The sequence below is a fragment of the Salmo salar genome, chromosome ssa05 (genome assembly GCF_905237065.1).
Source record: "Salmo salar chromosome ssa05, Ssal_v3.1, whole genome shotgun sequence".
NCBI classification, from domain to species: Eukaryota; Metazoa; Chordata; class Actinopteri; order Salmoniformes; family Salmonidae; genus Salmo; species Salmo salar.
In genome coordinates this window covers 85438405-85503962 of record NC_059446.1, presented here as the reverse complement: position 1 = coordinate 85503962, position 65558 = coordinate 85438405, and the positions used below count along the sequence as shown (strand labels likewise).

General features: G+C 45.1%; 1 protein-coding gene across 1 annotated transcript; it reads left to right on the top strand.

Moving 5' to 3' along the window:
• The first annotated feature begins 9604 nt into the window (after window positions 1-9604).
• LOC106606040 (histone-lysine N-methyltransferase SETD2) lies at window positions 9605-56989 on the top strand. Its single transcript, XM_045719233.1, is given in 23 exon segments — window positions 9605-11729; window positions 11731-11801; window positions 11981-12112; window positions 16777-16905; window positions 17448-17571; window positions 17864-17941; window positions 18992-19089; window positions 21550-21605; window positions 21608-21699; window positions 23696-23830; window positions 28148-28276; window positions 28475-29695; window positions 30275-30323; window positions 30470-30764; window positions 33772-33877; window positions 33880-34353; window positions 34607-34813; window positions 34967-35092; window positions 35445-35593; window positions 36271-36388; window positions 50091-50165; window positions 53540-53641; window positions 54606-56989. Coding segments are annotated over 23 exon segments (4665 nt in total). The 5' UTR covers window positions 9605-11192; the 3' UTR covers window positions 54768-56989.
• The last annotated feature ends 8569 nt before the right edge of the window (window positions 56990-65558 follow it).

The window sequence follows — 65558 nt, the reverse complement described above, 5'->3', positions numbered from 1 at the left end:
AAGACTCAAATGAACTTTCAGAATCAAGTAATTTACAGGTGATAGTTTTTACTCCACTACTTAACAGATAAAGCGGAAATGGAAAATGCACTCGTGTATTCTGCCATTTTCTCTGACATGTTTGAGGAGCTATCCTCACTTAGCCTCACCCTGCAAAAGAAATGACCTGATCCTCCCCCCAAGCCACGTCAGAGTTGAGGAAGACAGTGACCAGACTGGAAGCACTAAAGCTTAGGGCAAAAGGCAGGAGACATGCTGGAGAAGATCCAGACCATGCTTGCTCAGCAGCAGGGTGATGAGAGGACATTCCAGGTGTGTTTAGGATGAGAGCTTGTTAGGATGCAAGAGAAATCGATCGTTAAAATTGATGATTAAGACAGATTCTCAGTGTGCGAGAATCAATGTATTTGTTGCCCAATAGAACGATTTGAAGAGAAGGAGGGAAATGCAGTGGAGAAGTCTTTAAAAAAATGTTTATGGGAGACAGACAAATGGCCAGACATTTCATTGTTTGTGTGTGTGTGTGTTATTTCTGTTAAAGGGTATAACACTGAAGGGTAATCTGAAAGGCTTCTACGGACCTCACCAATCCCTAGCTGAAGCAGCACATGGAGTGTGGCCATCAACATCGGCGTGGGATGATCTCAAAGCCAGGTTTGGTGGTTTGCTGAAGGATGCGGGTGTCCAGACCCCAGTGGTCTTTCAGAGTGCTAAACCCTGACACATGGCCAGAAGAATCCAGGCCAGCCTTCTCACCTTTGGCAATGATGGTGTGGAGCAGACCCAATGAGGCATTTCAAGGAGCCTCTAGAGAGATAAGAATTTATTTGACACTGCATTTGCCATATGAGACAATGTTATGTTTGCATATTTGCAAACTCTACTTGCACTGTTAAATCCTGCAGATCGGGGTGCAACATGGCTGCAATCAGGATGAGTGGCAAGGGATGAAAAGCCCGGTCAGCCACAATTTCAAAGAGACAAGTCTTACAGTGGCATGTGGGAGACCATGTTGACAAAGGGACCCTACAGGCACATTACAAGATAGACTTAACAGTCCTGAGTGGTTATGTAAGGTATCCTTCTATGGTTGGTTTTGATAAGTTAATGGTAAGGTTTAAAATGAAGTGAAAGAAATCATATTTTCCCTAGAACATACTGGAGTTGTTGCAGCTTTCTTGGTGCTGCCCATTACAGCCACCCAGTGTGGCGAGGCTTCTCTGTGCAGAACTGGATTAAGAATTCGACATAAGAAGCTGCCTTGGGAGTCTCAACACCGAAGACCTAATGAGGATCAGCCTGGAGGGTCTTCTGTCGAGGAGTTGGATCACACTCCTGCCGTGGACCGCTGGCTGACCTCTATGCATGCCAGACGGCCAACATACAGAAGCAGCTGGACAACTTATATCCTTTGTGTCTAGTAGCCATGGGTCATGTGTGATTTTGGTGGTATGTGCTGTTGCACAGATGTGTGTCCCTTAGTACACTCACACGAGTATAAATATGTATGTAATAAATTGTTTGTTAATAAACTCTTCATTGTGCTCCTAAATGTATTTGTGTAGCTTCTACATTTTGAAGCACATGTACTCTTTGGGGAAAAAGTTAGCATAGAGCCCTGGTACCACTCACAAGCTATTTAGGGATTGTTCAAGTGTGCACAGTCACTATGGTACTGGAAAAACCTACATGCAATGATACTTTATTCTACATTTGATCACCTGTCATTCTGCTTGCTCTGGCCTGCACCACTTGGTAATGAGCCTCCATTCCAAGCCCAGCTGGTTTCCACACTGGCCAACCTGAATCACAACTGCAGACATCAATCAGTATGGTCTTGCTGTGATCAAGCTCCACAACTGTGCTGCGATGAAACAAAACCCCAGCTAGTCAAATCACGAGGAACATCCTTTTTTTCTCTACATTTACATTTTACATTTTAGGTCATTTTGCAGACGCTCTACATAAACATTGAGCTTGTATGGTGTCAAGTAACTAACTGAATATCTATCACATTAGACTTGTATCACACATAGCTAGCTAAACATGAACGTAGGCTACCTACAAACAGTGGGGTGTTTGTTACAAACAATCCGGAGCGCCAGGTGATAAACGTTAGCGTCGTTCCACGAAGTTCCAGACACTTGGACGTTGCCAGTCTGGCACGTTATTACCAAGCTAGATAGTTGGTGGAAACAGTGGGAAAGCTAAAAATACATTTAAAAACTATATTTTATCGTCATGATGGAATGTCGAGAGGGGAGGAGTCGCCGTTGTAGCACGGCATTTCTAGCAATTTAGCTAGGTAGCCATTGTCAAAAGAAAATATAACGTTAGCCAACAAAATTGTGCCTTCTAGCTAGAAATGACATGTTTAACTAGCTAGCTATTTTTTTTTTTTTTAGAATACCTCACCAAATCGAGTAGTAATCACAACTTTGCACCGCTTTTCTGATTAATAGGCTAGGTACTTGCAGTTAGCTAGCTAGGTAGAATTTCGAACCCGAACACCCCGTGTGGATTTGACGTCGGCAGTGCTTGATGTTTTTCAGCCCAAGACGAGAGCCGGAGCTGTTTGTTATCGGCGTAAGGTTAACGTTAGAAGATGGGGGACCTTTATGACCCAGAGCACCCGAAAGGAAGTGAGTATTTGGCTGGCTTATTTTCGGTATTTTTGTTGATGATTGATTGGGCTTGCTATAATACACAACAACTTCCAAGGTGTTATTAGTTACAGCTAGTTAGCTACCAAGCTAACGTTAGCTTAACCGTTTCCATGCACGCTACGCTAGTTAGCTTTCAGTCTAGTTTCCTACACAACTAGTGTTGGAGTACCTTTGTTGCCACATAGCTATGTTTCATGGTAGATGGCTAACTATGGTAAAGTGGCATGTTGTATTTAGTTAATGCGACATGATCTCAACCCACCTATGTACACCGGCAGCTAGCCTTCAATTTAGTTAACACGACCAGATCTTTCACACAACCAAGTATAGTTAGCCACCAATGTTGCAAGCTAGCTAACTAACGTTGCTGGATGTATTTAGTAATGGACAATGCATTGATTGCAAGCTAGCTAGTTAGATGTTGTGCAAAATTACTTTTGGGAACAGACAGTTAAGTTTACAAACACAAACATTACTCGGTTATTAACTAAGTTGTGCTAACTTGGATATTTAGTTAGCCAATTCGGTCACCCCCCACCACAACAGGCCTCACTTGCAGGCCTCGACTCCTCGTTGGCAGAATGTTAGACCCGGTCTTATGGAGTATAATTATAGAAACTCCATGCCATTCAAGTGTATGCATTTTTGTGTATGTATTTAACGTGAACCAGTTCACACAGAAGAGGCCGTTGGCTCTGTTGTTGAGCTCATCTGTGTAACGTTAACGTTACATATTAAACTAATCGGTTACCCCACATTTGCAAGCTGTGTGATGAAAAGATTGTCATGTCGCCTTGTCTTCTCGCTGTTGGTGTAGCTAGCCAGCCTAGATAACCTTGCTATATGTGATTTAGTAGCGTCAAACCATTTCTGAATAATGTTTTTGAATTGTGTTCTTTTTCTCTACGGTGTTATATCGCAAGGCAGCTACTCGGCTCCTCTATCACGAGCTAATCACTTGCTTTCAATCCACTGACTACTATGAATGTCAATGCGAGCAATGGCTTCCTCTTTCTGCCAAATTGAAATGATAGATAATGCCGTTAAACAGACATGTCGTTTCTGACCAACGGTCAGAGGAAACGGGTCTATGTCATACATACTCTTATTTAATGGCATTTAGTAAGAATTGTAGCTAGAACCACCATGTAAACATTTGGTGGATTTAGGCATAATTTATACATCTACATTTGGCATAGGCACCATTCTTCTATTTTACTCGTGTTGTAAGCGTTGTGGCATGCCGCTGGGCCCTTCAGGCAGAAAATAATCATCTGCAGAGTTGACATATACACAGTTTATTCATACGCTATAGCTAATGGCTGTAGTTTGTGGTCAACGTTTAAACTGGTGTTCATTTGCACAGAAAACAGTTTGCACATTTTCTAGTCAAAGCTTTGTTACAAGCAACTTCCAGTGTTGAACATGTGGTGGTCATAAGGTAAACAAATGCAGCCAGATGTTCTTTGATTTGAACCTATGGTTTTAAAGATAACAGAGATGGTAGCAGCTCAACCCCCAATTGTCTACCCAATTTGAGTTGGGGATCAGCTTAAATTCTTTTGAGACTGAGTATTGTATGTTTATTGTTGGTGTGTAACCCAATGTATTTGTTTTAATATTTTGTTAGGTGTGACATCACGTTGGAGAGCTCACTGCTCTGAACTGGTTTATTCTTGGCCAGCAGCTTCTACTGGGCTACAAACGCCAGAACCCACTGTGTAATGGATGCTCTGGTGAACTCAGAGATCAGGTACTACCAATACACACACACAGGGATCTTTTTTCCTTTTGATGGAGTGTCAGAGTGGCACTATAGACTGTCTGTAATCGATGCCCTTTGCTAGCTAACTGAAGTGACACTAGGGCCTAGGACAGTGTTTCTCAACTTCAGTCCTTGAGTACTACCAACTGTACACATGTTTGTGGTAGCTCTGGACAAACACACCCGATTCAACCAATCATCAAGCCCTCAATGAGTTGAATAAGGTGTGTTTGTCTAGGGGCCTAACAAACATGTGTGCTGTTGGGGGTAATCAAGGACTGGTGTTGGGAAACACTGGACTTGAGATTGTCACCCTCAATGGTGGGCAATGGAATGTATGTATGCATGCAAAGTAGACTACACCCCTAAACAACTTCATTTGGATCTAAAAAAAGACACCCACCTCCCCTCCTATTGGTCTTTTGGTCCATTGGTGTATCCAATGAATAGCCATGACATCATTCATGGTGTGTTGAATTCTGGAATGTTGATCTCATCCCAGTGCTCCAGTTCTGAAGACTATCAGTGCTGCTTTAGGGAAGGCGTCTGTTTGAAAAGCAACTGCCTCGTGTAGGTTGATGTAGTTGTTTACTGTATACTTTGATCCCATTCTGTCAGTGCTTTGTGCCCATCATAACTTTCTTATTTGAGAAAAGTTGCTGAATTTCATTACTCAATGTGAGCGAGGTCAAAGCAGTGGTAATTGGACCCTAGTAAAAACGACACCTAGCTTGTAAAAGGGCTAGCTAGATAAAACATTTTTTTTTTTAAAGTGGCTGCGGATCTGACTTTTCGGGGACCCCTCTTCCCGGGGTTAATCTCTCTGCATACAATGGGAGGTTCCGTCAGATATGGCTAGTTGTCAGGTGCCCCTGTCCTATAGATGTTAGTGTGTCCTCAAGCTTCAGCCTCTGTCTGCCCAGTTTGTTTGCTCAACCAACCTGGTGTGGACTCAGAAGTCTTGGTCACCATGGCAGCAGTCAACCCCTCACAGAATATTAACAGACAAAAGGTGCACAACCTGAGTGCAAAGATTCCATGACTCTTTATCTTTTGTCCCTTGAGAGACGATGGCAGGGTTCACCTGATGCGGTAAGGTTGCTTTTGTCTTTGTCCTGAGCGACTAGTGCTTTTTTTGAGGTCGTTTCGATTATTAAAAAATAATCATGTTGTTTTTTGTTTGTTTTTTTTTACATTAAATGCATTATGAAATAAGGAGCTTTTCAATCGAAATTCCATTGGAATGGAAATAGTGAATATTCAATTGCCAAAGCATTGAACATTTTCCATTGTCTCTGACAGGCCCACATTGAGTAGACGTCAGAAGAAAAACATGAAATTGCTATCAAATAATACAATATTTCAGTTGTGTATATGACTTAGTTTTTATTTTATTATTTTCATTCGTTAAGTCATCAGCTCAGCTCAGGTAGTAGCAGCCGCCAGGCCATCTAACGTTATCTCTGTAGTACAGAGAGTCTGTACTCCCCCATACTGTACTGTCTTTAGTCATCTTATTTAGCTAGCCTGCCTAAGTATGCTGCAAAGCTCTCTGACAATCCTTCTACTAGTTCTTCAAAGTAGATAAGGCAAACTGTCTCTATCCCTTGTTGTTGTGTACATTCCTCTCTCATGCAGTCTGTATATTTTACCTAACGTAGCAGGCATAAGTGTATCCGTCTCTGTCTGAGCCAGAAAGAACAGCCACAATAGATTATGGTCATTGTAGTTAATTACCACGTTTCTGCACTTAACTAGGTTGAATATTTCCTTAATGAAAACTACAACTCCCCTTCAACCCAGCGTCCCACATAGTTCTTGACTTGATTTCTCTCGAGAAACGGCGCATTGGGCTCACAAAAACTACATTGTATTCAAGTAATTGAACCGACGTCAGTCAATTAGTTGTTTAATAACAAAAAAAAGTGACATTTTGATTCATGGCTCAGCACTATTTTTGTCAGATAGCTTATTTTTCAAGTAAGATTATTCTGCCACCCTTACACATTGTCGACCTCAATGTTGTTTTTAATACTATTCAAACCTGACTTTAAAAATATATTTTTTTCTATTTGTAAATACAGCTAATTCAATATGTTTATAATGATGTATTGCAGATAGGCCTATTTCAGGAGGATTCAAATGAATGAAACCACAATCCTGTTTTATCCTTTGTTAAAATAACAGGAACTGACACTAAAGTGGACATGAAAAGGCTCCTCCCATGTTGGTAACGGTCATTTTAGAATGGTCTGACTTTTGAAGGTCACAGAGAAAAAGAGAACATCAAATCCTAAAGGAATATGTTACCCAGTGTGTTGCCTAGCAGCTTATTGTACCGTAAAGCGAAACCAGGACAATATTGAGTCCTCCTAGTAGAACAAAAGAGTTGATTGCTTTCTCATAAATGTGAATTAGACCTTTTTTACACTACGATGACATGTAGTTTCTATGATGAGACCCCCCTGCGTTAAACAGGACATTTTTCACCAACCGCCAGGCTATCCCTCAAGCCGGCCGTGTGTTCTACATCTTTGCATGAAATTGTTTTTATTTGTATGTTTTACCGTTGCCTTATTGTACATCGATTTACATTACATTTCATAATACATTTTGTGTGATTGCTAAAGCGTTGAAGGGATTTTCAGATGTTGCAACATAAGTCTATGAATAGTTTATATTGATTTGTTTTTTTGTCCCCCCCATGCACTCCTAATGTTACCTCAGGGAAGAGGGCGCGATACCTCGGTAAGTCTATTATTAAAAGTGTGATGAATACGTCTTTGTTCATCTGTTTTGTATTGGACAAATAGCTGGTGTAGTTGTGGTGGATCTTTTTGAGTTTGACCATTTCAATAACATAGAAATCACCTTTGGGAAACTGAATGATTGGTCATATGATTTGGTTTACTGTAATAGTTTCTCCTCAAATTATAGCCATGGTAACATCTACTTATTTTGTTCCCTGTACAGGTCAAGGTTGAGGGCCTCACCAAGGCAGCTATACTCAAAGGCCTCTCCGCCTCGAGTGATGTTGTCCAGCCATCTCCTGCCTAAAGGAACCAAGAGGAAGGTGAACCTGGACGATCAGGGTCGCCAGAAAGTGTCTTTCAGCTTCTCTCTGACAAAGAAACCGCTGCAGAACTTATTCCTGGCCCCTCCCAGTCAGGAAAATCTCTTGCTGAGCTCCCCTCTGTCCTGTCACCTACAACCTCACTCCCTCAGGACAGAGCAGGACAGCATACGGAAAGCAAAAATGAGCAAATGCAGCCACCCTTGTTGGTGCCCACACCAGTAGCAGAGATCCTTGCACCTCAGACGGCAGTATCCTCAGTCCCCAAACCTAAAGTGGACTTGGGAAAGATGCACTTCAAGAAACAGATTCTCAGTGCATCTGTTATTGAAGAGAGTCCCACAACCAGTGTTGTCTTACAGGATCCACCCCTTCCGAGCAACAGGTTTTAATGGAATCTTCAGGTAAAATTGAAACTGTCACCCCAACACGAACGCTCCAGTCTCAGAACAATCTTCAGAACATGGACAATGACTGCCCCTCTGAGAATGCACTCACTCGTGTATCTGATGTGAAGCTGGACCTCAGTCTCAAGGAACCGACTGATTCCTCCCACAAAGGGAAAGTGGATGTAAACACTTCCAGTATAACAGAGCAGCAAGACACCTCAGAAAACATACAAATCCGTTCCCGGTTGGACAGCACACTCCCTGGCTCAGAATCTGATGCTGATTCAGTGCAGACGTCTTCTAGCTACAAGTCAGGTGAACCCAAGGCCACAGCAAAGTTGGAAAGTAGAAGTAAGGATACAAAAAATATGTCCTCTTCTCGCTCCAAATTAGAGGAAACAGAAAAAAGTTCTAACCATTCACGTTCTGAGAAGGACGAAAGAAATTCTAGTTACTCAAAATCTGACCGAGATTCCAAGTCTGACCGAGAATTAAGGTCAACCTCTGACCGAGAATCAAGCACACACCCTCGCGGTCATCCCGCTCTGACAAAGGCCGCAGAAGGACTAAGAGTCGGTCAAGGTCCAGATCAAGAGGTCCCCGGACAAGTTCCAGATCTGAGACACGCTCCAGATCTGAGAGATCTAGAAGCGATAGAGGGTCAGGATCACGGTCTGATCGGTCATATTACGACTCTGAGCGGAGGTCAGGAGGTCACAGAAGTTCTCCGTACAGAGAGGAGAGGCAGCTCTCGCTCTCGGACCGATAGCAGCAGAGTCCGCGGCGACAGTTCTGACTCTGAAGATGACCACAGAAGAACTCGGACTAGAACAAGTGATTCCAGCAGGTCATCCACCCATTCTAGCTTGCAGAGAGATTCAAAGTCATACTCATCTCACTCGAAATCTGAGCGAGACTCCGAAATCTGAACGCGATTCAGAGATAGATAAAATAACACAATCTTCTAAGTCTGAGAGGGCCTCAAAGAGAACTGTTGACTCCGGTTCCCTCCAAAAGTGCTCTACTGATGTAGAACCTAATCACAGGAAATCCAACACCCACTACAAGCCGGACATCAGTGTTCGATCCACTCATTCCAGTCCACATGCCCTCTCTCAAACATCGGACAAAAGGCTCCAGAAAAGCAGCTGTAGTGAATCTGAGGTAGCTCACAAAGGGAAGTCTCAGTCACGGGGCTCTGACCGCTCTTCTGGCTCTGAAGGGGCATGGACATCTTCCACCAGTAAATCAGACTCTAAGCAAATGTCTGCCTCCATGTCATCAGTGAAAACTAATAGACAATCAAAGGACACATTTCACAGTCCCAATAAGATACAAACACATGAAACCCCTTCTGATGCTCACCCTCAGAGCAAAAATGACAAAGCAGGAGCAGATCCCCATGTAGCAGATACTTGCCAGAGGGAGGATGTTGGCAACATGAATGACATCACATCCCAAGATAAAGGCTTACAAAAACAACTCTGTCGTTACCTTTAAATTGTGATCCAACTGACAGATTGCAAGAACCAGCGTTGGATCTAGTTAATGAGAAGATCCATCATTGCATTGAGGTTCAGAATGACTCGGCAGCAACTTTACCGAACAGCTCTAGTGGAGACCAATTCTGTGAAAAAATTTGCCTTAGGGGACATTGACAATGTTAATAAAAGCCTTTGCTCTGAACAAACGAAAGATGCACAGCGTGTAGACCCCAAATAGAATCCACTGAGAAGTGGGTTGATGTAACCAACTCGAGCTTTTCCTGCAGTAATGACAGAGTAATACCCAGCCAGGATAAGACTGTTTTTCAAGGTTCAGTTGGGTCAAAGTCATTACCATCTACAGTATCTGTCAGAGACCACCCTAAGCAGAACACTAAACCAGAAAATACTGTATTGTGTTCTAGTAGAAATGTGAATATCAACATGCAGTCTTGCAAAAACGTCCCTCTCAAATCTGAACCCTCCAGTCCTGAACCTCAGTTTCCCAACCAGACTGAACAACAGAACTCTAGTTTAAGGAAAAACAGAGGTAAAACAAAAAATCGCGTTGGGATATTGTTGGACAAAATACCTCAGACAGTGATAATCCTCAGAAATTGCCTTCCCAAGAAACTAAACCTGCTGTGAAAAAGGTCATCTCCGTCAAGAGAATTGAGTTTTCTAAAGACGTCAGCCAGGAAGATCCGTCTCCGAAGGGTCAACTGAAATGGGAAGCTGAGTTGCATTCCGAGACGATTAAGCAAGAAATTATTATCACACAAGAACACAGCTCAGCACTAATAACTTTTGGGAACGACCAATCAGATTCCGCAAACCTAACTGCACAACCAGGCACCTGTGAAACCAGCAGTGACCGTTTAGACATCAAACCCCACGTCAGCCAAATGGATGGAGATCCCTCACTTTTAAATAATACCTCACATGTAGACAGAGCTAGAAGGGAGCAGGGTAGGGATGATAATGAAGAGAAACCTAAAGATGGCCCTCACAAGAGCAAACTGCTGAAGACACTAGTGTCGAGCCAGGACGGTGTAGGCCAAAGCGAGGACAGTGACACTGACGATTCAGAGTCGGACTCAGACTGCGGTGTTGCCGTGAAACGGATGCACTCTGTGGTGGTTGTACCAAAGAATTCCACCCTGACTCACTCGGACACAACAGACAAGCCTGCGTCTCCCTGCACTCCAAGCACTAGCCCAGGACGTCAACAATACGCTAACAGGGCCAGTGGCCAAGAGGGTGACCTGGACAGGAATGAGATCCCAAGCAGAGTAAGCCCTCAGCAGAGACATAGAGGTTTTCCCGCCATGTGTGAGAGCACTAGGCAGGCCAGTAATCCTTGTGTTGGTGGAAGTCTCTCTGCACATGACATCATGGTATATCAATCACAGAGCAACATGGTTGATAGCACCAGCCAGCTCGAGGGCTCCAACGCCACCGATGCCCAGCCTTCTAAGGATCCTTATAGCAGTGCCCGTGAGAGACCAAAGATTGGTGCCGCAACAGTGAGCCAGATTGCTGCCCACAGCCTTGAGAACTCCTTCAGGCAGTCTGACACAGGGCATCCACAGCATTATGGAAGTGGCAAGGGTGGCGGGATGCTTTCCCGTTACCAACATGGAGACTTTGCTAGCTCTGATGACTTCAACAGCAGTCTGGGCTGGGACTTCACACAGTCGGAGCAGCCCAGCAGTACGTACCAGCAGCCTGACAGCAGCTATGGGGCATCCCAACAGCATCCTAACACACAACAGCCAGGGAACTCTTCTTTGGGGCAGGTGTACAGGACAAACAATGGGGCCTACTGGACCCAACTACCAACTACGGCCCAGCCCACCTGCAGACCAGTCTACCTCCATGTGCCTGCAACACATTATCAGGAGCCTGTTGGTCAAGTCCATCCTGACTCCCCTGACTAATGACTGCGATGAGGACAGCGAGGGGAAACCAGCGGGCTTTAGTAGACTAGCTGTGGAATGCAATGGTCCCAAGCTTCCAGGCTCGCTAGCCTTCGTACAAGCCCATGAAATAAGCAGCAACTGCAGAGGCTCTGTCAACGCCACTCCAGAGAATATTTCCATAGTTGAACCCCCCAGAGACAAGGACAACTCAAGGCCCCACAGAGGCAGGGGTCCTCCCAAGAAAAGGCGGCCAGAAATGGAGTCAGATTCGGACAGCGAGGCAGAACCTGTGCTGGCTAGCAAAAGGGAGCGACTGGCAGAAAGGGAGATCCACAAGGTCTCCAAAGAATCCCGGGAGATTCCAGGTCAGGCTGAAGTGCAACGCCCTTTGCTCAGTCTGAGGGACTTCCGGGACGCCAGCAACTGGAGGGGAGATGGCAAGGTCTAAGAAGATGCCACCATACTTTGACCTGATTGAGGAAAACCTGTATCTGACTGAACGGTGAGATTTTGTTCCACTTTAGTTTTTTTGCAATAGTCGGCATGCAAAGTCAACGAAACAATGTTTTATTTTATAAATTAGTTGTACAGAATTTAAAAGCGATTATCATCATATGACTTCAGCATAAGTATCTGACTGTAGAGAAACGACCACTGAGGAATTTCTGTTGATCTGTACAGGAAGAAGAACAAGTCTCATCGAGACATCAAGCGAATGCAGTGTGAGTGCTCTATGCTCTCGAGGGAGGAGCGGTCTCGTGGAATGATGGCTTGTGGGGAGGACTGCCTTAACCGTCTGCTGATGATCGAGTGGTGAGTTCTTCTCCTTTGCATCACCCTGGTAATACCAAACTGTAAAGCAGATCAAATACAGTTTCTTCAGAAAGTATTCACACCCCTTGACTTTTTCCACATTTTGTTGTGTTTAAAATGTATTTAGATTTTATTTCACTGGCCTACACACAATACCCCAGAATGTCAAAGTGGAATTATGTGTACAAATGAATAATAAATGAAAAGCTGAAATGTTTTGACTCGACACGTATTCAACCCCTTTGTTATGGCAAGCCTAAATATATTCAGGAATAAAAAGATGCTTAACAAGTCACATAATAAATTGCATGGACTCATTCTGTGCGCAATAATAGTGTTTAACATGATTTTTGAATTACTACCTCCTCTGTACCCCACACACAGAATTCAGTCGAGCAGTGAATTTCAAACACCTATTCAACCACAAAGACCAGGGAGGTTTTCCAATGCCTTGCAAAGAAGAGCACCTATTGGTAGATGGTTACAAATACATTTTTAAAAACAGACATTGAATATCCCTTTGAGCATGGTGAAGGTATTAATTACACGTTGTATGGTGTATCAATACACCCAGTCACTATGAAGATGCAGGCATCCTTTCTAACAGTTGCCAGAGAGGAAGGAAACCGGGCAGGGATTTCACCATGAGGCCAATGGTGACTTTAAAACAGTTAGAGTTTAATGGCCGTGATGGGAGATAACTGAGGCTGGATCAACAACATTGTAGTTACTCCACAATACTAACCTAAATGGCAGAGTGAAAAGAAGGAAGCCTGCACAGAATAAAAATAGCACAAAACATGCATCCTGTTTGCAATAAGGCACTAAAGTAAACCTGTAAAAAATGTGGCAAAGAAATCATTTTGGTGCTGAATAAAGCATTATGTTTGGGGCAAATCCAACACATCCCTGAGTACCACTAATCATATTTTCAAGCATGGTGGTGGCTGCATCATGTTATGCGTATGCTTGTCATTGGCAAGGACTAGGGAGCTTTTAGGATAAAAATCCTAGAGGAAAACCTGCTTTCCAACAGACACTGGGAGACAAATTCAGATTTCAGCAGGACAATAACCTAAAACACTATGCCAAATATACACTGGAGTTGCTTACCATGACGACATTGAATGTTCCTGAGTGGCAGAGTTAGTTTTGACTTAAATCGGCTTGAAAATCTATGACAAAACTTGAAAATGGCTGTCTAGCAATGATCAACAACCAACTTGACAGAGCTTGAGGAATTTTTAAAAGAATAATGTGCAAATATTTTACTGTCCAGGTGAGAAAAGCACCTAGACTTACCCAGAAAGACTCACAACTGGAGTTGCTGCGAAAGGTGATTCTAACATGTCTTGACTCAGGGGTGAGAATAAATTTGATATTTCTGTATTTCATTTTCACAAATTTGCAAGAATTTCTAAAAACATGTTTTCACTTTGTCGTTATAGGGTATTGTGTGTAGATTGGTGAGAGAAAAAAAATCAATTTGAATCCATTTTGAATTCAGGCTGTAACACCACAAAATGTGGAATACAGCGCATTCGGAAAGTATTCAGACCCCTTCCCTTTTTCTACATTTTGTTAGGTTACAGCCTTATTCTAAAATGGGTTAAATAATACAATTTCCTCATCAATCTACACCCAATACCCCATAATGACAAAGCAAACTTTATTTTAAAAAATTGTTGGTGTGCAAATGTATTAAAAATAAAAAACCGTACACTACCATTCAGAACATGAAGTACCGTTCATTTTCTGTCAATTAAAAATAACATCAAATTGATCAGAAATACAGTGTAGACATGGTTTATGTTGTAAATGACTATTGTAGTTGGAAATGGCAGATTAAAAAATAAAAAAATAAATACATTTGAATATCTACATAGGCGTACAGGGGCCCATTATCAGCTACCATCACTCCTGTGTTCCAATGGCACGTTGTGTTAGCTAATCCAAGTTTATAATTTTAAAAGGCTAATTGATCATTAGAAAACCCTTTTGCAAGTATGTTAGCACAGCTGAAAACTTGTGCTGATTTAAAGAAGCAATAAAACTGGCCGCCTTTTTAAAACTAGTTAAGTATCTGGATCATCAGCATTTGTGCGTTCGATTACAGGCACAAAATGGCTATTCTTGTTCTGAGAAATGAAGGCTATTCCATGCGAGAAATTGCCAAGAAACAACTGTACAACTCCCTTCACAGAACAGCGCAAACTGGCTCTAACCAGAATAGAAAGAGGAGTGGGAGTCCACAACTGAGCAAGAGGATAAGTACAGAAGGGTGTGTAGTTTGAGAAACAGACACCTCACAAGTTCTCAACTGGCAGCTTCATTAAATAGTACCCGCAAAACACCAGTCTCAACAGTGAAGAGGCGACTCCGGGATGCTGGCCTTCTAGGCAGAGTTGCAAAGAAAAAGCCATATCTCAGACTGGCCAATAAAAAGAAAAGATTAAGATGGGCAAAGAACAGACACTGGACAGAGGAATATTGGAAAAAAGTGTTATGGACAGACAAATCTAAGTTTGAGGTGTTTGGATCACAAAGAAGAACATTTGTGAGACCCAGAAAAAAAAGAAAAGTTGCTAGAGGAGTGCTTGACCCCATCTGTCAGCATGGTGGAGGCAATGTGATGGTCTGGGGGTGCTTTGGTGGTGGTAAAGTGGGAGATTTGTACAGGGTAAAAGGGATCTTGAAGAAGGAAGGCTATCGCTCCATTTTGCAACGCCATGCCATACCCTGTAGACACACTTAATTGGAGCCAATTTCCTCCTACAACAGGACAATGACCCAAAGCACAGCTCCAAACTATGCAAGAACTATTTAGGGAAGAAGCAGTCAGCTGGTATTCTGTCTATAATGGAGTGGCCAGCACAGTCACCGGATCTCAACCCAATTGAGTTGTTGTGGGAGCAGCTTGACCGTATGGTACATAAGAAGTGCCCGTCAAGTCAATCCAACTTGTGGGAGGTGCTTCAGGAAGCATGGGGGGAAATAACTTCAGATTACTAGAATGCCAAAGGTCTGGAAGGCTGTAATTGCTGCAAATGGAGGATTCTTTGATGAAGCAAAGTTTGAAGGACACAATTATTTAAAAAATTATTATTTATAACCTTGTTAACGTCTTGACTATTTCCTATTTATTTTGCAACTCATTTAATGTTTGTTTTCATGGAAAACAAGTCCACCTGTGGTAAATTCAATTGATTTGGACATGATTTGGAAAGGAACATACCTGTCTATTTTTTTTTTTTTTTTTTTTAACTAGGCAACTCAGTTAAGAACAAATTCTTATTTTCAATGACGGCCTAGGAACAGTGGGTTAACTGCCTTGTTCAGGGGCACAGATAAGGTCCCACAGTTGACAGTGCATGCCAGAGCAAAAACCAAGCCATGAGGTTGAAGGAATTCCCCGTAGAGCTCCGAGACAGCATTGTCGAAGCACAGATCTGGGGAAGGGTACAAAAAAATGTCTGCAGCATTGAAGGTCCCCAAGAACAAATTGGCCTCCATCATTCTTAAATGGAAGAAGTTTAGAACCACCAAGACTCTTCCTAGAGCTGACCGCCTGGCCAAACTGAGCAATTGGGTGAGGTGACCAAGAACCCGATGGTCACTCTGACAGAGCTCCAGAGTTCCTCTGTGGAGATGGGAGAACCTTCCAGAAGGACAGCCATCTCTGCAGCACTCCACCAATCAGCCCTTTATGGCAGACTGGCCAGACGGAATCCACTCCTCAGTAAAAGGCACACGACAGCCCGCTTGGAGTTTGCCAAAAGGCACCTAAAGGACTCTCAGACCATGAGAAACAAGATTCTCTGGTATGATGAAACCAAGATTGAACTCTTTGCCAAGCATCACGTCTGGAGGTGGCAGCATCATGCTTTGGGGATGTTTTCAGCGGCAGAGACTGGGAGACAAGTCAGGATCAAGGGAAAGATGAACGGAGCAAAGTACAGAGATCCTTGATGAAAACCTAGTCGGGACCTCCGACTGGGGTGACGGTACACCAAGACAACGCAGGAGTGCCTTCGGGACAAGTCTCTGAATGTCCTTGAGTGGCCCAGCCAGAGCCCGGACTTGAACCCCATCGAACATCTCTGGAGAGACCTGAAAAATAGCTGTGCAGCAACGCTCCCCGTCCAACTTGAGAGCATGAGAGGATCTGCAGAGAAGAATGGGAGAAACTCTCCAAATACAGGTGTGCCAAGCTTGTAGCGTCATACCCAAGAAGACTCAAGGCTGTAATCGCTGCCAAAGGTGCTTCAACAAAGTACTACTTAAAGGGTCTGATTTACTTATGTGATATTTCAGTTTTATTTTTAATAAAATTGTAAAAATATTTTAACCTGTTTTTGTTTTGTCATTATGGGGTATTGTGTGTAGATGGATGAGGGGGGGACATTTTAATCAATTTTATAATATGGCTGTAATGTAACAATGTAGAAAAAGTCAAGGGGTCTGAATACTTTCCGAATGCACTATAGTATAGTTTTACATCATTGGTCCTTTACCAGTTCATCTTCAAACAGGGAGATTTGCAATGACTGATATGTGGTTGCCTTATTTAATCTAGTCGAATGCACTGACTGTAAGTCGCTCTGTAGAAGAGCGTCTGCTAAATGGCCAAAATAAAAACAAATGTAATGTCCCTGTCTTTGCAGCTCATCACGCTGCCTGAATGAAGGCTACTGCTCCAACCGGCGCTTCCAGATGAAACAGCATGCAGATTTTGAGGTCATCCTGACTGAAGATAAGGGCTGGGGACTGAGGGCGGCCAGGGACCTGATACCGTAAGGCTCTTAGATCGGATTTTTTTATTTTGAAATGTAACCTTTTATTTAACTAGGCAAGTCGGTTAAGAACAAATTCTTATTTACAATGACGGTCTACCCCGGCCAAACCTGGACGACGCTGGGCCAATTGTGCGCTGCCCTATTGGACTCCCAATGTGATACAGCCTGGATTCAAACCAGGGACTGTAGTTACGCCTCTTGCACTGAGATACAGTGCCTTAGACCGCTGCGCCACCCAGGAACCCTGTACTCCTTGATTCATGGTAAAAAATGTTATAACTAGCACCCAGGGCTCGTTCTCAATAGATCGTAACCTTGATTCCTCACATCCTATCTCCTCGCCTCCTCAACACACATTGGAGAGGAAGGTCTGAGAGAAACCCCTTGGACCTTCTCCAATACGGTTGAGAAGGATGTGTGGCGATAGGATGCGAGGAATTGCGTAAAGACAAAATGAGATGGAACCCTGGCCATTGCCCTAAAAGCTGTACACAAAGGAGTCATGCTAATGTTTTTCCACCATTTTGATAACATTTCAGAAACACTTTTGTGCTGGAATACTGCGGAGAGGTGTTGGACCACAAGGAGTTCAAGACACGGGTGAAAAAATACGCTAGCATGAAGAACATCCACTACTATTTCATGGCCTTGAAGAATAACGAGGTGAGACCACTGGAACGTTGACATGTAGTCCACTGAACTCCTGAAACGGGAACAAGTATAGGCTGCGTCCGACATGGCTCCCTATTCCCTATAAAGTGCACTGCCAGACCAGACCCCAACAAGTTTAGGTGTGCATCCCAAATGACACCCTGATTTGGCTCTGGTCAAAAGTAGTGGCTTATCTAGGCTATATAGGGTGCCATTTTGGGATGCACCCAGAGTGTTGTATTGTTTACAACTGACAGGTAATGTGAAAGGTTACCTGAAACTCCTTTCCTCTGTGTCTTCTCAGATCATAGATGCCACACTGAAGGGGAACTGCTCTCGCTTTATGAACCACAGCTGTGAGCCCAACTGTGAGACCCAGAAGGTATGTAGCCCAGGGGCCCCTTTTGGTATTTATTTTTTATTTAACTAGGCAAGTCAGTTAAGAACAAATTCTTATTTACAATGAGGAACACTGGGTTAACTGCCTTGTTCAGGGGCAGAACGACAGATTTTTACCTTGTCAGCTCGGAATTCGATCTAGCAACCTTTCGGTTACTGGCCCAGCGCTCTAACCACTAGGCTACCTGGTATCTGTCCAGTGTTTCCAGATTTCTATGAAATGGGATCTATAATTCATTATAATATTAGTGAAATAGTTCATGATAATTTTTTGGAAGAAAACTGTTAAAGCAGCTTTTCTTTAGTTTTTTTTATGTTGTGGACTTATACCGGTCATGAATATTTTTATAGACAAGTAACGGCTGACTGGCCAGCTCAGCCAGTTAGCCGTCTCGGCTAAAAACATGACCTTATCCTCTATATGAGGAAATAGCAAGCATTTTTGAAACCGTCTGTTTGATTTATATGTTTGAGGTGGGGTTTATTTCTCTCTAATTGATGCTTCGGCCACATACAAGTATAGGTCAAGTCAACAACATTTCTTTGCGTACGAGTTAACATATTATGAGCATTTAAAAGTGAGAATTTCACTGGACAGTTCATTTTAAAATGTAAATACATTTCATTCACTTGTCTTGGTTCAGAACCATATTTGCCTGTACTTCGCTCTACTTTTAGGCTGGTACCGTGTGTGTACTCTTGCCAGCTCCATTGCTGCCGTTGTCAAGCCAAACATGACAATGAGTGACAAGAAGTTTGCATTCTAGCACAAACAGACTAGCACTGAGGCTACTTTACCAGTGAGCTGTATCTCAGGCTGTGATTTCATTTGACATTTTAGTCATTTATCAGACGTTCTTATCCAGAGCGATTTACAATTAGTGCATTCATCTTGAGATAGCTAGATGAGACAACACATCACGGTCATGACAAGTACACTTTCCCTCAACAAACTATTTATCAGCAAAGTCAAAAACCAAGTTTGTTTTATCCTGACCTCGCTAATGTTTCTTTCTTGGTTTCTGTATTTCAGTGGACTGTGAACGGCCAGCTGAGAGTTGGGTTCTTCACCTCCAAGACCGTCACAGCTGGTACAGAGCTTACCTTCGATTACCAGTTCCAGAGATATGGGTTAGTATCTCTCTCCCTTCGATTACCAGTTCCAGAGGTATGGGTTAGTGTGTCTCTACCTTCGATTACCAGTTCCAGAGGTATGGGTTAGTATCTCTCTCCCTTTGATTACCAGTTCCAGAGGTATGGGTTAGTGTCTCTCTCCCTTCGATTACCAGTTCCAGAGGTATGGGTTAGTGTCTCTCCCTTCGATTACCAGTTCCAGAGGTATGGGTTAGTATCTCTCTCCCTTCGATTACCAGTTCCAGAGGTATGGGTTAGTATCTCTCTCCCTTCGATTACCAGTTCCAGAGGTATGGGTTAGTGTCTCTCTCCCTTCGATTACCAGTTCCAGAGGTATGGGTTAGTGTCTCTCCCTTTGATTACCAGTTCCAGAGGTATGGGTTAGTGTCTCTCTACCTTCGATTACCAGTTCCAGAGGTATGGGTTAGTGTCTCTCTCCCTTCGATTACTAGTTCCAGAGGTATGGGTTAGTATCTCTCTCCCTTCGATTACCAGTTCCAGAGGTATGGGTTAGTGTCTCTCCCTTCGATTACCAGTTCCAGAGGTATGGGTTAGTATCTCTCTCCCTTCGATTACCAGTTCCAGAGGTATGGGTTAGTGTCTCTCCCTTCGATTACCAGTTCCAGAGGTATGGGTTAGTGTCTCTCCCTTTGATTACCAGTTCCAGAGGTATGGGTTAGTGTCTCTCTACCTTCGATTACCAGTTCCAGAGGTATGGGTTAGTGTCTCTCTCCCTACGATTACCAGTTCCAGAGGTATGGGTTAGTGTCTCTCCCTTCGATTACCAGTTCCAGAGGTATGGGTTAGTATCTCTCTCCCTTCGATTACCAGTTCCAGAGGTATGGGTTAGTGTCTCTCTACCTTCGATTACCAGTTCCAGAGGTATGGGTTAGTATCTCTCTCCCTTCGATTACCAGTTCCAGAGGTATGGGTTAGTGTCTCTCTACCTTCGATTACCAGTTCCAGAGGTATGGGTTAGTATCTCTCTCCCTTCGATTACCAGTTCCAGAGGTATGGGTTAGTATCTCTCTCCCTTCGATTACCAGTTCCAGAGGTATGGGTTAGTGTCTCTCTCCCTTCGATTACCAGTTCCAGAGGTATGGGTTAGTGTCTCTCTCCCTTCGATTACCAGTTCCAGAGGTATGGGTTAGTGTCTCTCTCCCTTCGATTACCAGTTCCAGAGGTATGGGTTAGTGTCTCTCTCCCTTCGATTACCAGTTCCAGAGGTATGGGTTAGTGTCTCTCTCCCTTCGATTACCAGTTCCAGAGGTATGGGTTAGTGTCTCTCTCCCTTCGATTACCAGTTCCAGAGGTATGGGTTAGTATCTCTCTCCCTTCGATTACCAGTTCCAGAGGTATGGGTTAGTGTGTCTCTCCCTTCGATTACCAGCTCCAGAGGTATGGGTTAGTGTCTCTCTCCCTTCGATTACCAGTTCCAGAGGTATGGGTTAGTGTGTCTCTCCCTTCGATTACCAGTTCCAGAGGTAATGGGTTAGTATCTCTCTCCCTTCGATTACCAGTTCCAGAGGTATGGGTTAGTATCTCTCTCCCTTCGATTACCAGTTCCAGAGGTATGGGTTAGTGTCTCTCCCTTCGATTACCAGTTCCAGAGGTATGGGTTAGTGTCTCTCTCCCTTCGATTACCAGTTCCAGAGGTATGGGTTAGTGTCTCTCTACCTTCGATTACCAGTTCCAGAGGTATGGGTTAGTATCTCTCTCCCTTCGATTACCAGTTCCAGAGGTATGGGTTAGTATCTCTCTCCCTTCGATTACCAGTTCCAGAGGTATGGGTTAGTGTCTCTCTCCCTTCGATTACCAGTTCCAGAGGTATGGGTTAGTGTCTCTCTCCCTTCGATTACCAGTTCCAGAGGTATGGGTTAGTGTCTCTCTCCCTTCGATTACCAGTTCCAGAGGTATGGGTTAGTGTCTCTCTCCCTTCGATTACCAGTTCCAGAGGTATGGGTTAGTGTCTCTCTCCCTTCGATTACCAGTTCCAGAGGTATGGGTTAGTGTCTCTCTCCCTTCGATTACCAGTTCCAGAGGTATGGGTTAGTGTCTCTCTCCCTTCGATTACCAGTTCCAGAGATATGGGTTAGTGTCTCTCTCCCTTCGATTACCAGTTCCAGAGATATGGGTTAGTGTCTCTCTCCCTTCGATTACCAGTTCCAGAGGTATGGGTTAGTGTCTCTCTACCTTTTTCCCAAATGGCACCCTATTCCCTTTTTAGTGCACAATTTTTGACCAAGGCCCATAGGATGCCATTTAGGACGCAGCTTCTCTCTTTGGACTTTAAATGTCTGTTGTAACATATCAATGTTTGACTGTCTGTTCTAATATGTCACCCTGCTGTTGTAGTCATTGAAAACATAACAATACATTATTAAGCCCCTGTTTCTCTCTTGACTGACCGTATAGCTATGGTGTAGTGTTTTACTCCTTCTCCTCTGTACACACCAGGAAAGAGGCCCAGAAGTGCTTCTGTGGGGCTCCCAGCTGCCGAGGCTTCCTGGGCGGGAGAACCGGGTCAGTGTAAGAGCAGCGGCAGGGAAGATGAAGAAAGAGCGCCCTCGCAAGAAGGACACCTCCGTGAGCAATGCACTCACTACGGTGAGTGTGTAGGTCAGGTTTGGTAATGGCACTCCCCCAAGAGTCCCAGGTTTTCCATAAATGCTGTTTTGGAAGATTCCTGGAATAAGTAGGACATCTGGGGAATCTTCCAACAAAGAAGTGATCAACATTTTGCAAACCTAGGACTGGCTGTCTGAACAGCCGTCACTTGAAAAGGTGTTGGGGAAGTGACCTGTTATGGAGTTAATGTCACTATCAACCATAGTGAATATTTAAAAGTCCAATGCAGCTGTTGTTATCTCAATATCAAATCATTTCTGAGGTAACAATTAAATACCTTACTGTGATTGTTTTCAATTAAAATGGTGAAAAACAAACAATAGCTTCTTAGCGAAGAGCAATTACTCCAGCAAGAATTTAGCTAGGACTGTTTTGTTTGGGAGTGGACTGAGTGGAGAGGAGACGTTTGGAACTCTTTCTTATTCATCAGTTAACTCATTTACCGCCTGGTGTCACCGCCTGGTGTCACCGCCTGGTGTCACCAGGGAGGACAAAACATTAACCCACCAAGCTGGGCTGAAACTTCAGGTGGCCTTTTCAAACAGCCATTACACTAAAATGGCATTATCATCATTTCACAGTAATATTCCAACCTCATAGGGTGGAAATATATAATTAAACTCATTTGAAATACAACTGTAGAAGTTACAATCTGTTCTCTTCCCCCTGCGATGTAGGTTTATGTTTTACCCTGGTAGTTAGGATTCCACACATTTTAACATTTTAGCTGTTGACCCATAATAGTCCAATTTGTAACTGGTAGATGAATTCAGCATAGTCTGATGACGTGCCAATGAGTTCATCTTTAAACTCAGGCATTTAAATGCAAATGTTCTGGCCAATAGATGAACTACAGTGGCATGTAGCTATGACATAACTCTGATCGGATGATCTGCTGAAACCCCCAGCAGTGATGGCCTGTGTCCCATAGAGCTCTGGTCAAAAGTAGTGCACTATATATGGAACAGGGTGCCATTAGAGATGCTGACATGGTCTAGAGAGGCAGATATGGGTCAGGTTTGTACTAGCTTTAGGCTAATTGTTCTGAGAGCTCCAGTGTCTTCTCCTTCCATAAATATCACTGCTACTGAACACAAAAGGACTGGCTATTTTAGCCCCCCCCAATCCGCATCACCATGAAAGCTGCTTGTCTCAGTTTTGCAGAGAAGTCGTTTTGTCACAGTTCTGGGGTCTGTGTTCAGTATGTTGAATAGATAATCTGGGGTCTTTATAGAGCTACAGTAACTTCTGCAGAGCGTAAGACTCTCCCATTCATGTTCAATGAAACCTTGGCATAGGAGGCTCAAGCAGCTCATCGTAAAAATTCGCTACGCTGTCCTATTTTCAAGAATTTGGCGCGATTCAGGCCAGAGAACACTTGAGAAAAGTGGCTCATGCTGGCAAAAGCTACAAGTGTAGTAGCTAAAAAACTGTTTGTTACTGCTGATGCTGAGTGTTAATGCTGGTCTGTTACTGGTGAGTGTGTTAATGCTGGTCTGTTACTGGTGAGTGTGTTAATGCTGGTCTGTTACTGGTCAGTGTGTTAATGCTGGTCTGTTACTGGTCAGTGTGTTAATGCTGGTCTGTTACTGGTCAGTGTGTTAATGCTGGTCTGTTACTGGTGAGTGTGTCAATGCTGGCCTGTTACTGGTGAGTGTGTCAATGCTGGCCTGTTACTGGTGAGTGTGTCAATGCTGGCCTGTTACTGGCCAGTGTGTAAATGCTGGCCTGTTACTGGCCAGTGTGTTAATGCTGGCCTGTTACTGGCCAGTGTGTTAATGCTGGCCTGTTACTGGCCAGTGTGTTAATGCTGGCCTGTTACTGGCCAGTGTGTTAATGCTGGCCTGTTACTGGCCAGTGTGTTAATGCTGGCCTGTTACTGGCCAGTGTGTTAATGCTGGCCTGTTACTGGCCAGTGTGTTAATGCTGGCCTGTTACTGGCCAGTGTGTTAATGCTGGCCTGCTGTGTCTCCAGGTGGACGAGGAACTAGAGGCTCTGCTGGAGAACGGGGAGGGTCTGTACGATGAGAAGGAGGTGGTGTCTCTCTGCAGGCTGATGGTCAGAGTGGAGACCATGGAGCAGAAACTCATCTGCCTCAAACTTATCCAAGTAAGCACACCTGAGCCACCACCAATTTACACCATATTTCATTTATAGTGCACTATATTTATATATATATTCATAGGCCCTGCTCATTTATAGTGCACTATATTTCTATATATATTCATAGGCCCTGGTCATTTATAGTGCACTATATTTATATACATATTCATAGGCCCTGGTCATTTATAGTGCACTATATTTCTATATATATTCATAGGCCCTGGTCATTTATAGTGCACTATATTTCTATATATATTCATAGGCCCTGGTCATTTATAGTGCACTATATTTATATACACTAAAATAACACATCCTAGATCTGAATGAATGAAATAATCTTATTAAATACTTTTTTCTTTACATAGTTGAATGTGCTGACAACAAAATCACACAAAAATAATCAATGGAAATCCAATTTATCAACCCATGGCGGTCTGGATTTGGAGTCACACTCAAAATTAAAGTGGAAAACCACACTACAGGCTGATCCAACTTTGATGTAATGTCCTTAAAACAAGTCAAAATGAGGCTCAGTAGTGTGTGTGGCCTCCACGTGCCTGTATGACCTCCCTACAACACCTGGGCATGCTCCTGATGAGGTGGCGGATGGTCTCCTGAGGGATCTCCTCCCAGACCTGGACTAAAGCATCCGCCAACTCCTGGACAGTCTGTGGTGCAACGTGGCGTTGGTGGATGGAGCGAGACATGATGTCCCAGATGTGCTCAATTGGATTCAGGTCTGGGGAACGGGCGGGCCAGGCCATAGCATCAATGCCTTCCTCTTGCAGGAACTGCTGACACACTCCAGCCACATGAGATCTAGCATTGTCTTGCATTAGGAGGAACCCAGGGCCAACCGCACCAGCATATGGTCTCACAAGGGGTCTGAGGATCTCATATCGGTACCTAATGGCAGTCAGGCTACCTCTGGCGAGCACATGGAGGGCTGTGCGGCCCCCCAAAGAAATGCCACCCCACACCATGACTGACCCACCGCCAAACCGGTCATGCTGGAGGATGTTGCAGGCAGCAGAACGTTCTCCACGGCGTCTCCAGACTCTGTCACGTCTGTCACGTGCTCAGTATGAACCTGCTTTCATCTGTGAAGAGCACAGGGCGCCAGTGGCGAATTTGCCAATCTTGGTGATCTCTCGCAAATGCCAAACGTCCTGCACGGTGTTGGGCTGTAAGGACAACCCCCACCTGTGGACGTCGGGCCCTCATACCACCCTCATGGAGTCTGTTTCTGACCGTTTGAGCAGACACATGCACATTTGTGGCCTGCTGGAGGTCATTTTGCAGGGCTCTGGCAGTGCTCCTCCTGCTCCTCCTTGCACAAAGGCGGAGGTAGCGGTCCTGCTGCTGGGTTGTTGCACTCCTACGGCCTCCTCCACGTCTCCTGATGTACTAGCCTGTCTCCTGGTAGCGCCTCCATGCTCTGGACACTACGCTGACAGACACAGCAAACCTTCTTGCCACAGCTCGCATTGATGTGCCATCCTGGCACTTGTGTGGGTTGTAGACTCCGTCTCATGCTACCACTAGAGTGAAAGCACCGCCAGCATTCAAAAGTGACCAAAACATCAGCCAGGAAGCATAGGAACTGAGAAGTGGTTTGTGGTCTCCACCTGCAGAACCACTCCTTTATTGGGGGTTTCTTGCTAATTGCCTATAATTTCCACCTGTTGTCTATTCCATTTGCACAACAGCATGTGACATTTATTGTCAATCAGTGTTGCTTCCTAAGTGGACAGTTTGATTTCACAGAAGTGTGATTGACTTGGAGTTACATTGTTGTTTAAGTCTTCCCTTTATTTTTTTGAGCAGTGTATATATATTCATAGGCCCTGGTCATTTTATTAAATTTTTTATTTCACCTTTATTTAACCAGGTAGGCAAGTTGAGAACAAGTTCTCATTTACAACTGCGACCTGGCCAAGATAAAGCAAAGCAGTTCGACACATATAACAACACAGAGTTACACATTGAGTAAAACAAACATACAGTCAATAATACAGTAGAAAAATAAGTCTATATACAATGTGAGCAAATGAGGTGAGATAAGGGAGGTAAAGGCAATAAATAGGCCATGGTGGCGAAGTAAATACAATATAGCAAGTAAAACACTGATTAGATTTGTCGATTTGACAGTAGATGAGTGTGCAAAGTAGAAATACTGGGGTGCAAAGGAGCAAAATAAATAAATACAGTAGGGGAAGAGGTAGTTGTTTGGGCTAAATTATAGATGGGCTATGTACAGGTGCAGTGATCTGTGAGCTGCTCTGACAGCTGGTGCTTAAAGCTAGTGAGGGAGATAAGTGTTTCCAGTTTCAGAGATTTTTGTAGTTCGTTCCAGTCATTGGCAGCAGAGAATTGGAAGGAGAGGCGGCCAAAGGAGGAATTGGCTTTAGGGGTGACCAGTGAGATATACCTGCTGGAGCGCATGCTACAGGTGGGTGCTGCTATGGTGACCAGCGAGCTGAGATAAGGGGGGACTTTACCTAGCAGGGTCTTGTAGATGACCTGGAGCCAGTGGGTTTGGTGACGAGTATGAAGCGAGGGCCAGCCAACGAGAGCGTACAGGTCGCAGTGGTGGGTAGTATATGGGGCTTTGGTGACGAAACGAATGGCACTGTGATAGACTGCATCCAATTTATTGAGTAGGGTGTTGGAGGCTATTTTGTAAATGACATCGCCAAAGTCGAGGATCGGTAAGATTGTCAGTTTTACAAGGGTGTTTGGCAACATGAGTGAAGGATGCTTTGTTGTGAAATAGGAAACCAATTCTAGATTTAACTTTGGATTGGAGATGATTGATGTGAGTCTGGAAGGAGAGTTTACAGTCTAACCAGACACCTAGGTATTTGTAGTTGTCCACATATTCTAAGTCAGAACCGTCCAGAGTAGTGATGCTGGACAGGTGGGCAGGTGCAGGCAGCGATTGGTTGAAGAGCATGCATTTAGTTTTACTTGTATTTAAGAGCAGTTGGAGGCCACGGAAGGAGAGCTGTATGGTGAGTATTTATAGAGTATTTATAGTGTATGCATATATATATATATATATGCATGCATGCCCTGGTCATTTATAGTGCACTATATTTATATATATATATTCATAGGCCCTGCTCATTTATAGTGCACTATATTTATATACATATTCATAGGCCCTGGTCATTTATAGTGCACTATATTTCTATATATATTCATAGGCCCTGGTCATTTATAGTGCACTATATTTATATATATATTCATAGGCCCTGGTCATTTATAGTGCACTATATTTATAGATAGATATTTATAGGCCCTGGTCATTTATAGTGCACTATATTTATAGATAGATATTTATAGGCCATTTGGGACACACATTTTATTTCAGTTAAAGGTATACAGTTGCTTGTTTTATTTTTGTATCCCTCTGAATCAGTCAATCAGTTTGTCACACGTGTATGTTGTTATATTATGTGCTGGGTGTATTGTATTGGGGATGACTGTACTGTGTTATTATGTGGAGGGTGTATTGGGGATGTCTGTGTACTGTTATTATGTGGAGGGTGTATTGTATTGGTGATGTCTGTACTGTGTTATTATGTGGAGGGTGTATTGTATTGGGGATGTCTGTACTGTGTTATTATGTGCTGGGTGTATTGTATTGGGGATGACTGTACTGTGTTATTATGTGGAGGGTGTATTGTATTGGGGTTGTCTGTGTACTGTGTTATTATGTGGAGGGTGTATTGGGGGTGTCTGTGTACTGTGTTATTATGTGGAGGGTGTATTGTATTGGGGGTGTCTGTGTACTGTGTTATTATGTGGAGGGTGTATTGTATTGGGGATGACTGTACTGTGTTATTATGTGGAGGGTGTATTGGCGATGTCTGTGTACTGTGTTATTATGTGCTGGGTGTATTGTATTGGGGATGTCTGTGTACTGTGTTATTATGTGGAGGGTGTATTGTATTGGGGATGACTGTACTGTGTTATTATGTGGAGGGTGTATTGGGGATGTCTGTGTACTGTGTTATTATGTGCTGGGTGTATTGTATTGGGGATGTCTGTGTACTGTGTTATTATGTGGAGGGTGTATTGTATTGGGGATGACTGTACTGTGTTATTATGTGGAGGGTGTATTGGGGGTGTCTGTGTACTGTGTTATTATGTGGAGGGTGTATTGTATTGGGGATGACTGTACTGTGTTATTATGTGGAGGGTGTATTGGGGATGTCTGTGTACTGTGTTATTATGTGGAGGGTGTTAGGATTATTATTTGTCTCAGGAGAAGGGTTTCTCTACCATAATGTTGACTTGGTGGTTTTGTATGAACAGGATACCCAGAGCCCATCCTGTCTGAAGCAGTTCCTGGACCATCACGGTCTGTCTCTACTGTGGATCTTCATGGTGGAGCTCTCTGAAGCCAAGGGCAACAGTGTCAACAACATCAAACTGCAGTTTCAGGTGACAATTAAATCCGTTCTGGGTCCAAAATATATATTTAACGTTGGTTGCTCATCCCTCACACTTGTGATCATGACAAATATGATCACTGAATCTATATGAGAATGCACTTTAGAATAAACCAATTCAGATTGTTATAATTCAAAGGTCCTAGGAATATCGAAACAATAACCAACTGACTATTCCCTGTGTCTCCAGATCATGAAGACCCTGTCAGTGCTGCCCATCTCCACTAAGAACATGTTGGAGGAGAGTCATGTCCTGAGCCTCATCCAGCGCTGGGCCCAAACACACACACACTCCCTCCCCCAGCCCCCTGGGGCCGAACAGGACGGCTACTCCAGTGAGAACACGTCCCGCGCCCAGACCCCTCTCAACACTCCCGACGGCTCCTCTGCCTCCGTCGCCAAACTGGGCCCTGAGTTGGACAGCGACACTCCCAAACGGGCCGTTTACCGTCGCCTCAAGATCAGCGAGAACAGCCTGGACAGCGCCATGTCGGACGCCAGCAAGGCCTCGGACGGTAAGGAGGAGGAAGAGGAGGATGAAGAGGAGATGGAGGACGAGGAGGTCTCACGACCTGAGCCTCCAGTGGAGAGCAGCAAACAGTCCAAGACAGAGCTGGTGGTTGAGGCCCAGGCGGTTGAGGCCCAGGCGGTTGAGGCCCAGGCGGTTGAGGCCCAGGCGGTTGAGGCCCAGGCGGTTGAGGCCCAGGCGGTTGAGGCCCAGGCTCAGACTCCCACAACGGAGGAGCCGACAGAAGAGCCAGTCACAGAGCTGAAGGAGACACCAGAGGAGGTGGTGGAGACCATGGAGATCACAGAACCCGAAGCTGAGAGCCAAGACGTTAAAGATCAGGAGGAGGTGGATGAGAAGGGCGGTGACGAGGAGGTGAAAGAGGAGGGGAGTGAGGGACGGAAGGAGAGCGGAGAGGAGGAGCAGCAGCAGGCAAGTCGGTCAGTGGAGGAGAGGGAGGTTGTGGCAGGAGAGCAGGCCAACGTGGAGGTCCAGGAATCATCACATATTCAGCCAGTTCAGACGGAAGTTACTGAAACCCCTTCAGAGGAGCAGCCTGCTGAGGAGAAGGAAGAGGAGACCACCACAGCAGAGACTGGGACTGAAGATACAGAAAAGGCTCCAGGCAGCCAGGAACATCCAGGCCAAGTGGCCCCCGAGGGTCCCCCGGAGGTGGCCCCTGGCACTGAGGACGCTGCCCATGTAGTGGCCCCTGCCTCGGAGGCCCCTCCACCTCCCTCTCCGGTGGTCCCCGTGGAGCCTGCGGCGGTGGGGACGCCCTCGCAGGATGAGGAGGAGGGTGTGTCTGATGTAGAGAGCGAGAGGAGCCAGGAAGCCCTGCTCAGTGCTGTGGATATAGGAGACATGGCTGCTAGGCTGCTGGACAGCTGGAAGGACCTGAAGGCAAGGACACACACACTGATTTAACACACTGATAAATAAATACACACACACACTGATTTAACACACTGATAAATAAATACACACACACACTGATTTAACACACTGATAAATAAATACACACACACACTGATTTAACACACTGATAAATAAATACACACACACACTGATTTAACACACTGATAAATAAATAAACACACACACACACTGATTTAACACACTGATAAATAAATAAACACACACACACACTGATTTAACACACTGATAAATAAATAAACACACACACACACTGATTTAACACACTGATAAATAAATAAACACACACACACACTGATTTAACACACTGATAAATAAATAAACACACACACACACTGATTTAACACACTGATAAATAAATAAACACACACACACACTGAGTTAACACACTGATAAATAAATAAACACACACACACACTGATTTAACACACTGATAAATAAATAAACACACACACACACTGAGTTAACACACTGATAAATAAATAAACACACACACACACTGAGTTTCTTGTTATTTACATGTGTGGCGTGTGACTCATCCTTCAGGAGGTGTACAGGATCCCCAAGAAGAGCCAGGTGGAGAAGGAGATACATGGTAGGTGTCTGTCTCTGCCCCTCTCGTGCTCTTTCTCTCACTGGGTCTGTGTCCACACCTGTCACAGTGTAACATTTTATTTCCAACCGCGCTGACAGCCTACCATTGGTGGGGCTTTAACCTGGTTGATTATTCCATGGATACAGATCGTAGTCGAGACCGAGACGCTGCCCCGGCTCGCACCCCCTCCGGCAGCCGGGAACGTGACAAGGAGAGGGACAGGGAACGAGATCGAGAAAGAGAACGGGACAGGGAGCGTGACCGGGAACGTGACCGAGAAAGGGACAGGGATTGGGAGAGAGACCGGGAGAGAGACAGAGAGAGAGACTGGGACAGAGACTCTGAGAAGACACCCCGCAGCACAGAGAGACGGAGGAGGCGTGCCTCCACCTCCCCACCACCCTCAGCATACGAGAGGAGCAGCAGGCGACATGAGGACCGGTAGGACTGGCTGGAACACCAACATGCTCATATAGACTGACTAGCTATGGATGATCACGTCCTATGACTGTATGACTGAATGACTTTCTGAATCATTCTACAATACTTCAACGGTTTTAGAAACAAAACTCTTGATGACTTTAGGCTCCTTTTCAAATTGTACCCTTTTCCCAAAAGTAGTGTACTGAATAGGGTCCCACAGGGCTCTGGTCAAAAGTAGTGTACTGAATAGGGTCCCATAGGGCTCTGGTTAAAAGTAGTGTACTGAATAGGGTCCCATAGGGCTCTGGTTAAAAGTAGTGTACTGAATAGGGTCCCATAGGGCTCTGGTTAAAAGTAGTGTACTGAATAGGGTCCCATAGGGCTCTGGTTAAAAGTAGTGTACTGAATAGGGTCCCATAGGGCTCTGGTTAAAAGTAGTGTACTGAATAGGGTCCCATAGGGCTCTGGTTAAAAGTAGTGTACTGAATAGGGTCCCATAGGGCTCTGGTTAAAAGTAGTGTACTGAATAGGGTCCCATAGGGCTCTGGTTAAAAGTAGTGTACTGAATAGGGTCCCATAGGGCTCTGGTTAAAAGTAGTGTACTGAATAGGGTCCCATAGGGCTCTGGTTAAAAGTAGTGTACTGAATAGGGTCCCATAGGGCTCTGGTTAAAAGTAGTGTACTGAATAGGGTCCCACAGGGCTCTGGTCAAAAGTAGTGTACTGAATAGGGTCCCACAGGGCTCTGGTTAAAAGTAGTGTACTGAATAGGGTCCCATAGGGCTCTGGTTAAAAGTAGTGTACTGAATAGGGTCCCATAGGGCTCTGGTCAAAAGTAGTGTACTGAATAGGGTCCCATAGGGCTCTGGTCAAAAGTAGTGTACTGAATAGGGTTCCACAGGGCTCTGGTTAAAAGTAGTGTACTGAATAGGGTTCCACAGGGCTCTGGTTAAAAGTAGTGTACTGAATAGGGTCCCATAGGGCTCTGGTTAAAAGTAGTGTACTGAATAGGGTCCCATAGGGCTCTGGTTAAAAGTAGTGTACTGAATAGGGTCCCATAGGGCTCTGGTTAAAAGTAGTGTACTGAATAGGGTCCCATAGGGCTCTGGTTAAAAGTAGTGTACTGAATAGGGTCCCACAGGGCTCTGGTCAAAAGTAGTGTACTGAATAGGGTCCCACAGGGCTCTGGTTAAAAGTAGTGTACTGAATAGGGTCCCATAGGGCTCTGGTTAAAAGTAGTGTACTGAATAGGGTCCCATAGGGCTCTGGTCAAAAGTAGTGTACTGAATAGGGTCCCATAGGGCTCTGGTTAAAAGTAGTGTACTGAATAGGGTTCCACAGGGCTCTGGTTAAAAGTAGTGTACTGAATAGGGTCCCACAGGGCTCTGGTCAAAAGTAGTGCACTATATTGTTGACTTGTAGAAATGTCTGTTGTGTTGATCTCTGTAGACAGTAGTATTGACTGTGTGTTTCTAGGTTTGACCTGTTGATCTCTGTAGACAGTAGTATTGACTGTGTGTTTCTAGGTTTGACCTGTTGATCTCTGTAGACAGTAGTATTGACTGTGTGTTTCTAGGTGTGACCTGTTGATCTCTGTAGACAGTAGTATTGACTGTGTGTTTCTAGGTGTGACCTGTTGATCTCTGTAGACAGTAGTATTGACTGTGTGTTTCTAGGTGTGACCTGTTGATCTCTGTAGACAGTAGTATTGACTGTGTGTTTCTAGGTTTGACCTGTTGATCTCTGTAGACAGTAGTATTGACTGTGTGTTTCTAGGTTTGACCTGTTGATCTCTGTAGACAGTAGTATTGACTGTGTGTTTCTAGGTTTGACCTGTTGATCTCTGTAGACAGTAGTATTGACTGTGTGTTTCTAGGTTTGACCTGTTGATCTCTGTAGACAGTAGTATTGACTGTGTGTTTCTAGGTGTGACCTGTTGATCTCTGTAGACAGTAGTATTGACTGTGTGTTTCTAGGTGTGACCTGTTGATCTCTGTAGACAGTAGTATTGACTGTGTGTTTCTAGGTTTGACCTGTTGATCTCTGTAGACAGTAGTATTGACTGTGTGTTTCTAGGTTTGACCTGTTGATCTCTGTAGACAGTAGTATTGACTGTGTGTTTCTAGGTGTGACCTGTTGATCTCTGTAGACAGTAGTATTGACTGTGTGTTTCTAGGTTTGACCTGTTGATCTCTGTAGACAGTAGTATTGACTGTGTGTTTCTAGGTTTGACCTGTTGATCTCTGTAGACAGTAGTATTGACTGTGTGTTTCTAGGTGTGACCTGTTGATCTCTGTAGACAGTAGTATTGACTGTGTGTTTCTAGGTGTGACCTGTTGATCTCTGTAGACAGTAGTATTGACTGTGTGTTTCTAGGTGTGACCTGTTGATCTCTGTAGACAGTAGTATTGACTGTGTGTTTCTAGGTGTGACCTGTTGATCTCTGTAGACAGTAGTATTGACTGTGTGTTTCTAGGTGTGACCTGTTGATCTCTGTAGACAGTAGTATTGACTGTGTGTTTCTAGGTTTGACCTGTTGATCTCTGTAGACAGTAGTATTGACTGTGTGTTTCTAGGTGTGACCTGTTGATCTCTGTAGACAGTAGTATTGACTGTGTGTTTCTAGGTGTGACCTGTTGATCTCTGTAGACAGTAGTATTGACTGTGTGTTTCTAGGTGTGACCTGTTGATCTCTGTAGACAGTAGTATTGACTGTGTGTTTCTAGGTGTGACCTGTTGATCTCTGTAGACAGTAGTATTGACTGTGTGTTTCTAGGTGTGACCTGTTGATCTCTGTAGACAGTAGTATTGACTGTGTGTTTCTAGGTGTGACCTGTTGATCTCTGTAGACAGTAGTATTGACTGTGTGTTTCTAGGTGTGACCTGTTGATCTCTGTAGACAGTAGTATTGACTGTGTGTTTCTAGGTTTGACCTGTTGATCTCTGTAGACAGTAGTATTGACTGTGTGTTTCTAGGTGTGACCTGTTGATCTCTGTAGACAGTAGTATTGACTGTGTGTTTCTAGGTTTGACCTGGCTAACAGCAGTAAGAAGACCCGTTCCATCACCAAGGAACGCACCAAGCTGTCCACAGAGGAGCGCAGGAAGCTGTTTGAACAGGAGGTGGCCCAGCGCAGGTCCAGAAACAACAACAACAGTTACAACAACATCAACAACAACAGCGGCAGCAGCAGCTCCAGACTCTAGCCTACGATGCAGCCCTGACCTACACTACCAGCCCAGCTGGCTTCATCCACTACCCCCCCGGCTACCCCCTCCAGACCTACGTGGACCCCGTCAACCCCAACGCAGGCAAGGTGCTGCTGCCTACCCCTCCCGTGGAGCCCCTGGTCCCAGCCACCCTGGTCTTGGAGCAGACCCCTCCCCAGGCTCTGATCACCGAGCTGGGCATGACCTCTCCCTCCTCTACCTCCCAGCCCCCTCCAGTCTCCAACCTCTCCAGCATCTCCCAACACATCCACCAACCCACTACGCCTCTGGAGCTCCACCACGGCACCACCCAGCAGTATGCCCAGCAGCCCAGCGTGGCAGGCCAGGACCCGGGTGTAGGCGTCCTGTCAGTGCCTGCTGTGTCTGCGCCGCCTCAGGTGCTTCAATTTTATATTCCTCATCATTTTAATGGATTTTTATTTTATTGTAAAGTGACTTTCGATGTTTTGAAAAGCGCTCGAAATAACATTATTATTCAGGGCTCCAGAGTACTACCATTTGGTCTCGTTTTACAACCCTTTGACTTGGCTGTGCAAGTAAACATTTTTAATTGGCTGCATCAGTGCAAGTTACAAATTCCATCTGGTCCCCTAACTCCAAACGTCCTATATTTGTTTGTAATTGTTGTAGGTGTCGGCGGGCCAGGGGAGTTACACCACACTGTGGGACCCTACCACCCAGCAGGCTGTGACAGTACAGACCCAGGTAGCACCACAGTACCAGGTTGTCCCAGCACCACCTCCCACCCAGACAGCCATCTACTACCAGGGTCAGCCCTGTCAGACCATCTACAGTATCCCCACTGCCTATCCACAGGCTAACACACCTGTCCTGCAGGTAGGCACACACACTGCCCAGTGTCCTGAACAGTCAACACATAGAGGCTTTCAAGCAACGCATGAAAAAAGACCTGTTTCATGACTAGATCAGAAGGTTTCTCTCTGAGTAGCTGTGTGATCTCTGTGTGTCTGTCAACCCTGTTCTGGCCAGGCCTACGCTGATCCGGCTGCCAGCTACCTCCACGGTCAGCCGGTGTACACCGGTCATCAGCAAGGAGTGGTGGTTCAGCAGGGGGGTACGGTCACTACCATCGTCACCTCACAGACTGTCCAGCAGGTAAGGCCTCCAGCCAGACCCAGACGCATCAACACTGATCAAATAGATGCATTAATCGTTGTAAATATTTGTCTGTTAAAACATCACACAAAGTCAATGACTTTCAGACTAGTTGCAGACTCACAAAGGTCGACATGTTGCTCATCCTCTGTTGTCCATCATCCGTCTGGATGTCTGGCTGTACCCTTCTCCAAGCTACCACAAGGGGGAGGCAGTGTACCAACGTGATAGTAGTCTTGTCCAGCAGTTTCATACTATGTTTTCTATCATGATGAAGGCCTCATAAACAGTTGTTTTCTAACCACTAGAGGAGACTTCCTGTCTTTTCACCTGCCTCTTTTCCTCTGTCCAGGAGATGCCCAACGCTCTGTTAGTCCCCAACAGTATGATAGACCTGCCCCCTCCCTCTCCTCCCAAACCCAAAACCATCGTCCTGCCCCCCAGCTGGAAGGTAGCACGGGACGGAGAGGGAAAGATCTACTATTATCACGTCATCACCAGGTAGGCTGCCGGTCTCTCTCTGTCTGCCTGCCTGCTGGTCTCTGCCGGTCTCTCTCTGCCTGCCTGCCTGTCTCTGCTGGTCTCTCTCTGCCTGCCTGCCTGTCTCTGCCTGTCTCTGCTGGTCTCTCTCTGTCTGCCTGCCTGTCTCTGCTGGTCTCTCTCTGTCTGCCTGCCTGTGTCTGCCTGTCTCTGCCGGTCTCTCTCTGCCTGCCTGCCTGTCTCTGCTGGTCTCTCTCTGTCTGCCTGCCTGTCTCTGCTGGTCTCTCTCTGTCTGCCTGCCTGTCTCTGCTGGTCTCTGCCGGTCTCTCTCTGCCTGCCTGCCTGTCTCTGCCTGTCTCTGCTGGTCTCTCTCTGTCTACCTGCCTGTCTCTGCTGGTCTCTCTCTGTCTGCCTGCCTGTCTCTGCCTGTCTCTGCCGGTCTCTCTCTGTCTGACTGCCTGTCTCTGCCGGTCTCTCTCTGTCTGACTGCCTGTCTCTGCCTGCCTCTGCCGGTCTCTCTCTGTCTGACTGCCTGCCTGCCTGTGTCTGTCTGTCTCGTACTGTCTGCTTTTGTGACTGTGTGTGTATCTGTCAGCTTGTCGGTCTGACTGCACATGTCTGACTGACTCTGTGTCTGGCTGCGTTTGTCTGCCTGGAATTGTGTGTCTTACTGTGTATCTAACCCCACCCTCCTACAGGCAGACTCAGTGGGATCCTCCCAGCAGCTGGGACGGGGCCAGTGAAGACTCTCACAGCTTAGACCACGAGGCTGAGATGGACCTGGGGACGCCCACCTACGACGAGAACCCCTCCAAGGTGACCTTTAACCCTGAAAACACACAGGCCAAGGCCTTTCAAATGCATCCTTCCTTCCTTGATATAATCACTAGCTAGGTTTCCATCCAATTGGTGACAGATTCCATCCAATTGGTGACGAATATTCTAAAATCTGCATAAAAACCATAGTGTATTTTCCCTCCAGAGATGTTTCCATCAAATTGACTTGTTGCAGATGAAAGGCTGTGTGTGATGACAGTGCACATGAACTACTTTTTGCGGTTTAAATTCAAGTTAAATGGGTTTCCGTCACATTTTCAACTCCACTCAGGGTTTTCTCTGGGTATTTATTGGAAAGGAGCATCAAGCTCATCACCTTGTTCTTTCACCACCCTGTGAAGTTCATCATTTATTTCATCTGTAGCCTATTAAACTGCAGGCCTTCCTGACCAGTCGTAGTGGGAGGACCACACATGTCATCGCGTGACTCAAGTTTACTTCCATATGATGGTTATTTTATCAATATTTGAGCATAAAAGCGTTTCTGATGACATTTCTCGCATAATTCATTTTCCAGACACAAAAAGATCTCACCTTGTCTAGAGTATTTTGTTTTGTCGACACATTTACCGTGTTCTGTTTCCATCAGGCCTGTCATGACAAGTACTTTACTCCTATAAGAAGGTTGGATGGAAACGTGGACACTGATCTGTATGTTAGTTGATAGATGAAAACATGGCTTCCTTCCGTCTCATTACTTTCACCAATCTGACTGGTAGATCAGTGATTTTCCTCAAGGACGGAAAGGTGGGTGGTTATTAAGGTATTTGAATATGGCCCAAATCTCATGACTCATGGTTGAATCAGATTCACACAGGACTCTAGTCAAATGTAGTGCACTGTCCAGGGACTAGGGTGTCATTTGTCCACGGGACTATGGTCATACATGGTCAGTAGAGTTCCATACAGTCTTTAGGTTGGAGCCCCTAGTGGTGTGAGTCTAGGAGTACCAACCCTGCTATAATATCCATTATATTGCCTTGTGGTTTTTGGACGCAAGAGTTTTTCTAAAAGATGATGGCGTGAAAACAGATCTACTCTAACTCATCTGTGCAAAAGCAAAATATTTTAGCTTGGTTTGCTTCCCAGAATGTTTGTGCTTGCATGTGAAACATGATGATGATGCTGGTGTTCCTCCCATCGGTTAATTGAAGCTGTTGCTAAAGGATTATTTTCAGCTGTGGTTCTTCTCCTGGGAGAGAGAATCACCCCCCTGAAGGGCCTCTAGTCTACAGTGTCAGACAGGGGCTACATCCTCAAATGGCACCCTATTCCCTACATAGTGCACCACTACCTTATGCGTCCTGGTCTAAAGTAGTGCACTACATAGGGGCAAGGGTTCCATTTGGGATGCAGACAGACACTATAACGCTAGCTGTAGATACAGTGGATCACATCTTAAGAGCTTCATCAACATCTGAAGGTAAGGGTGAGCTAGGTTTAGGAGCTGTTAGATCAACCCACATCTTCATCAACATCTGAAGGTAAGGGTGAGCTAGGTTTAGGAGCTGTTAGATCAACCCACATCTTCATCAACATCTGAAGGTAAGGGTGAGCTAGGTTTAGGAGCTGTTAGATCAACCCACATCTTCATCAACATCTGAAGGTAAGGGTGAGCTAGGTTTAGGAGCTGTTAAAACAACCCACATCTTCATCAACATCTGAAGGTAAGGGTGAGCTAGGTTTAGGAGCTATTAAAACAACCCACATCTTCATCAACATCTGAAGGTAAGGGTGAGCTAGGTTTAGGAGCTGTTAAAACAACCCACATCTTCATCAACATCTGAAGGTAAGGGTGAGCTAGGTTTAGGAGCTGTTAAAACAACCCACATCTTCATCAACATCTGAAGGTAAGGGTGAGCTAGGTTTAGGAGCTGTTAAAACAACCCACATCTTCATCAACATCTGAAGGTAAGGGTGAGCTAGGTTTAGGAGCTGTTAAATCAACCCACATCTTCATCAACATCTGAAGGTAAGGGTGAGCTAGGTTTAGGAGCTGTTAGATCAACCCACATCTTCATCAACATCTGAAGGTAAGGGTGAGCTAGGTTTAGGAGCTGTTAGATCAACCCACATCTTCATCAACATCTGAAGGTAAGGGTGAGCTAGGTTTAGGAGCTGTTAAAACAACCCACATCTTCATCAACATCTGAAGGTAAGGGTGAGCTAGGTTTAGGAGCTGTTAGATCAACCCACATCTTCATCAACATCTGAAGGTAAGGGTGAGCTAGGTTTAGGAGCTGTTAGATCAACCCACATCTTCATCAACATCTGAAGGTAAGGGTGAGCTAGGTTTAGGAGCTGTTAAATCAACCCACATCTTCATCAACATCTGAAGGTAAGGGTGAGCTAGGTTTAGGAGCTGTTAAAACAACCCACATCTTCATCAACATCTGAAGGTAAGGGTGAGCTAGGTTTAGGAGCTGTTAAATCAACCCACATCTTCATCAACATCTGAAGGTAAGGGTGAGCTAGGTTTAGGAGCTGTTAGATCAACCCACATCTTCATCAACATCTGAAGGTAAGGGTGAGCTAGGTTTAGGAGCTGTTAAATCAACCCACATCTTCATCAACATCTGAAGGTAAGGGTGAGCTAGGTTTAGGAGCTGTTAAATCAACCCACATCTTCATCAACATCTGAAGGTAAGGGTGAGCTAGGTTTAGGAGCTGTTAAAACAACCCACATCTTCATCAACATCTGAAGGTAAGGGTGAGCTAGGTTTAGGAGCTGTTAGATCAACCCACATCTTCATCAACATCTGAAGGTAAGGGTGAGCTAGGTTTAGGAGCTGTTAGATCAACCCACATCTTCATCAACATCTGAAGGTAAGAGTGAGCTAGGTTTAGGAGCTGTTAGATCAACCCACATCTTCATCAACATCTGAAGGTAAGGGTGAGCTAGGTTTAGGAGCTGTTAAAACAACCCACATCTTCATCAACATCTGAAGGTAAGGGTGAGCTAGGTTTAGGAGCTGTTAGATCAACCCACATCTTCATCAACATCTGAAGGTAAGGGCGAGCTAGGTTTAGGAGCTGTTAGATCAACCCACATCTTCATCAACATCTGAAGGTAAGGGTGAGCTAGGTTTAGGAGCTGTTAAATCAACCCACATCTTCATCAACATCTGAAGGTAAGGGTGAGCTAGGTTTAGGAGCTGTTAAAACAACCCACATCTTCATCAACATCTGAAGGTAAGGGTGAGCTAGGTTTAGGAGCTGTTAGATCAACCCACATCTTCATCAACATCTGAAGGTAAGAGTGAGCTAGGTTTAGGAGCTGTTAGATCAACCCACATCTTCATCAACATCTGAAGGTAAGGGTGAGCTAGGTTTAGGAGCTGTTAGATCAACCCACATCTTCATCAACATCTGAAGGTAAGGGTGAGCTAGGTTTAGGAGCTGTTAAAACAACCCACATCTTCATCAACATCTGAAGGTAAGGGTGAGCTAGGTTTAGGAGGTACAAGATCCAACCCACATATCATTTCTGCTCCGCTCTGCATGCATTATTTGGTGTTTTACGTTGTACACAGAGGATATTTTTTTCAGAATTCTGCATGTGGAGTCTCAATTTGGTATTCGTCCCATTTTGTGAATTCTTGGCTGGTGAGCGGACCCCAGACCTCACAACCATAATGAGCAATGGTTTGATTCAAGTATTTTTTTTTTGCCAGATCCTAATTGGTGGGTCAAATGTTATGTTCCTTTTGATGGCATCGAAGGCCCTTCTTGCCTTGTCTCTCAGATCGTTCACAGCTTTGTGGAAGTTACCCGTGGTGCTGATGTTTAGGCCGAGGTATGTATAGTTGTTTTGTGTGCTCTAGGACAACGGTGTCTAGATGGAATTTGTATTTGTGGTTCTGGTGACTGGACCTTTTTTGGAACACCATTATTTTTGTCTTACTGAGAGTTACTGTCAGGGCCCAGGTCTGACAGTATCTGTGCAGAAGATCTAGGTGCTGCTGTAGGCCCTCCTTGGTTGGGGACAGAAGGACCAGATCATCAGCAAACAGACGTTTGACTTCAGATTCTAGTAGGGTGAGGCCGGGTGCTGCAGACTGTTCTAGTGCCCTCGCCATTCGTTGATGTATATGTTGAAGAGGGTGGGGCTTAAGCTGCATCCCTGTCTCAGCCCCCGGCCCTGTGGAAAGAAATGTGCGTTTTGTCAATTTTATCACACTTGTTTTGTGTACATGGATTTTCTAATGTCGTATGTTTTTCCCCCAACACCACTTTCCATCAATTTGTATTGTAGACCCTCATGACAAATTGAGCCGAAGGCTTTTTTGAAATCAACAAAGCATGAGAAGACTGCCTTTGTTTTGGTTTGTTTGTCAGTTAGGGTGTGCGGGATGAATATGTGGTCTGTCATACGGTAATTTGGTAAAAAGCCAATATGACATTTCCTCACTACATTGTTTTCACTGAGGAAATGTACAAGTCTGCTGTTAATGATAATGCAGACGATTTTCCCAAGGTTGTTGTTGACGCTTATCAGTTGGAATTTGTGGTCTGTATATTTGATCATTTAATTTAGGATACTGCCAACTCCACAGGCCTTTTTGGGTTGGAGGGTTTGTATTTTGTCCTGTAGTTCATTCAAGGTAGTTGGAGAATCCAGTGGGTTCTGGTAGTCTTTAATAGTTGATTCTAACATTTGTATTTGATCATGTATATGTTTTTGCTCTTCTTTGTTATAGAGCCAAAAAGATTGGAGAAGTGGTTTATCCACACATCTCCACTTCGGATAGATAGCTCTTCGTGTTGTTTCTTTAGTATTTTCCCATTTTCCCAGTAGTGGTTAGAGTCTATGGATTCTTCAATTACATTGAGCTGATTTCTGACGTGCTGTTCCTTCTTTTTCCGTAGTGTATTTCTGTATTGTTTTAGTGATTCACCATAGTGAAGTCGTAGGCTCAGGTTTTCTGGGTCTCTATGTTTTTGGTTGGATAGATTTCTCAATTTCTTTCTTTAGGTTTTTTGCTTTCTTCATCAAACCATTTGTCATTGTTGTTCATTTTCTTAGGTTGTTTTGACATTTTAGATTTGATAGGGAAGCTGAGAAAACCTAAACAGTATTTTTACTGCCAAGTTTACATCTTCACTATTACGTTTTGTCCAGGAAGTTGTCTAACAGGGATTGAATTTGCCTAATTGTTTTTTTGGTTAGGTTTCCACACTACTTTCCTTCCATCTATAGCATTTCTTAATATTATTCAGTTCCTTTGGCTTTGATGCTTCATGATTTGAGTATTGCTCTGTTCAAGTAGACTGTAATTTTGCTGTGATCTGATAGGGGTGTCAGTGGGCTGACTGAACGCTCTGAGAGAATGTGGGTTGAGGTCAGTGATAAAGTAGTCTACAGTACTACTGCCAAGAGATGAGCTGTAGGTGTACCTACCGTAGGAGTCCCCTCAAAGCCTACCATTGACTGTGTATATACCCAACGTGTGACAGAGCTGCAGGAGTTGACCCGTTTTTGTTGGTTTTATTGTTGTAGTTGTGCCTAGGGGGTTATATGGATGGGGGAGGGAATGCTGTCACTTCCAGGTAGGTGTTTGTTGCCACAAATTAGTACATGTCCCTGGGCCTGGAAATGATTGATTTCCCCCTCCAGGATGGAGAAGCTGTCTTCATTAAAGTATGGGTATTCTAGTGGTAGCACACAGTAGGACATTTTTCTCTGTTTAGTTCATGTCCTTTTGAATTTCTAGCCAAACGTAAAATGTTCCTGTTTTGATTAATTTAATAGAGTGAGTTAGGTCTGCTCTATACCAAATTAGCAAAGCCCCTGAGACCCTTCCCTGTTTCACACCTGGTATTTTGGTGGATGGGACTACCAGCTCTCTGTAACCTAGAGGGTAACCACTGCGTCCATCTCTATACCTTGTTTCTTGTAGGATGACAATGTCTGTATTTCTTTAGTGAAGTCTGGGTTCCTGCTCTTTAGGCCAAAGGCAGATGACTTCAGGCCTTGGACATTCCAGGATGAGATGGTGAAGGCTTTGTGTTCCATAAAGTGTCCAATGTTGTTAGTCGTGTGGTTTGGCCTCAGACCAGTAAGTGTGATCAGAGCCTGCTGAGCATCTGGTACATGCCATTGGCTTGGGCTAGTGTAAGAGTGGGGGTTGGGCCTGTTAGCCTGGGTGTATGTGTGACTTTCATGTTGAGGCCCTCTTTGTGGGAGTGGGGGACATGGGGTGGGCAGGAGGGTCATAGGTCTGATCTGAGGGTGCCTATATGGGGTGTAGGCATGGTTATGTATTTCTCTCTTGCGCTCACTCTCTCGCTCTCTCTCTCTATCGCTCTCTCTTTTCTGTCATTTGTTTTCCCTCTTCTTTGATCGTAATGGAAACCAGGTTTGTGGTTTCTTGGTTTAGCGTCTACGTACTGGGCCCTTTTGTCTCTGAGCGGAAATGTTTTCAGATGTGTGTCTGAGAGGGAGAGACCCTTTCTTTATGATGGGATGTCTCCATCGCTCTCTTTCTTTACGATGGGATGTCTCCATCTCTCTCTTTCTTTACGATGGGATGTCTCCATCTCTCTCTTTCTTTACGATGGGATGTCTCCATCTCTCTCTTTCTTTACGATGGGATGTCTCCATCTCTCTCTTTCTTTACGATGGGATGTCTCATCTCTCTCTTTCTTTACGATGGGATGTCTCCATCTCTCTCTTTCTTTATGATGGGATGTCTCCATCTCTCTCTTTCTTTACGATGGGATGTCTCATCTCTCTCTTTCTTTACGATGGGATGTCTCCATCTCTCTCTTTCTTTATGATGGGATGTCTCCATCTCTCTCTTTCTTTACGATGGGATGTCTCATCTCTCTCTTTCTTTACGATGGGATGTCTCCATCTCTCTCTTTCTTTATGATGGGATGTCTCCATCTCTCTCTTTCTTTATGATGGGATGTCTCCATCTCTCTCTTTCTTTATGATGGGATGTCTCCATCTCTCTCTTTCTTTACGATGGGATGTCTCCATCTCTCTCTTTCTTTATGATGGGATGTCTCCATCTCTCTCTTTCTTTACGATGGGATGTCTCATCTCTCTTTCTTTACGATGGGATGTCTCATCTCTCTCTTTCTTTACGATGGGATGTCTCATCTCTCTCTTTCTTTACGATGGGATGTCTCCATCTCTCTCTTTCTTTATGATGGGATGTCTCATCTCTCTCTTTCTTTATGATGGGATGTCTCCATCTCTCTCTTTCTTTATGATGGGATGTCTCTCTCTCTCTTTCTTTACGATGGGATGTCTTCCATCTCTCTCTTTCTTTACGATGGGATGTCTCCATCTCTCTCTTTCTTTATGATGGGATGTCGCTCTCTTTCTTTCTTTACGATGGGATGTCTCCATCTCTCTCTTTCTTTACGATGGGATGTCTCCATCTCTCTCTTTCTTTACGATGGGATGTCTCCATCTCTCTCTTTCTTTATGATGGGATGTCGCTCTCTTTCTTTCTTTACGATGGGATGTCTCCATCTCTCTCTTTCTTTACGATGGGATGTCTCATCTCTCTCTTTCTTTATGATGGGATGTCGCTCTCTTTCTTTCTTTACGATGGGATGTCTCCATCTCTCTCTTTCTTTACGATGGGATGTCTCCATCTCTCTCTTTCTTTACGATGGGATGTCTCCATCTCTCTCTTTCTTTACGATGGGATGTCTCCATCTCTCTCTTTCTTTACGATGGGATGTCTCCATCTCTCTCTTTCTTTACGATGGGATGTCTCATCTCTCTCTTTCTTTACGATGGGATGTCTCCATCTCTCTCTTTCTTTATGATGGGATGTCTCCATCTCTCTCTTTCTTTACGATGGGATGTCTCATCTCTCTCTTTCTTTACGATGGGATGTCTCCATCTCTCTCTTTCTTTATGATGGGATGTCTCCATCTCTCTCTTTCTTTACGATGGGATGTCTCATCTCTCTCTTTCTTTACGATGGGATGTCTCCATCTCTCTCTTTCTTTATGATGGGATGTCTCCATCTCTCTCTTTCTTTATGATGGGATGTCTCCATCTCTCTCTTTCTTTATGATGGGATGTCTCCATCTCTCTCTTTCTTTACGATGGGATGTCTCCATCTCTCTCTTTCTTTATGATGGGATGTCTCCATCTCTCTCTTTCTTTACGATGGGATGTCTCATCTCTCTTTCTTTACGATGGGATGTCTCATCTCTCGCTTTCTTTACGATGGGATGTCTCATCTCTCTCTTTCTTTACGATGGGATGTCTCATCTCTCTCTTTCTTTACGATGGGATGTCTCCATCTCTCTCTTTCTTTACGATGGGATGTCTCATCTCTCTCTTTCTTTATGATGGGATGTCTCATCTCTCTCTTTCTTTATGATGGGATGTCTCCATCTCTCTCTTTCTTTATGATGGGATGTCGCTCTCTTTCTTTCTTTACGATGGGATGTCTCCATCTCTCTCTTTCTTTACGATGGGATGTCTCCATCTCTCTCTTTCTTTATGATGGGATGTCGCTCTCTTTCTTTCTTTACGATGGGATGTCTCCATCTCTCTCTTTCTTTACGATGGGATGTCTCCATCTCTCTCTTTCTTTACGATGGGATGTCTCCATCTCTCTCTTTCTTTATGATGGGATGTCGCTCTCTTTCTTTCTTTACGATGGGATGTCTCCATCTCTCTCTTTCTTTACGATGGGATGTCTCATCTCTCTCTTTCTTTATGATGGGATGTCGCTCTCTTTCTTTCTTTACGATGGGATGTCTCCATCTCTCTCTTTCTTTACGATGGGATGTCTCCATCTCTCTCTTTCTTTACGATGGGATGTCTCATCTCTCTCTTTCTTTATGATGGGATGTCGCTCTCTTTCTTTCTTTACGATGGGATGTCGCTCTCTTTCTTTCTTTACGATGGGATGTCGCTCTCTTTCTTTCTTTACGATGAGATGACGCTCTCTTTCTTTACGATGGGATGACGCTCTCTTTCTTTCTTTACGATGGGATGTCGCTCTCTTTCTTTCTTTACGATGGGATGTCGCGCTCTTTCTTTCTTTACGATGGGATGTCGCTCTCTTTCTTTCTTTACGATGGGATGTCTCTTTCTTTACGATGGGATGTCGCTCTCTTTCTTTACGATGGGATGTCGCTCTCTTTCTTTACGATGGGATGTCGCTCTCTCTCTTTCTTTACGATGGGATGTCTCCGTCTCTCTCTTTCTTTACGATGGGATGTCGCTCTCTTTCTTTACGATGGGATGTCGCTCTTTCTTTACGATGGGATGTCGCTCTTTTTCTTTCTTTACGATGGGATGACGCTCTCTTTCTTTACGATGGGATGACGCTCTCTTTCTTTACGATGGGATGACGCTCTCTTTCTTTCTTTACGATGGGATGACGCTCTCTTTCTTTACGATGGGACGACGCTCTCTTTCTTTCTTTACGATGGGACGACGCTCTTTCTTTCTTTACGATGGGACGTCGCTTTCTTTCTTTACGATGGGACGTCGCTTTCTTTCTTTACGATGGGACGTCGCTCTTTCTTTACGATGGGACGTCGCTCTTTCTTTACGATGGGACGTCGCTCTTTCTTTACGATGGGACGTCGCTCTTTCTTTACGATGAGATGACGCTCTCTTTCTTTACGATGGGATGACGCTCTCTTTCTTTCTTTACGATGGGACGACGCTCTCTTTCTTTCTTTACGATGGGATGACGCTCTCTTTCTTTCTTTACGATGGGACGACGCTCTCTTTCTTTCTTTACGATGGGACGTCGCTCTTTCTTTACGATGGGACGTCGCTCTTTCTTTACGATGGGATGTGTCTTTCTTTCTTTACGATGGGATGTCTCCATCTCTCTCTTTTTTGATGGGATGTCTCTCTCTTTACGATGGAACGTCTCTTTCTTTACGATGGGATGTCTCTCTCTTTACGATGGGATGTCTCTTTCTTTCTTTACGATGGGATGACGCTCTCTTTCTTTCTTTCTTTACGATGGGATGACGCTTTCTTTCTTTCTTTACGATGGGATGACGCTCTCTTTCTTTCTTTACGATGGGATGACGCTCTCTTTCTTTCTTTACGATGGGCCGACGCTCTCTTTCTTTCTTTACGATGGGACGACGCTCTCTTTCTTTCTTTACGATGGGACGACGCTCTCTTTCTTTCTTTACGATGGGACGTCGCTCTCTTTCTTTCTTTACGATGGGACGTCGCTCTCTTTCTTTACGATGGGACGTCGCTCTTTCTTTACGATGGGATGTGTCTTTCTTTCTTTACGATGGGATGTCTCTTTCTTTCTTTACGATGGGATGTCTCTCTCTCTTTACGATGGGATGTCTCTTTCTTTACGATGGGATGTCTCTCTCTTTCTTTACGATGGGATGTCTCTCTCTTTATTTACGATGGGATGTCTCTATTTCTCTTCTTTTTTTATGATGGGATGTCGTTGGCCAATAAAAGCAATGAGCTCAAGGACTGTTTCCAACATGTCTTGATAGTGGTGTCTCTGTCCCTCTCTCTGTCTCTACTGGCCAGGACCTGAAATGATAACCACTGAGTTTCTGACACCACTTAAATGTTATTTTCCCTAGCTCTGTTGATCCCTGATAATAATTTGGCGTTTTGATTAGAGGGCTTTGCATCCCACCTGGAAAAGAATCTATGTTAAACACTGGCTCATCAAGTGTTCTCTTGTCAGTCTGAATGCTTCTCCCTGGTACGCTCTGTGGGCACACCACCCCTCAGGAAGCACGGAGGAGAGCTGTGTGTGAATCCATTGTGGTTCCTTTTGATCCTCACCACCTTGGTTTGGGGCATGGGGGGGCATCAACTGTCTACTGCCTGTCTCTGGGGGGGGAATCAACTGTCTACTGCCTGTCTCTGGGGGGGGGGAATCAACTGTCTACTGCCTGTCTCTGGGGAGGGGGAATCGACTGTCTACTGCCTGTCTCTGGGGAGGGGGAATCAACTGTCCACTGCCTGTCTCTGGGGAGGGGGAATCAACTGTCTACTGCCTGTCTCTGGGGGGGAGGAAGAATCAACTGTCTACTGCCTGTCTCTGGGGAGGGGGAATCAACTGTCTACTGCCTGTCTCTGGGGGGGCGGCATCAACTGTCTACTGCCTGTCTCTGGGGGGGGGCATCAACTGTCTACTGCCTGTCTCTGGGGGGGCATCAACTGTCTACTGCCTGTCTCTGGGGGGGGCATCAACTGTCTACTGCCTGTCTCTGGGGGGGGCATCAACCGTCTACTGCCTGTCTCTGGGGGCATCAACTGTCTACTGCCTGTCTCTGGGGGGCATCAACTGTCTACTGCCTGTCTCTGGGGGGGCATCAACTGTCTACTGCCTGTCTCTGGGGGGGCATCAACTGTCTACTGCCTGTCTCTGGGGGGGGCATCAACTGTCTACTGCCTGTCTCTGGGGGGGGGCATCAACTGTCTACTGCCTGTCTCTGGGGGGGGGGCATCAACTGTCTACTGCCTGTCTCTGGGGGGGGCATCAACTGTCTACTGCCTGTCTCGGGGGGGCATCAACTGTCTACTGCCTGTCTCGGGGGGGCATCAACTGTCTACTGCCTGTCTCTGGGGGGGCATCAACTGTCTACCTGTCTCTGGGGGGGGCATCAACTGTCTACTGCCTGTCTCTGGGGGGCATCAACTGTCTACCTGTCTCTGGGGGGGCATCAACTGTCTACTGCCTGTCTCTGGGGGGGGCATCAACTGTCTACTGCCTGTCTCTGGGGGGGGCATCAACTGTCTACTGCCTGTCTCTGGGGGGGGCATCAACTGTCTACCTGTCTCTGGGGGGGGGCATCAACTGTCTACTGCCTGTCTCTGGGGGGGCATCAACTGTCTACCTGTCTCTGGGGGGGGCATCAACTGTCTACTGCCTGTCTCTGGGGGGGGGCATCAACTGTCTACTGCCTGTCTCGGGGGGCATCAACTGTCTACTGCCTGTCTCTGGGGGGGCATCAACTGTCTACCTGTCTCTGGGGGGGGCATCAACTGTCTACTGCCTGTCTCTGGGGGGCATCAACTGTCTACCTGTCTCTGGGGGGGGCATCAACTGTCTACTGCCTGTCTCTGGGGGGGGCATCAACTGTCTACTGCCTGTCTCTGGGGGGGGCATCAACTGTCTACTGCCTGTCTCTGGGGGGGCATCAACTGTCTACCTGTCTCTGGGGGGGGCATCAACTGTCTACTGCCTGTCTCTGGGGGGGGCATCAACTGTCTACCTGTCTCTGGGGGGGCATCAACTGTCTACTGCCTGTCTCTGGGGGGGCATCAACTGTCTACCTGTCTCTGGGGGGGGCATCAACTGTCTACTGCCTGTCTCTGGGGGGGGCATCAACTGTCTACTGCCTGTCTCTGGGGGGGGCATCAACTGTCTACTGCCTGTCTCTGGGGGGGGCATCAACTGTCTACCTGTCTCTGGGGGGGGGCATCAACTGTCTACTGCCTGTCTCTGGGGGGGCATCAACTGTCTACCTGTCTCTGGGGGGGGGCATCAACTGTCTACTGCCTGTCTCTGGGGGGGGGGCATCAACTGTCTACTGCCTGTCTCTGGGGGGGCATCAACTGTCTACTGCCTGTCTCTGGGGGGCATCAACTGTCTACTGCCTGTCTCTGGGGGGGGCATCAACTGTCTACTGCCTGTCTCTGGGGGGGGCATCAACTGTCTACTGCCTGTCTCTGGGGGGGCATCAACTGTCTACTGCCTGTCTCTGGGGGGGGGCATCAACTGTCTACTGCCTGTCTCTGGGGGGGCATCAACTGTCTACCTGTCTCTGGGGGGGGGCATCAACTGTCTACTGCCTGTCTCTGGGGGGAGCATCAACTGTCTACCTGTCTCTGGGGGGGCATCAACTGTCTACTGCCTGTCTCTGGGGGGGGGCATCAACTGTCTACTGCCTGTCTCTGGGGGGCATCAACTGTCTACCTGTCTCTGGGGGGCATCAACTGTCTACTGCCTGTCTCTGGGGGGGGCATCAACTGTCTACTGCCTGTCTCTGGGGGGGCATCAACTGTCTACCTGTCTCTGGGGGGGGCCATCAACTGTCTACTGCCTGTCTCTGGGGGGGGGCATCAACTGTCTACTGCCTGTCTCTGGGGGGGGCATCAACTGTCTACCTGTCTCTGGGGGGGCATCAACCGTCTACTGCCTGTCTCTGGGGGGGGCATCAACTGTCTACTGCCTGTCTCTGGGGGGAGGCATCAACTGTCTACTGCCTGTCTCTGGGGCTGAGGGAGGGAGGGTACTGTTAGCCGGAGAGGGAGCCCAGCCTTCATCCTGGCAGGATATCCCTGCTTTGTGTGGCTCCCTCCTTTCCTGTTGGAGGGGGCTGGTGACCAGGTGTGGCCTGCCTGCCTTCCCCACTGGCCTTGAAGTCCAGGGCCTCAGCCCAACACCTGCCATGTTTCATCCATGGCCTCCATGGTGTGGCTGATACAGCCTCACTTCCTTTGATCTGGGCCTTTTAGCTCCAAGAAATGGCTGCTGCCTGCTGCTGTCTGCCACAGCTGAGAAAATGACAGTAGCTATAACCCAGACAGACTGCTAGCCGACCGTTGAATCCACGGCCGAACCAAGCTAGTCAAACCAAACGTGACTGTTCTATAGACTGACATGTTCCCTGACCTCTCTCGTGTGTGTGTGTGTGTGTGTGTGTGTGTGTGTGTGTGTGTGTGTGTGTGTGTGTTTTTCCACAGTTCTCTACTAAGACAGCAGAGGCAGACACATCCAGTGAGCTGGCCAAGAGGAGCAAGGAGACGTTCCGGAAAGAGGTGAGTCAACGTCCATATCTGTCTTCCTGTGATTCCTCCTCAACTACACATGGCCAACAGTATGTGGATATCTTGCTCATCGAACATCTCATTCCAAAATCATGGGCATTAATATGGAGTCGTCCCCCCCCTTTGCTGCTATAACAGCCTCCACTCTTCTGGGAAGTCTTTCCACTAGATGTTGGAATATTCCTGCGGGGACTTGCGTCCATTCAGCCAAGAGCATTAGTGAGGTCGGCACTGATGTTGGGCGATTAGGCCTGGCTCACAGTTGGCGTTACAATTCATCCCAAAGGTGTTGGATGGGGTTGAGGTCAGAGCTCTGTGCAGGCCAGTCAAGTTCTTCCACACCGATTTCGACAAACCATTTCTGTATGGACCTCACTTTGTGCACGGGGCATTGTCCTGCTGAAACAGGAAAGGGCCTTCCCCAAACTGTTGCCACAAAGTTGGAAACACAGAATCATCTAGAATGTCATTGCATGCTATAGTGTTAAGATTTCCCTTCACTGGAACTAAGAGACCTAGCCCAAACCATGAAAAACAGCCCCAGACTATTATTCCTCCTCCACCATACTTTACAGTTGGCATTATGCATTGGGTGGGACAGGTAGTGTTCTCCTGGCATCCGCCAAACACAGATTCTTCTGTCAGACTGCCAGATGGTGAATTGTGATTCATCACTCCAAGTGACGCTTGGCCTTGCACATGGTGAACTTACACGGAACCCAAACCGGCTGCGCATGCGCCATCGTGCACACATTTATTTTGTCCCCCCCCACACCAAACACGATCACGACACCCAGGTTAAAATATCAAAACAAACTCTGAACCAATTACATTAATTTGGGTACAGGTCGAAAAGCATTAAACATTTATGGCAATTTAGCTAGTTAGCTTGCACTTGCTAGCTAATTTGTCCTATTTAGCTAGCTTGCTGTTGCTAGCTAATTTGTCCTGTGATATAAACATTGAGTTGTTATTTTACCTGAAATGCACAAGGTCCTCTACTCCGACAATTAATCCACACATAAAACAATCAACCGAATAGTTTCTAGTCATCTCTCCTCCTTCCAGGCTTTTTCATCTTTGAACTTACATGGTGATTGGCATCTAAACTTTCATAGTATTACTACACCGACCGGCAACACAGTTAGTCTTTCAGTCACCCACGTGGGCATAACCAATGAGGAGATGGCACGTGGGTACCTGCTTCTATAAACCAATGAGGAGATGGGAGAGGCAGGACTTGCAGCGCGATCTGCGTCAGAAATAGAACTGATTTCTATTTTATCCCATGGTAACGCAGACGTTCGTTGGTGCGCACGAGCAGTGTGGGTGCAATAATTGAATAACATAGATTTCTACATTTATTTTGCAACGCTCGCGCACGCGATACGAGCGGAGCAGTCGGCCTATTAGGCTTGTGTGCAGCTGCTCGGCCATGGAAACCCATTTCATGAAGCTCCCGATGAACAGTTCTTGTGCTGACGTTGTTTCCAGAGGCAGTTTGGAAGTAAGTAGTGAGTGTTGCAACAGTGGACAGACATTTTTACGTGCTTCAGCACTCGGCTGTCCCGTTCTGTGAGCTTGTGTGGCCTACCACTTCGCAGCTGAACCTAGATGTTTCCACTTTACAATAATAACAGCACGGGGAAGCTCTAGCAGGGCAGAAATTTGACGAACTGACTTGTTGGAAAGATGGCATCCTATGACGGTGCCACCTTGAAAGTCACTGAGATCTTCAGTACGGCCATTCTACTGACAATGCTTGTCTATGGAGATTGCATGGCAGTGTGCTCAATTTTTATACACCTGTCAGCATCGGGGTGTGGCTGAAATAGCCAAATCCACTAATTTGAAGGGTCCACATACTTTTGGCCAGTGTATGTATTTTGTCAGGCACCTTGGCGGAGAAGGGCCAAGGTGCCTCCCCTCCTGAGCTTCTCAAATGCGTTTTGAGAAGGATGCAAAGAGAGAGAATGTGAGGAATAAAGGAAAGATGCATTGAGAAACAGCCTCAATGTCCTATTTACTTGTGTTCTACATGTCTTTAAATGTGTATTCTATATATCTATCTATCTTTTATTTATTTTTATTTAATATATATATATAGTCAGAAGTCAGAAGTTTGGACACACCTGCTCATCCAAGGGTTTTTCTTTATTTTTACTAATGCCAAGAGTGTGCAAAGCTGTCAAGGCAAAGGGTGGCTCCTTTTGAAGAACCTTTGAAATATAAATTTTATTTAACACTTTTTTGGGGGGGTTACTACATGATTCCAAATGTGTTTATTTAATAGTTTTATGTCTTCACTATTATTCTACAATGTAGAAAATAGTAAAAAATAAAAAAAAAACTAGAATGAGTAGGTGTGTCTAAACTTTTGACTGGTACTGTACATGCATGCATTTGGAAAGTATTCAGACCCCTTTTTCCACATTTTGTTAGGTTACAGCCTACAGCCATTTTGTTAGGTTACAGCCTACAGCCATTTTGTTAGGTTACAGCCTACAGCCATTTTGTTAGGTTACAGCCTACAGCCATTTTGTTAGGTTACAGCCTACAGCCATTTTGTTAGGTTACAGCCTACAGCCATTTTGTTAGGTTACAGCCTACAGCCATTTTGTTTAAATGGCCTTTCTTTCATTAACACTTGCACTAGTCTTACTAGCTCGCTCTGACATTGAGAAAAACATTTACTTACCAGGGTTGGATATTAACGGTTGTCCACTTGCCCCGGGGCAAGTAAAAAACTAAGTTGGACAAGCGGATTATACACTGAGTGTACAAAACATTAGGAACCCCCTGCTCTTTCCATCAAGTTTCCCATGTGTATCAAGAATGGTTCACCACCTAAAGGATATCCAGCCAACTTGACACAACTGTGGGAAGCATTGGAGTCAACATGGGCCAGCATCCCTGTGGAACGCTTTCCACACCTTTAAGTTGTCTGAATGGACAAGTTTAAAAAAGAACAATCTCAAACAATTAGTCTACTCCGATCAGAAAGGGATGGAAGGTGTCCTCAGGATGCGATGTTTTACTCTCTGTCCTACCGGTCTCTGCAGAGCTTATCAGAGTATAATTATAGTAGGCCTGTGTTGACGGGCACGAACACTCTTTCAATTCTGTATTTGCGATAGATTTTATTTTTTTTAGATCAAAGCCGCGTTTGCATATTTGACAAGTGGCTAAAAAAGTTCCAAGTTAATGTCAAGCCCATCTTACTGAGATATGTGGTTGTCCCACCTAGCTATGTTAAGATGAATGCACTTGTAAGTGGCTCTGGATAAGAGTGTCTGCTAAATTACTGAAATGTAATGAATGTCATCTCTACATGATCGATTTGACCTCTTATTTCCTGTGTTTAGATGTCCCAGTTCATTGTGACCTGCTTGAATCCGTTCCGGAAACCAGACTGCAAACTGGGACGCATTGTCAACACTGAGGATTTCAAACACCTTGCCAGAAAGGTAGGGGGGGGGGGGGTGGAAAGCAATCATTTGTATTTTATTGTCTCAAACCATGCAAAACATGAACCTCTCCCAACAGTCAGAGTATTGAATTAATGTCCTGGATAGCAATTAACTTGAAAGGATAAAGGTATTCCCCTTCACATCTCACTGATGCTCTTCCCCCAGACCAGAACTAAACGCCTGAACCTTCAGCTCCCACTGCTTCTAGTTGTTTCCCAAATGGCACCCTATTCAAAAGTAGTGCACTATGTATTGGAAATGGTGCCATTTGGGAGATTCTCAGTCAATGTTCAGCCAGCATTTTTTTTTTTCAAAGGGCAGAAAGCACTGTTTTTTTCCCCTCAAGTAGTTTTGAGTGTTCCTCTGGGTTGACAACCACAACTCGGTGGGGACTTGTTTAAATGGAGAGCCATTTGGACACACCACTTCTCTTGAGCACATGGTCACAATAAACAAAAGAGAGGCCAAGTAAACTGGCATGTTCAAAATTTTATTTAATACCGTGCAGAACAAACCCTTAAAGCAGAACCTCTTAAACTAGACGCTAGCTAACGTTTTGGATTGACTCGTTTTATATAGAGGGCTGAGATTTTTGGGATGCAGCCCTGGCATTTGACTGTCTACATTTTAGGAGGAGAACAAAGCTCATGAAATGGATCAGTCAGAATGAAAGCCTCATCTCTTCACAGTGTGACCTATTCTTCCTTTTGATGGAGCTAGTTTCACTTTTGTTGTTGCAGGGTTGTAAAATTCCCATAACTTTCCAGGTTTTCCAGAAATCATGTTTGGAAGATTCACGGAATCAGGACGGAATTAGCAGAATCCTCAAACCAGGATTCTAGAAAACTTGGGAATTATGGGAAAGTTACCCATTAGCGATTTTGCAATCCGATGTTGTTGTCAGGAGAAACATCTAACTTCCTTTTCTTCTGTCCTTTTCTCCCCCTTTCTATTCCTCCAGCTAACTCACGGCGTGATGAACAAGGAGCTGAAGTCCTGCAAGAACCCAGAGGACCTGGAGTGCAACGAAAACGTCAAGCACAAGACCAAGGAGTACATCAAGAAATACATGCAGAAGTTTGGCAACATCTACCGGCCCAAAGAGGACACTGAGCTGGACTAACACTGCTGACTGGAGGAACAGAACGGGGATCAAGACTTGAAAATATGATTAGGCTACAGTTGTTTGGGGCCCACAATCGGTGAAAGGAGACACACTGAAACCCAGTTTAAAGTCAAGTCACGCTGGGAAACTGAACTGTGGAGGTGGGATCGCTCCAGACACATATTTATGAGGAGGACATGTTTATGTTGACTAAGACTGTGTCTTAAACTGATGCCTTGAAGGCTTGCCGCGCGCCCACTGACTAGTGGGAGGGGACTAGTGGGAGGGGGGCGAGAATCATGACGAGGAGGGAGGTGTCTCCCAAGGGGCGGAGGCTCCAGGTGAAGTGTCCACAGAGAAGTGTGCGACACCTAGGCTGCGTCTCAACTAGCACCCTATTCTCTATGTGCCCTATGTAGGGAATAGGGTGCTGTTTGGCACTCAGACCCAGAGAGGGGTGCTACATTAACCTATAGTGTCACTATTATGTTAGCTTTCTACATTTTTTTCCAGTTTAACTTTCTTACCTAACTAACAATGTTTTCAAATCTTATTTACATATTCTCTTTAGAACTCTTCCTCCCTTGTCTGAAAAGGATTCATGAAAGACTTGGACATAACATCATTTTAAATGGCTCTTCAATGTTTTTCCACTGTTGGGATGTTGCTGTATGAAGTCCAGCAGTGGTAATTAACTGGTCAAAATGGAACAGTGTAAAGAAAGACAAAATCTCTGTTTTTCCATATGACTGGCTTTCCTCTGGTGCGCCCGCCTGCCACACCCCCCAAGCCAGCCATTGACTTGATTAGGGTATCTGGTGCTGCTTTTAGGTGGGCTGTGATAGTCCAAGCTTTCTACTCTCCAAGCCCTCCCTGCCTTCAGACCACAATCCTCCGGAGCCTCTGTTATATGAATGCTTGATGGAGGCTGGGTTCGGTTCGGATGGAGGCTGGGTTGGGTTGGGTTCGGATGGAGGCTGAGTTCGGTTCGGATGGAGGCTGGGTTCTGTTGGGATGGAGACTGGGTTCTGTTGGGGTGGAGGCTGGGTTTTGTTGGGGTGGAGGCTGGGTTTAGTTGGGGTGGAGGCTCGGTTCGGTTCTATCGTTCTGACTGAATTCCTCCATGGCTGCTTACCAAATAGCACCCTATTTCCTATATAGAGCACTACTTTAGACCAGAGCCCATAGGGGAATCCTAGCGTGCACTACTTTAGACGAGAGCTCTATGTAGGGAATAGTGTTCATTTGGGACATAGTCCATGTTCCAATGCTCCCTCCCTGAGTAAATCTTTTTATTTTATTTTTTACAAAAATTGAAGAATGAACTTTATTATGGAGCTTGTTCTCTTCAGTCGGCCTACTTGTCTGACTGTATCAAGTAGTGGGTTGGACGGACGGACGGACGGACGGGGCCTTCAAGAGGACTTAGTGGTGAATAAGGAACAGCAGGGGATGGGGAAACTGATTGATGTTTTTGTCTTTAATTAACTTGTACTATGAAGTGAACAGGATTTGGATGCTATCAGACACACATGATGCTTGTGTGTCAGTCAGTCTGTACCTCGTTCTGTTTCAACCCCCCCCCCCTCCACAATGGAGTGTAGCGTTGTAATTTTAACTCTATTTCACCTTGTCTTTCTCTTTTTTTACTATTATAATTCCTTTAGACGGGCATCACAGAGTGTGCTGTCGTCTTGTTGCTACACAAGCTGTTTTACTCCTTAGTCTCCGGGGTAACAAGGTTTGTGTCCTGTCGTCAGGGTTACCGGGTCGTTGATCATTTGGGTAACTCTCACACCACCATTTAAATTGCATTAAAACCATGTTCAAACACACACATGTATTATAGTGCTTCATATGTGAATATATTGAGAAATAGTTTGAGCATGTTTAGGTAAGCACAGTCTTTGTAAAAGGATGGACTGTTGGTCCGTGATACACCTGGCTATTGCCAGGTTATAAGTATACCAAACACAGGTGAATGAAGGGGGAGGGTCGAAGTGACTTCCTGTGTAAGCTGAAGCCAGGATTCCAGCCATTCACAGCCTCTTGTTCGTTTGATTTTGGTGGTGGGGGTTGCAGCATTTTTCTGTTTTGTTTATGAGACAGATTTATTTTTATTTTTTTGGTATGTACAAAATGAGTTTCACCCCAACTCTACTGTAAGTACTGTGCAAGCACATTGTCATACTGAGTGTACAAACATTTTAAAAGAAAAATAAAGTTTTTGTAAAAATGTGTATTCCATTTTCACCTTGCACACTATTGAAACATTTCTAGAGAGTTTACCCAGAACCAAATGAGAAGTACCTGCATACCACCCAATCCCCGTTTCCACTGTTTATGTACTTACCCCTTCAATACAGGATGCTGGCTACATCCCAAATGGCACCCTGTTCCCTATTTAGTGCACTACTTTTGACAAGATGTAGATGCCCTGTTTACTGATTTGAAATTTGTATGCTGAACAAAAATATAAATGCCACATGCAACCATTTCTAATATTTTACTTAGTTACAGTTCATATGATGAAATCAGTTCATTAGGTGCCAATCTATGGCTTTACATGACTGGGAATACAGATATGTATCTGTTACAGTGGCGGTCAGTGCACTATGAGGGAGCACTTTTCTTTTTCATGAGCATGACCTTATTTCTATTACAGCATATTGGATGACTGTCATTTATATTCCATTCGCCCAGTTCAATGTAACGTCGATGGGTTTAGGCTACTACATGATAGTCAAATGTTCTCTATACCCATCATGAGGTTGCTACAACCTAGCCAATGAATGAAAGTTTCCAACGTAGGCGCACACAGGTCGAGATACAAATGTAAGATGACAGTGACACATTCAATACTGCCTTGCACACTCTTGCCTGCATCTAGCTGATCTAGGGTGTAGTCATTAGTCCAACAGTTGCAAACGAGAGTTTCTATTGGACAAATTAATGGAATTTGTATCCCTGTTTCGTTTGCTTTCCTTTAAGAACCGTTTTTCAACAGAAGAGGCGGAATGAATACACTACTGATCACGCATAAACACAGTTCAGTGTCAGAGCAGCCACGTATTCCCTCAACCTTTTCCCTTTGTTTGTGTGACCAGGCGAAAATACCTTTCTAAACCAAACCGTGTCATAACCGCCACACACAGCCTACATCGTTGTCCCCGTATTAGCTAAAGTAATGTCCTAGTCAACAGCTAATAGAACTAATGCCTTAGTAAACCCGCTACAATCATGTAGTAACGTTAGGGTGTATAGTCAGTAAGCAGTTACACCGCCGTCCAGTGGCAATAACTTAATACAACTAAAAGCTTACCTTGACTTGGAAGAGATGTTGTGTTGGGTAGTCATAGCCAGCTAGCTAACATAGCATCCCTCTGTTCGAGCAGGGTGTTTTGAATAGGCTAAACTAGCCATCTGCATCTGCATTTGCTAGCTAAGTAAGTGAAAGTGAAAAAGAATGACACTCGCTCTCTTGCTTCTCCATTTTTGAAGAAATTAATTTGTTGACAACTGTTCAACTATTTTCTTTCTCTCTTTGAGTCAACTACTCACCACATTTTATGCACTGCAGTGCTAGCTAGCTCTAGATTAATTATCTGATCCTTTGATTGGGTGGACAAGAGCTCTGGTAGGTTGGAGGACGACCTCTGAAAGTTGTCATAATTACTGTGTAAATCCATGGAAGGGGGTGGGAACCAAGAGCCTTTTGGTTTTGTATTGAAGTCAATGTACCAAGAGGAGGACGGAAGCTAGCTGTCCTCCGGCTACACCATGGTGCTACCCTACAGACTGCTGTTGAGGCTACTGTAGACCTTCATTGCAAACAGTGTTTTAATCAATTATTTGGTGACGTGAATATATTTAGTGTAGTTTTATCTAAAAAGGTAAACTTTTTCAATGTCTTAACATTTTTATTTGTATGAAATTTACTGAGGATGGTCCTCCCCTTCCTCCTCTGAGGAGCCTCCACTGATCTGTTGGTCCCAGATACCATTAAAAAAAAAAGATAGGGGCGTGGATCAGAAAACCAGCCAATATCTGGTGTGACCACCATTTGCCTCATGCAGCACGAAACATCTCCTTCGCATAGTGTATCAGGCTGTTGATTGTGGCCTGTGGAATGTTGTCCCACTCCTCGACAATGGCTGTGCAAAGTTGCTGGATATTGGCGGGAACTGGAACATGTTGTCGTACACATCGATCCAGAGCATCCCAAACATGCTCAATGGGTGACATGTCTGGTGAGTATATAGGACATGAAAAAACGGGGAAATCTTCAGCTTCCAGGAATAGTGTACAGATCCTTGCGACATGGGGCCGTGCGTTATCATGCTGAAACATGGCACGACAATGGGCCTCATGATCTCGTCACGGTATGTCTATGCATTCAAATTGCCATCAATAAAATGCAATTGTGTTCGTTGTCCGTAGCTTATGCCTGCCCGTACTTTAACCCCACCGCCACAATGGGGCACTCTGTTCACAACAGCAAACCGCTCACCTACTCAATGCGTGGACATGTAGTCTGCGGTTGTTCTCTTAAACCACGTTTAACCACGTTGGAGGCAGTTTATGGTAGAGAAATTAACATTCTATTCTCTGGCAACAGCTCTGGTGGACATTCCTGCAGTCAGCATGCCAATTGCACGCTCCCTCAACTTGAGACATCTATGGCATTGTGTTGTGTGACAAAACAGAACATTTTAGAGTGGCCTTTTATTGTCCCCAGCACAAGGTGCACCTGTGTAATGGTCATGCTGTTTAATCAGCTTCTTGATATTCCACACTTGTCAGGTGGATAGATTATCTTGGCAAAGAGGAAGTGCTTACTATCAGGGATGTAAACAAATTTGTGCCAAAACATTTAGAGAAATTAGCTTTTTGTGCGTATGGAACATTTCTGGCAGAGAGCCTCTGACTTGCATCCCAAATGGCACCCTAAATGGCAAATGGGACCCACAGGGATCTGGACAAAAGAAGTGCGCTATATAGGGTATCGGGTCCCTCCCTCCCTCACCTCCACCCCCCACCCTCCCCCCTCAGCCCCATCCCACTCTGAGTTAATGTGCATTCCGCAGCCCCATGCTTGTGTTCTCCAGACCGCAGTTAAGCTGGAGCGTCTGGTGTCCATGACGGCAGGCCTGCTTTCACTTAGAGCACGGAGTAAAGACAAAGAGAAATCATGGAACGCTGCCTGCCCCGGGCCCTGCTAGAGAGAGATGCAGGCCTGCTCCCACTTAGAGCACGGAGTAAAGACAGAGAGAAATCATGGAACGCTGCCTGCCCCGGGCCCTGCTAGAGAGAGACGCAAGCCTGCTCCCACTTAGAGCACAGAGTAAAGACAGAGAGAAATCATGAACAGATTTCAGCTGAGAACAGAGTGAGTAGAAGTCGTGGAGGGAGGTACTGGAGGGAGGGAGCAGGAATCTCAAGGAAAGGGAAAGCATATCTTTAAAAATAGTTTGGGTGAAGACTTTTACCTAATACTGTCTCTGCCCCAAACCCTTTAAATACCCTCCTAATACTGTCTCTGCCCCAAACCCTTTAAATACCCTCCTAATACTGTATCTGCCCCAAACCCTTTAAATACCCTCCTAATACTGTCTCTGCCCCAAACCCTTTAAATACCCTCCTAATACTGTCTCTGCCCCAAACCCTTTAAATACCCTCCTAATACTGTCTCTGCCCCAACCCCTTTAAATACCCTCCTAATACTGTCTCTGCCCCAAACCCTTTAAATACCCTCCTAATACTGTCTCTGCCCCAAACCCTTTAAATACCCTCCTAATACTGTCTCTGCCCCAAACCCTTTAAATACCCTCCTAATACTGTATCTGCCCCAAACCCTTTAAATACCCTCCTAATACTGTCTCTGCCCCAACCCCTTTAAATACCCTCCTAATACTGTATCTGCCCCAAACCCTTTAAATACCCTCCTAATACTGTCTCTGCCCCAAACCCTTTAAATACCCTCCTAATACTGTCTCTGCCCCAAACCCTTTAAATACCCTCCTAATACTGTCTCTGCCCCAAACCCTTTAAATACCCTCCTAATACTGTCTCTGCCCCAAACCCTTAAAATACCCTCCTAATACTGTCTCTGCCCCAAACCCTTTAAATACCCTCCTAATACTGTATCTGCCCCCAAACCCTTTAAATACCCTCCTAATACTGTCTCTGCCCCAAACCCTTTAAATACCCTCCTAATACTGTCTCTGCCCCAAACCCTTTAAATACCCTCCTAATACTGTCTCTGCCCCAAACCCTTTAAATACCCCCCTAATACTGTCTCTGCCCCAAACCCTTTAAATACCCTCCTAATACTGTATCTGCCCCAAACCCTTTAAATACCCTCCTAATACTGTCTCTGCCCCAAACCCTTTAAATACCCTCCTAATACTGTCTCTGCCCCAAACCCTTTAAATACCCTCCTAATACTGTCTCTGCCCCAAACCCTTTAAATACCCTCCTAATACTGTCTCTGCCCCCAACCCCTTTAAATACCCTCCTAATACTGTCTCTGCCCCAAACCCTTTAAATACCCTCCTAATACTGTCTCTGCCCCAACCCCTTTAAATACCCCCCCTAATACTGTCTCTGCCCCAAACCCTTTAAATACCCCCCCTAATACTGTCTCTGCCCCAAACCCTTTAAATACCCTCCTAATACTGTCTCTGCCCCAAACCCTTTAAATACCCCCCCTAATACTGTCTCTGCCCCAAACCCTTTAAATACCCTCCTAATACTGTCTCTGCCCCAAACCCTTTAAATACCCCCCTAATACTGTCTCTGCCCCAAACCCTTTAAATACCCCTCCTAATACTGTCTCTGCCCCAAACCCTTTAAATACCCCCCTAATACTGTCTCTGCCCCAAACCCTTTAAATACCCTCCTAATACTGTCTCTGCCCCAAACCCTTTAAATACCCTCCTAATACTGTCTCTGCCCCAAACCCTTTAAATACCCCCCTAATACTGTCTCTGCCCCAAACCCTTTAAATACCCTCCTAATACTGTCTCTGCCCCAACCCCTTTAAATACCCTCCTAATACTGTCTCTGCCCCAAACCCTTTAAATACCCCCCTAATACTGTATCTGCCCCAAACCCTTTAAATACCCTCCTAATACTGTCTCTGCCCCAAACCCTTTAAATACCCTCCTAATACTGTCTCTGCCCCAAACCCTTTAAATACCCTCCTAATACTGTCTCTGCCCCAAACCCTTTAAATACCCTCCTAATACTGTCTCTGCCCCAAACCCTTTAAATACCCTCCTAATACTGTCTCTGCCCCAACCCCTTTAAATACCCTCCTAATAGTGTATCTGCCCCAAACCCTTTAAATACCCCCCTAATACTGTATCTGCCCCAAACCCTTTAAATACCCTCCTAATACTGTCTCTGCCCCAAACCCTTTAAATACCCCCTAATACTGTCTCTGCCCCAAACCCTTTAAATACCCTCCTAATACTGTCTCTGCCCCAAACCCTTTAAATACCCCCTAATACTGTCTCTGCCCCAAACCCTTTAAATACCCTCCTAATACTGTCTCTGCCCCAAACCCTTTAAATACCCTCCTAATACTGTATCTGCCCCAAACCCTTTAAATACCCTCCTAATACTGTCTCTGCCCCAAACCCTTTAAATACCCTCCTAATACTGTATCTGCCCCAACCCCTTTAAATACCCTCCTAATACTGTATCTGCCCCAAACCCTTTAAATACCCTCCTAATACTGTCTCTGCCCCAAACCCTTTAATTAAATACCCTCCTAATACTGTCTCTGCCCCAAACCCTTTAAATACCCTCCTAATACTGTCTCTGCCCCAACCCCTTTAAATACCCTCCTAATACTGTATCTGCCCCAAACCCTTTAAATACCCTCCTAATACTGTATCTGCCCCAAACCCTTTAAATACCCTCCTAATACTGTCTCTGCCCCAAACCCTTTAAATACCCTCCTAATACTGTCTCTGCCCCAAACCCTTTAAATACCCTCCTAATACTGTCTCTGCCCCAACCCCTTTAAATACCCCCTAATACTGTCTCTGCCCCAAACCCTTTAAATACCCTCCTAATACTGTCTCTGCCCCAAACCCTTTAAATACCCTTCTAATACTGTATCTGCCCCAAACCCTTTAAATACCCTCCTAATACTGTCTCTGCCCCAAACCCTTTAAATACCCTTCTAATACTGTATCTGCCCCAAACCCTTTAAATACCCCCCTAATACTGTCTCTGCCCCAAACCCTTTAAATACCCTCCTAATACTGTCTCTGCCCCAAACCCTTTAAATACCCTCCTAATACTGTATCTGCCCCAAACCCTTTAAATACCCCCCCTAATACTGTCTCTGCCCCAAACCCTTTAAATACCCTCCTAATACTGTCTCTGCCCCAAACCCTTTAAATACCCTCCTAATACTGTCTCTGCCCCAAACCCTTTAAATACCCTCCTAATACTGTCTCTGCCCCAAACCCTTTAAATACCCCCCTAATACTGTCTCTGCCCCAAACCCTTTAAATACCCTCCTAATACTGTATCTGCCCCAAACCCTTTAAATACCCTCCTAATACTGTATCTGCCCCAAACCCTTTAAATACCCTCCTAATACTGTATCTGCCCCAAACCCTTTAAATACCCCCCTAATACTGTCTCTGCCCCAAACCCTTTAAATACCCCCCTAATACTGTATCTGCCCCAAACCCTTTAAATACCCTCCTAATACTGTATCTGCCCCAAACCCTTTAAATACCCTCCTAATACTGTCTCTGCCCCAAACCCTTTAAATACCCTCCTAATACTGTCTCTGCCCCAAACCCTTTAAATACCCTCCTAATACTGTATCTGCCCCAAACCCTTTAAATACCCTCCTAATACTGTCTCTGCCCCAAACCCTTTAAATACCCTCCTAATACTGTATCTGCCCCAAACCCTTTAAATACCCTCCTAATACTGTCTCTGCCCCAAACCCTTTAAATACTCTCCTAATACTGTCTCTGCCCCAAACCCTTTAAATACCCTCCTAATACTGTCTCTGCCCCAAACCCTTTAAATACCCTCCTAATACTGTCTCTGCCCCAACCCCTTTAAATACCCTCCTTATACTGTCTCTGCCCCAAACCCTTTAATTAAATACCCTCCTAATACTGTCTCTGCCCCAAACCCTTTAAATACCCTCCTAATACTGTCTCTGCCCCAAACCCTTTAATTAAATACCCTCCTAATACTGTATCTGCCCCAAACCCTTTAAATACCCTCCTAATACTGTCTCTGCCCCAAACCCTTTAAATACCCTCCTAATACTGTCTCTGCCCCAGACCCTTTAAATACCCTCCTAATACTGTATCTGCCCCAAACCCTTTAAATACCCTCCTAATACTGTATCTGCCCCAACCCCTTTAAATACCCTCCTAATACTGTCTCTGCCCCAAACCCTTTAAATACCCCCCTAATACTGTATCTGCCCCAACCCCTTTAAATACCCTCCTAATACTGTCTCTGCCCCAACCCCTTTAAATACCCCCCTAATACTGTCTCTGCCCCAAACCCTTTAAATACCCTCCTAATACTGTCTCTGCCCCAAACCCTTTAAATACCCTCCTAATACTGTATCTGCCCCAAACCCTTTAAATACCCCCCTAATACTGTCTCTGCCCCAAACCCTTTAAATACCCTCCTAATACTGTATCTGCCCCAAACCCTTTAAATACCCTCCTAATACTGTCTCTGCCCCAAACCCTTTAAATACCCCCCTAATACTGTCTCTGCCCCAAACCCTTTAAATACCCTCCTAATACTGTCTCTGCCCCAAACCCTTTAAATACCCCCCCTAATACTGTCTCTGCCCCAAACCCTTTAAATACCCCCCCTAATACTGTCTCTGCCCCAAACCCCTTTAAATACCCTCCTAATACTGTATCTGCCCCAAACCCTTTAAATACCCTCCTAATACTGTCTCTGCCCCAAACCCCTTTAAATACCCTCCTAATACTGTCTCTGCCCCAAACCCTTTAAATACCCTCCTAATACTGTCTCTGCCCCAAACCCTTTAAATACCCTCCTAATACTGTCTCTGCCCCAAACCCTTTAAATACCCTCCTAATACTGTCTCTGCCCCAAACCCTTTAAATACCCTCCTAATACTGTCTCTGCCCCAAACCCTTTAAATACCCTCCTAATACTGTCTCTGCCCCAAACCCTTTAAATACCCTCCTAATACTGTCTCTGCCCCAAACCCCTTTAAATACCCTCCTAATACTGTCTCTGCCCCAAACCCTTTAAATACCCTCCTAATACTGTCTCTGCCCCAAACCCTTTAAATACCCTCCTAATACTGTCTCTGCCCCAAACCCTTTAAATACCCTCCTAATACTGTCTCTGCCCCAAACCCTTTAAATACCCTCCTAATACTGTCTCTGCCCCAAACCCTTTAAATACCCTCCTAATACTGTCTCTGCCCCAAACCCTTTAAATACCCTCCTAATACTGTCTCTGCCCCAAACCCTTTAAATACCCTCCTAATACTGTCTCTGCCCCAACCCCTTTAAATACCCCTCCTAATACTGTCTCTGCCCCAAACCCTTTAAATACCCTCCTAATACTGTCTCTGCCCCAAACCCTTTAAATACCCTCCTAATACTGTCTCTGCCCCAAACCCCTTTAAATACCCTCCTAATACTGTCTCTGCCCCAAACCCTTTAAATACCCTCCTAATACTGTCTCTGCCCCAAACCCTTTAAATACCCTCCTAATACTGTCTCTGCCCCAAACCCTTTAAATACCCTCCTAATACTGTCTCTG